The sequence below is a fragment of the Henckelia pumila genome, chromosome 1 (assembly GCF_033568475.1).
Source record: "Henckelia pumila isolate YLH828 chromosome 1, ASM3356847v2, whole genome shotgun sequence".
Classification (NCBI taxonomy): Eukaryota; Viridiplantae; Streptophyta; class Magnoliopsida; order Lamiales; family Gesneriaceae; genus Henckelia; species Henckelia pumila.
In genome coordinates, this window is record NC_133120.1 from 45,641,613 (window position 1) to 45,713,701 (window position 72,089).

At 35.9% G+C, this 72,089-nt stretch overlaps 3 protein-coding genes and 1 long non-coding RNA gene across 6 annotated transcripts; 2 read left to right on the forward strand and 2 right to left on the reverse strand.

Moving 5' to 3' along the window:
* Positions 1-1,746: 1,746 nt before the first annotated feature.
* On the forward strand, positions 1,747-4,003 carry LOC140875781 (uncharacterized). The gene is made up of 2 exons (XR_012148590.1): positions 1,747-1,993; positions 3,618-4,003. It is a non-coding gene; the product is annotated as an uncharacterized lncRNA (long non-coding RNA).
* Positions 4,004-19,301: 15,298 nt separating this feature from the next.
* LOC140886877 (G-type lectin S-receptor-like serine/threonine-protein kinase SD2-5) lies at positions 19,302-22,213 on the forward strand. Its single transcript, XM_073293786.1, has one exon. It carries the CDS (start codon positions 19,536-19,538, stop codon positions 21,996-21,998), a length of 2,463 nt encoding a protein of 820 aa, XP_073149887.1. The 5' UTR covers positions 19,302-19,535; the 3' UTR covers positions 21,999-22,213.
* Positions 22,214-34,644: 12,431 nt separating this feature from the next.
* Positions 34,645-38,810, reverse strand: LOC140875638 (protein PHOX1-like). The gene is made up of 4 exons (XM_073279375.1): positions 38,503-38,810; positions 36,153-38,195; positions 35,843-36,078; positions 34,645-35,136 (listed from the first exon to the last, which is right to left on the reverse strand). Exons 2-3 carry the CDS (start codon positions 38,110-38,112, stop codon positions 35,936-35,938), a joined length of 2,103 nt encoding a protein of 700 aa, XP_073135476.1. The 5' UTR covers positions 38,113-38,195; positions 38,503-38,810; the 3' UTR covers positions 34,645-35,136; positions 35,843-35,935.
* Positions 38,811-39,945: 1,135 nt separating this feature from the next.
* On the reverse strand, positions 39,946-45,063 carry LOC140884586 (calcium uptake protein, mitochondrial). 3 transcript variants are annotated; one of them, XM_073291392.1, is made up of 8 exons: positions 44,629-45,063; positions 44,461-44,528; positions 42,933-43,156; positions 42,659-42,742; positions 41,945-42,158; positions 40,631-40,927; positions 40,237-40,373; positions 39,946-40,120 (listed from the first exon to the last, which is right to left on the reverse strand). In XM_073291392.1, exons 1-8 carry the CDS (start codon positions 44,972-44,974, stop codon positions 40,075-40,077), a joined length of 1,416 nt encoding a protein of 471 aa, XP_073147493.1. In that variant the 5' UTR covers positions 44,975-45,063; the 3' UTR covers positions 39,946-40,074. The 3 variants fall into 3 exon arrangements, 2 of the variants coding, with proteins under 2 accessions (XP_073147493.1, XP_073147482.1); XM_073291381.1 differs by having other exon boundaries at positions 39,947-40,120; positions 40,233-40,373; XR_012150679.1 differs by having other exon boundaries at positions 40,016-40,038; positions 40,074-40,373.
* Positions 45,064-72,089: the final 27,026 nt, after the last annotated feature.

Below are 72,089 nucleotides of genomic sequence, written 5' to 3' on the forward strand. Positions count from 1 at the left end.
TGTGAAGTTCAGAGATCGATTTTGGGTTCCCGTAGGTGACTCTCTGCGAGCTACTATCATGGCAGAGGCACACGCAGCACCGTACTCTATCCACCCAGGAAGTACAAAGATGTATCGGGATCTTCAGCGATTGTATTGGTGGCCGGGCATGAAGAGTGACATTGCCCGATTTGTGTCAGGATGCCTGACATGCCAGCAGGTCAAGGCAGAGCATCAGAGGCCTGTAGGATTTCTTAAGCCACTCCCTATTTCGGAGTGGAAATGGGAGAACATTACTATGGACTTCGTTGTTGGTTTGTCGAGGACAGTAAGGAATTCGAATGCTATTTGGGTTATAGTAGACCAACTCACAAAGTCGGCGCACTTCTTGCCAGTGAGGATGACCTTCACGATGATGCAGTATGCGGAGTTGTATATCCGGGAGATAGTCAGACTACATGGTATCCCTGTTTCCATAGTGTCTGATAGAGATCCACGGTTTACTTCAACTTTTTGGAAGAGTCTTCACGCAGCTTTAGGGACGAAGCTTTTATATAGCACTGCCTTTCACCCGCAGACGGACGGACAATCCGAGAGGGTGATTCAGATTCTAGAAGGTCTTTTGAGAGCTTGTGCCATTGACTTTCAAGGCAGTTGGGAGTCAAGACTGCCATTAGTGGAATTTGCTTATAACAACAGCTTTCAAGCCAACATTGGTATGGCGCCTTCCGTGTAGATCTCCGGTGTTGTGGACCGAGATTGGGGAGAAATCGGAGTTAGGACCAGAGATTGTTCAACAGACTGCCGAAGTTGTAGCCAAGATCCGTGACAGGATAAGGACTGAACAGAGCCGGCAGAAGAGTTATGCTGATCACCGGAGGAGAGACTTGGAGTTCTCGGTGGGTGATCATGTGTTCATCCGTGTAGCGCCACTGAAGGGAGTTATGAGGTTTGGAAAGAAAGGAAAGTTGGCACCGAGGTTCATAGGACCCTTCAAGATATTGGATAGGGTAGGGGCATTGGCTTATAGGGTGGCCTTGCCACCTAACCTTGACGGGGTCCATAATGTCTTCCATGTGTCGATGCTGAGGAAGTACATCTCGAACCCATCCCATGTGCTCAGTTCGGAACCACTTCAGCTATCTCCTCACATGACCTATGAGGAGAGGCCCATCCGGATTTTGGATAGACAAGAGAAAAGACTCCGTAACAAGTCGATTCCAATGATCAAGGTGAGATGGCAAAACCATTCGGATGAAGAGGCCACTTGAGAAGCAAAAGCAGATATCAGAGATCGCTATCCGGAACTATTTGGCGAGTCTCAAATTTCGAGGACGAAATTCTGTATTAGGGAGGGAGGAACTGTGACGCCTAGAATTTTCATAATTTGAGTTTTATGCCTAAACCTGTTTTAATATTCTTAATTTTTAATTTTCCATGTCTATCTGCTTAAATCAGTTTTTTTTAAATTTTATATTATTTAATTATTTTAAATTTTCAGTGTCAGTCGCTTTCAAATTTAATTCTCCCGCGCTCTTGAGCTAATTATTTTAAACCTCTGCGAGGATTAGCATATTAATTTCCGGGCTATCGAATTCGATCTTTTATTTTATTTGAAAAATCATAATGTGTGTTTTGGGTGCGGGTTAATTTAGAAATGCGAATTATCTCTTTAGTTTAGCACTTTGAATTTTTAATTGATATTTTCACCTAGGGTTGGGTATAACCCTAGCTTTTAAAATTACACACACACACAAATACCTTAACTCACGCACACCTCCTCACACACTCACATCAGCCGACTCCCCTGTTCCCTTAGCGTGAGATCGATCCCTTCGATTCTTCACCAGGAGATTTGCAAGCATCATCCTTCCTCCAGTTAATCGTTCCTCGGCTAGCTAGAGTGGTGGTTTGAGCTCGAGTCCCATGATTCACTCCTGTTCTTCCCTCTCGCCTCACTCACGCACAACCCCATTTCTGCTCGGGATTTTTGATTCCTGTTTAATCTAGCTAGGCAAGATTGTGGAGTTCGTTCTTGCATTTTTTTTACGATTATTATGTGTTGTATTTGTTTATAGCTGCTGCCCTCCCCATTTTTTTTCAAAGATAAGCATATGCGTGCCCTGCTCCTTCTGTTTCTTCACGGCTAATGTGGTGTTTTCTAGGAATTCTTGATTTTTGCTGATCTAATAATGTTCATAGGTTGAGATTGGATGATCTTAAAGCTTTGAAATGCAATTGTAATCATGCTAGCATTTTCGATTTTTCCTGAATTCTAAACTGTAATGTTTCGTAAGTTTCTGTGTGCTTGTGGATGGTGGATTGGCTTGGTGATCTAGGAGCTACCACGGTTGATACGTAGTTCACGTGGTAGCAATAGAACGAGTAAGTTTGAATTGGGACTGAGGTGGGCAGGTTCGATTGAAGCAGTGGTTAGGGGCTGTCTCGGTTAGCTTGAAGCTGTGGTTAGGGGCTGTCTTGGTTAGCTTGAAGCTGGACAACAACTAGGGAATTTTGTGGCGGTTAAGGAGTTTCTGGAGGTTCCTAGAGGATTGACATTGATACTAGGATAGTGGTTCGAGGATCGTGGAACAAATCGATACATTTCTGGGTTGAGTTAGGACGTTGGCATTGGGAAGATTTTTGGGAGCATCCTTGCTGCCCGGAAGCGTGAGATTCCAACTGGGTTAAGGGCTGTATTCAGTGAAGGCTCGGGGCTGGTGGATACCTTAAGTGCTAGGGAAATTGATGTTTCAAGCGGAATTCGAATTGCTTGAGTTTTCCCTAAGCCTTAGGCCTTAAGTTTAGGAAGAGCAGAATTTTAAAGACAAAAAGCTTGCTGTCCGGGTTTGAGCATTATAAACAGTGTTAAGATCAAAATTTGGGTAAAAGCTCGTGACTTGGAGTAGTTAAGAAGTTAGGATTTCGTTGTTTTGAGTGGAGTTTCTTTTGGCAAGAAGGGAGTGAGTGGTAAGCTTTTAGGGTGTATCGCTCTATTTACCTAAGAACTTTAAATCATGGATTAGATTCCCGCCCTTGGAACTCCCCTTCATCACCATTCCAATCATTCACCATCGAGTCCTTTGCATGTTCATTAAGTCATTATCTTCTTAGACTTTACATCAACATGTGCATGCTAAGTCTTAAATTCAATAAAGGAAAAGTTACATTTTTTTTAACAAAGTAAGATGGTTGTGACTACATATTCATGTGTTCGTGTGGGGCTGAAAGAGGTTTTGGCCTCCCTTACCAATTCATTATGGGTTTCCTTACCAATAGGGCAAGTACGGGTTGAGTTTCATCTCAACCTCTTTGCGGCATTGTGCACTATATCCATGATCATGATCGCAATCACAGAGTCACAATTCATGGATCGGAGTTCACTCAAAAAAATTCATATGACCATGTTCAGTACAATTTATGCTATTTATTGAGTTATTTGACTTAGTCTTGCACATGTCATATTCATGCATTTATTCTTTATTCATGTTCATTACTTTTAAGTTCAGGGGCACTAACGATTATTTTACTACGCACTATTTTGAATTTTGTGTGTGCTTGTAGTTATTTAGTACTCGTTATCCTCCCATGATCTTGCTGGGTCTTTTAGACTCACCCCACTTCTTTCTTCCTTTCAGGTGAGGACGAGTATCAGTGGACTGAGGGGCAGGATTCCATGGGCGAGGTTCCCGGAGGCGCAGGCCTGTGACCGTGGCTCCATTTATTTTTCCGTTGTGTCATTTCTGTCTTAGAGTCTGTAATAAATTTATACTCCTACTTTCTCGTTTTTATTGGTAGCAGGATGTGATTCCCTGCTTAGGAACATTGTCTTTTATCGCTTTTGCTTGTGGTTGCCAGGTGTGGCACGTTACTGTCATGTTGCTAGTTTTGATACTTGTTGAATGTTGGGAGTCGTTATTTAAGATATTTTGACCTGCTGTCTGTGTTGTTGGTTGTTCTAAAAACAGACGGGTCATGCCGAAATTTATAGAAAAATTTTATTTATCTTCAAATTCGAGTATTACTTTCTTTTATTTATTTGAGTAGTAGTAGATAGTCGTTTCAAGTTATTTGTCATAAGGCTAAATTTTGTTTTTGATTTTTATGTTTCTTAGTTTCTGATAGTTTTCATACGTCTTGTATGAACCAAATTATAAGAAACTTAAGAAGAGAGAGGGAGACTCAAACTTTACTTATTATTTCCACAACAATCATCTCCCTTTTATAGAAGGAGAGATCAAAGAGTACAAAGATAAAACAAAACAAAAAGGGACCACCCCCGACTCTGCATAATTAAAAGTGTAACATAATGGAAGATAGTTCATTTATCGTTTGAATGGACGCCTTTACACGTGGTGTGGTCCACGATTATAATTTTAATTATTACATTGAGTCGCTGTCTATATCACTGATGGCTTCAGACCACTTCTTTATTGGTTTTTCTTATTTGACAGCTGTTTTTTCTGTATTTTCTTCTGTATTTAGGCAATGTCCACATTTGTGAGTGGAAATCATTGTTCCTAATTTCTTGCATAACATCTGTTGATTTTCTCTGGTCATGTCAACTCTTGCTTCATAGATCAGAGCTTCAAATTGGGCTAACATTGCTTGATCTTTCTTTTGTACGAGCTCCTTGTGTCCAGTGGTTAATAAATTTTACAAGATGTAAAATTTATTTTAACCTTTGAATTTTCATCAGTCTTTCCAGTTTTTGAGATCATGTCGATTAGTGTTTTTATTCTTATCTCCGAAATTGTCTAGATATCTATAACTGGTTTCTCTTCATTTGATCCCTCGAATAAGAACTTTTCTTTATTTTTTCGACATTGAATGTATACCATTGGTTGGTAGAATTTTTCATTATCCCAATCTAGAAGGGTTGAATGAATGCTTAATGTTAATACTGGATCGTCTTTAAAGACTGATTTCTTAAATTGAATAATACTATTTCTCAATTGATAGGAAAATAGTTCTATTTTTTGGTTGTTTGGATTGACTTCCAATCCACTTTATAATGTATTTGAGAATAATCTTGCAACTTCATGTGCTGGAACACCTTGTAGTGTTCTTGCTTGGGATATATTCTGTGTATCACAAGTCTGTAGCCAATAATATGCATTTGTCTTGACTATCCTTGTGAGACCCCGTTTCTAATCTTCTAAACTCGAATAATTAATCATAATCGAACACAATAAGCCGCGAAAAACGAATCAAAAGTTATTTATTTATTTTTTTTAAAGAAGCCTCGCGCCCGCGCGAGGTCATCACCTCGCGCGCGCGCAGGCTACGCGAACAGAGACTCGCGGAGATACTCGCGCCCGCGCTAGAAAGGAGCTCGCGCGCGCGCAGGCAAAATCTCCCGAGCCTCTCAAACTCCTTGCGCGCGCGCGAGGTGTTGTCTCGCCCGCGCACAGGCAAAATGGGCAGAGGGGTCGAGGAGCCTGCGAACAACCAACAAGGAAATTCTAAACATTCCAAGTTCAAACATAATACAAATCAATATTTAGAACATACCAAATCTAGGTTCTGCCCAAAATACAATAACCAGTCGAGTTTCATAAATGAGTTCCACCGACTCAACAAAACTAATACAATTCCAAATAGACTCGACCCTACGACCCGAAGTCTCACTTCTATCAATCTCACCCCCAAGCTAACCAAGACGACTCGGTCCAGCTCCTGATCCTCTTGTTTCCAAGTTACACATACAAAACAAAGACAACAGCCGGAATAATCCGGTTAGAAATATAATTTCTAAGTAAAAGAGACATGCACTCAATATCAAATAAACACCTCAATCGAAATGTGTCAACATAAATCATAACATCGAAATGATATTGAATGAATGAATGGATTTAAAAGTCAAGATTATCAAGTCAGATAATCATAAAATCGATCGGTACTCGGTTGGGATCCCAGGGTCAAGTCTTCACGACAACTCACCGACGCACCCTTTCGGGGTGGAAGTTGATCAACTCGATCCCCTAGACTTCAGAGCAACTATAAGAAGTATTCTGGCAATTGGAAAAACTCAAAATCCAAAGCCACTTCAATATAGCTCTCTAAAACGTCTCATTTCAAAACGAATCGAAAGTCGGCTCAATATGAATGCAAGTGCATTAATAACTAAATCAAGTTCACGCAAGCAAATAAACAAGCGGTATGTGATTTTCGGGAACTCGAGAATAAGTCGATCTCGAGTATTCGTTCCCATTCATTTCAATGTCGACTTTTACCTTTTTCTCGAAGCTTCAATCAACCCTGTCAAATAAGAGACAACTCGATTCAAACTCTAAACAATTCGAAACTCAAAGTCGATAAATCAAACAATCTATACCGTCTTCCAACTCTTTGATTGGTAACCGATCTCCAAGTCCTCCAATTCCAATCTCTAATCAACTGTCAAAACATTGAGACACGGATTCGATATCAACTCGGAGTTCAAACTCAATCAAATTCGATATACAAATCAAACCGAACCAAAACCGATAACTCAAACTCAATTTCGACGGCATAACGGCTATAAACTAACTATCCGGAAAATACAAACCATCCAACAACATCACAATAACTCAATCATCATCACAATCCATCAAAACAACTCAAATCCAACCTCAATCAAAATCACTATTTTCAAAAATATGCCTCTAAAATCATATAAAATCCAAACTTCATTCTTTTTCCAAACCGACTTCGAATACACGATCTATACTAGCTCAAGAACGACACACTCCAATATTATCAAATTCTGACAACTCAACAAAATCGAAGTTCAAGAGATCGAAGCAAAACTTACGTCTAAACGAAGCCCTCGTTGTGGTGATCGTGAATCTCAACTCGAAAATGAAATCTAACGGTCGGATCGAGCGAATCGAGCGGAGAGAAAGCTTGAAGAAACGATTTGGCTATGGCTTCTTCAATACGTACAAAATGGGAGGAAGGAGAAGAAAGGAGAGGAATGGGTCAAGGTGATGGGAAAGCCAACTTGCATGAGATAATATATTAAATCCAATATTTGCATTTCAGTCCTTTATTTCTCCAATCTTGCAAAGTAACCCCCTGCTAAATAACAAAACAATCCTCAATCACTGAAAACCCTGATTATCTCGATTAAACTCAATTATAATAAAATCGGGGCATTACAATTCTCCCCCTCTAAGATTCGATTTCGTCCTCGAAATCTGACAGATCACAGACTCAACAAGAACGAAACAAACTGAAGACGAACTCACCTCAATCGAACAACTCTGGAAATCGCTGCCTCATATCGGATTCGGTCTCCCAAGTCGCTTCTTCAACTCCGTGACGACTCCACTGAATCTTTACCAACGGAATCGACTTGTTTCTGAGCTGCTTTTCTTTTCTGTCAAGAATCTGAATCGGTCGCTCGAAGTAACTCAGAGTCTCATCAAGTTCGGCCTCGTCCGGCTGAAGAACGTGAGATGGATCCGGATGGTACTTACGAAGCATCGAAACGTGAAACACATCGTGGATGCCTGAAAGAGACGGAGGAAGAGCAATCCTATAGGCAAGATCTCCTATCTTCTCCAGAATTTCATACGGACCAATGAACCTCGGAGACAATTTTCCTCTCTTCCCAAATCTGACAGTGCCTCGGAAAGGAGAAATCTTCAGAAACACACGGTCTTCCTGCTCGAAACACAGTGGTCTGCGTCTGAAATTCGCATACTTGGCCTGTCGATCTTGGGTTGTCTTCATTCTGACTCGGATCAACTTCACCTGCTCTGCCATATCACGAATCATATCTGGACCCAACTCAGGTGATTCTGAAATCTCATCCCAAAATAACGGAGACCTGCACTTCTTCCCGTATAAAGCTTCAAAAGGTGCCATTCCAATGCTCGCCTGGAAGCTGTTATTGTACGAAAACTCCACTAGAGGCAAGGACTCCTGCCAACCTGATCCAAAATCAAGCACTACAGCTCAAAGCATATCCTCCAAAGTTTGGATCGTACGTTCGGACTGACCGTCGGTCTAAGGGTGATATGTTGTGCTCAAGTGCAAACGAGTACCCAAAGCCTCCTGAAGACTGTGTCAAAAGTGAGAAGTGAATCTCGGATCTCTGTCTGATACTATCGACTTCGGCACGCCGTGCAATCTCACAACCTCTCTGACATACAACTCGGCTATCTGATCGTGACGATATGTCATACGGTAAGGAATGAAGCAAGCAAATTTCGTCAACCAGTCAATCACAACCCAAATCGCATCACAACCTCTGACTGAACGCGTTAGCTTCGCGACAAAATCCATTGAGATATGATCCCATTTTCATTCCGGGACAGGCAAACTGTGCAATAATCCTCCGGGCTTCTTCCTCTCAGCTTTCACCTGTTGACAATTCAGGCAACGGGATACAAACCTCGTGACGTCTCCTTTTAACTGTTTCCACCAGAACTGAGTCTTCAAGTCATTATACATCTTTCGGCCTCCTGGATGAACACTGAACCGACTGCAATGCACCTCCCGAAGAATGCGCTGTCTCAACTCAAAAACATCGGGCACAACAATATGGCTATTCACAAACAAAATGTCATCCCTGACCTGAAACTCTGACTGGTGACCTGATTGGACTCTCTCTATCGAACTCTGAATACTCGGATCTGATCTCTGAGCTTCTCTAATCGACTGAAACAACTCTGGCTCGGCTTGAATTGCAAAAACTCTGATGGATCTCCTATCGGTCTCAAACTCCAAACCAGAAGTACAACAATCTTCAATCAATCGAGAGACACCGATCGTAGAAAGAGACAAAGAACAAAGCTTTCGACTAAGAGCGTCTGCAGTTGCATTCAACTTTCCAAGATAATAATTGATTTCTCAGTCGAAGTCCTTAAGCAAATCCATCCATCTCCTCTGTCTCATATTCAGCTCGGACTGGGAAAACAAGTATTTCAGGCTCTTGTGGTCAGAAAATATCTCAAATGACTCGCCATACAGGTAATGGCGCCAAGTCTTCAAAGAAAACACGATTGCAGCTAGCTCGAGATCATGGATCGGATAACGAGTCTCGTGAGGCTTTAGCTGCCTTGAAGCATAAGCTATGACGTGCTTCCTCTGCATGAGAATGCATCCAAGACCATGGTGAGAAGCATCGCAGTACACAGAGAAACCTCCAGTACCTGATGGAATAGACAAGATCGGAGCGCTGGTCAATCTCTTCTTCAGCTCAATGAAACTAGCCTCACACTGTTCGGACCAAACAAACGGTGCATTTTTCTAGGTCAACTGAGTAATCGGCTTTGCAATGGAAGAGAATCCCTCGATAAATCGGCGATAATACCCCGCTAAACCCATGAAGCTTCGGATTTCTGGCACTGATGTCGGTCTCTGCCAATTCATAACTGCTTCGATCTTACTGGGGTCCACAGATATTCCATCTCCTGATACAATGTGACCTAGAAAAACCACTCGGTCCAACCAAAACTCGCACTTCGATAGCTTAGCATACAACTGTTCGGCTCGCAAAGTCTGCAACACAATCCTCAAATGCTCGGCATGATCAGAACGGTTCTTAGAATAGATCAGAATGTCGTCGATGAAGATGATGACGAACTCATCTAGATACCGCTGAAAGATGCGATTCATCAGGTCCATAAAAACTGCTGGAGCATTGGTGAAACCAAAAGGCATGACTATGAATTCGAAATGCCCATATCTGGTTCTGAAAGCTGTCTTCGGCACATCCTCGTCGCGAACTCTCAGCTGATGATACCCTGATCGCAGATCTATCTTTGAATACACTGAAGAACCTTGCAGTTGATCAAAAAGATCGTCGATTCTTGGTAGAGGATACTTGTTCTTGACCGTCGCTTGATTCAACTGGCGGTAGTCGATGCAAAGTCACATAGAACCGTCTTTCTTCCTCACAAAAAGCACTGGTGCACCCCAAGGCGATACGCTAGGTCGGATGTATCCTTTGGCAATAAAATCTTCTAACTGTTCCTTCAATTCCTTCAATTCTAATGGAGCCATACGGTAAGGTGCTTTCGAAATAGGCTGAGTACCTGGCGCAAGTTCAATGCTAAATTCGATGTCTCGAATAGGCGGTAAACCAGGAATCTCGTCTGGAAAAACATCAGGAAACTCGCTAACCACCGGTATCTCGGACAACTCAGGGCTAAACTTCTGAATATCCAAAGCATAAATCAAGAATCCCTCTGCTCCTTTTTGAAGTAAACGAGACATGGTTAACACCAAAATCAAAGGAATTTTGGATCGAGAACCCTTACCGAAAAACTTCCAATCATCTGCCATCTCAGGCCTGAAACGAACAACTTTCTGAAAGCAATCTACTGTCGCCCTATACTTGGTCAAAGCATCAATCCCGACGATACAGTCAAAATCAGATAATCCAAGAACGATGCAGTCAATCTCAATCGAATTCCCTTCGGATTCTAACACACAGTTACGGACCAATCTCACCGAAACAGTCTCTCCACCCAAAGGTGAAGTAATAGAAACAATATCAGATAAAGGCTCAACAATTAAATCATGCATCACAACAAATATTTCAGAGATGAAACAGTGGGAAGCACCCGTATCAATCAAAACAAGCGCAGGATAACCAAAGATCGAACAGTTACCTGCTATCACGTCATTCGGAGCTGCATTGGCTTGTTCCTCTGTCAAGGCAAACACCCTCGCCTGCTGTCGTGGAGGTTGGTTCTGGTTCTGATTATCTCCCTTATGATTATGTTGCTGAGGCGGAAAAGAATGGACTGTAGAAGTTGATCTCTCGGGCTGAGCTGGCGGTCGTGAAGAACTGCCGCTCTGAGCTCTATCGGATCCTCGCTGAGGACAGACTCTAGCAAAATGACCCGGCTGCTGGCAGATGTTGCAACTACCAAACACGCCTCGACACTGATCACTCGGGTAATGTCCTCCACACTTGCTGCATGAAGCTCCATAAAACCCAGAATTCTGTCCAAAACTGAACTGTCTAGAGCCACTGGAACTCGATGAACTGTTACCAGACTTCTTAAAATTCTTTCCCTTCGGCCGATACTGATCTCGCCTGTTTCTGCCACTGTTGCCTCCCTCAAACCTCTGAGACTGATTCGACTATTGAGATGGTTGGTATTGATACTGAGCCTGTTGAGGCTGAAACTGAACAGGCTGGTCCTGAAAAGATCTCTGCTGCTGCTGAGGAGCTACCTGATTACCTCGTTGCATCAAGAATCCGGCTTCGGCTCCCTTTTCTTGATCCATAGCATCAGCGAAGTTGTTGGGTCTTCCGGTATTGACCAAGGTAAATATCTCAGGGTTCAATCCATTGATGAAATGGTCGGCCTTGGCTTCCTCGTTATCTGCAACGTGAGGTGCAAACCTCAAGAGACTGTCAAATTTGCTCACATAGTCCTCAATGCTCAAGTTCCCTTGTTTCAGGTTCGCAAATTCGGCACCTTTTTCCTTTCGATAAGAGACAGGAAAGAAACGCTTGAAGAACTCAGTCTTGAACAAGCTCCAAGTGATGGCGGTGCCTCGGTTCTCATTCGCTCTCTTGGTTATGGTCCACCAATTCTTAGCAACACCCTGCAACTGATGACTGACTAACCTGATCCTGCGGTCATCGGTATAGTCGAGGGAATCGAAGAGCTCATCCATTTCATCTAGCCAACTTTCACAAGCAACGGAGTTCTCGGTACCCGTTAAAGTAGGCGGTCGAAAAGATCGGAATCTCTTTAGAAGAGTTTCCATCGGGGTCGCGGTTGCATCAAACTGATCCACTCCTGTACTATCCTGATCATTCGGAGGAGTAATAACTGGCGGCGGATTCTCAGTAGAAGAAGGAGTCAAAGGTGGTTGATTCCTTCTCAAAGATCATCGCGGTGCCATCTGATATCAAGGGTTAGGACACAATATATCAGACTTATTCTCAATCTCATAACCTCGGTGTCCAAAACTCTGCTCTGAGTACTCATTAATCTCAACGATATACAATGACAGATATATATCACATAATTCATGCTTTATAAATTAAATCACAACTCATGTAATTCAATTAACTCAAGAATCAATAAAGAATGCTCGCACGTATTTAAAAATAATCATTTAAATAAATCAATCACATGCGAGAGTTCAATTCATGCGGACTCGATCTACCCCGCCCACTCTAGTTCAAATCCAAGAATCTTATTTCTCTGATACCACTTAATGTGAGACCCCGTTTTTAATCTTCTAAACTCGAATAATTAATCATAATCGAACACAATAAGCCGCGGAAAACGAATCAAATTTTTTTTTTTTTTTTAAAGAAGCCTCGCGCCCGCGCGAGGTCATCACCTCGCGCGCGCGCAGGCTACGCGAACAAAGACTCGCAGAGATACTCGCGCGCGCGCGAGAAGGGAGCTCGCGCGCGCGCGGGCAAAAGCTCCCGAGCCTCTAAAACTCCTTGCGCGCGCGCGAGGTGTTGCCTCGCCCACGCGCAGGCAAAATGGGCAGAGGGGTCGAGGAGCCTGCGAACAACCAACAAGAAAATTCTAAACATTCCAAGTTCAAACATAATACAAATCAATATTTAGAACATACCAAATCTAGGTTCTGACCAAAATACAATAACCAGTCGAGTTTCATAAATGAGTTCCACCGACTCAACAAAACTAATACAATTCCAAATAGACTCGACCCTACGACCCGGAGTCTCACTTCTATAAATCTCACCCCCAAGCTAACTAGGACGACTCGGTCCAGCTCCTGATCCTCCTGTTGCCAAGTTACACATATAAAACAAAGACAACAACCGTAATAATCCGGTTAGAAATATAATTTCTAATTAAAAGAGACATGCACTCAATATCAAATAAACACCTCAATCGAAATGTGTCAACATAAATCATAACATCGAAATGATATTGAATGAATGCATGGATTTAAAAGTCAAGATTATCAAGTCAGATAATCATAAAATCGATTGGTACTCGGTTGGGATCCCAGGGTCAAGTCTTCACGACAACTCACCGACGCACCCTTTCGGGGTGGAAGTCGATCAACTCGATCCCCTAAACTTCAGAGCAACTATAAGAAGTATTCTGGCAATTGGAAAAACTCGAAATCCAAAGCCACTTCAATATAGCTCTCTAAAACGTCTCATTTCAAAACGAATCGAAAGTCGGCTCAATATGAATGCAAGTGCATTAATAACTAAATCAAGTTCACGCAAGCAAATAAACAAGCGGTATGTGATTTTTGGGAACTCGAGAATAAGTCGATCTCGAGTATTCGTTCCCATTCATTTCAATGTCGACTTTTACCTTTTTATCGAAGCTTCAATCAACCCTGTCAAACAAGAGACAACTCGATTCAAACTCTAAACAATTCGAAACTCAAAGTCGATAAATCAAACAATCTATACCGTCTTCCAACTCTTTGATTGGTAACCGATCTCCAAGTCCTCCAATTTCAATCTCTAATCAACTGTCAAAACATCGAGACACGGATTCGATATCAACTCGGAGTTCAAACTCAATCAAATTCGATATACAAATCAAACCGAACCAAAACCGATAACTCAAACTCAATTTCGACGGCATAACGGCTATAAACTAACTATCCGGAAAATACAAACCATCCAACAACATCACAATAACTCAATCATCATCACAATCCATCAAAACAACTCAAATCCAACCTCAATCAAAATCACTATTTTCGAAAATATGCCTCTAAAATCATATAAAATCAAAACTTCGTTCTTTTTCCAAACCGACTTCGAATACACGATCTATACTAGCTCAAGAACGACATACTCCAATATTATCAAATTCTGACAACTCAACAAAATCGAAGTTCAAGAGATCGAAGCAAAACTTACGTCTAAACGAAGCCCTCGTTGTGGTGATCATGAATCTCAACTCGGAAATGAAATCTAACGGTCGGATCGAGCGAATCGAGCGGAGAGAAAGCTTGAAGAAACGATTTGGCTATGGCTTCTTCAGTACGTACGAAATGGGAGGAAGGAGAAGAAAGGAGAGGAATGGGTCAAGGTGATGTGAAAGCCAACTTGCATGAGATAATATATTAAATCCAATATTTGCATTTCAGTCCTTTATTTCTCCAATCTTGCAAAGTAACCCCCTGCTAAATAACAAAACAATCCTCAATCACTGAAAACCCTGATTATCTCGATTAAACTCAATTATAATAAAATCGGGGCATTACAATCCTTAAATAATTTAATGTTTCGAAAAACTCATTCTTGAATTTTTCTACGAAATTTGTTTTCTCAAAAATTTGTTTTTGTGGTCGTAGATTGACCATTTTTCTTTCTCTTTTTTCCAGGGCGTTTTTGAACGTCCTTTATTTTTTTTTTCATTTTTCTCGTTGCTGGCTTTAACCACCAGTTCTTTTTTATTTCCTTTTTCTTTTTCTTTGTTGTCAGTGCTGGCTGTGACCTCTGACTGTTTTTCATTCATCTCGATTATTTTATCAAATGGAATTGTTATCTTGATTGGTGTTCTTGGTGAGGATGATGACGACGAGGTTGCCATCTTATCTTCTGCCCTTTGAATTTTTCTGGTTAAATTCTTCTCCTTTTGTTGAAGAATTTGGATTTCATCCTGTAAGTCAATCAGTTGTTATTTCAATTGACTTAATTGCTCCATCTTAAATATATCCTGCACAAGGAAACATATTTATACATATATAAAATGGTTAGTAACTTAACTCTTTTCGCGAGTAATTCAGATAGTTTTATTATGCGTATCATTGTATTTATGGATCCTTTTACAAGAATTAATATTGATTATTTTACTCATAAAGTAATTCATGTTTCTGAATATGAATCTCTTTTCATCAATTCATATTTCCCATGCTTTCTAAGGCATGTTCGGATGACTTAAGGCCATTGAATAATTCATGTTTTTGAATATAAATCTCATCAATTTATATTCTCCATACTTTCTAATGTATGTTCGGATGACTCGAAGTCATTTTCTGGATCACTTAGGATCTCTTTTATTATTTCGTTACTACAGATAGTATAATTTGGATGAAGTTATCTGGTTAATGCATCCGGTAATGAACTGTATGTCCCTTTGACATGCTGAATCTCAAATTGATAATAGTTTAATTTCAATTGTCATCTGATTAATCGTGCTGCATTTCTTCCTGTATTTCTTAATATTTTTCTTGATTTGAAATATGTTAAATTCATATTATCAGTTCTTGCTAAAAATGGCTTAGAGATAAGATAAATTTCATAAGTCCTAATTGTAAAAATTAAAGCTAACAATATCTTTTCATTTGAATGATAATTTAGTTGTGCACCTTGAAAGGTTCTTGACATACAATTATATAAATCTTCATTATTTTTTGTAGCTGTTTTAGTAAGTTCTTCTAAATTTTTTTCTCCTGTGTATGATTTTAAACACACTCCTCGGTATTCGTCTGATGCATCTGTTTCAATTATTATTATATCTTTATTTGATGAGAAATATAATTCAGGATGATTGCTAATTATTTTCTTTTTAATTGTATCTATGTAATTAGTATCTTCTTTCGACTATTTTCACTTATAGTCTTGTTTAAGTTTTGCCTGTAGAAGTTTTCTTATTTTTGCTAATTTCTTAATGTAATTTCCAGAGTATGTCAATAATTCTAGAAATCTTCTTAATTGATCTTTATCCTTTATTTCACTAGGAAAATCATGGATTTTCTTAAGTATATATTGTTGTAAACAATGTTTCTTGTCTTTAATTTGTAATCCTATATAATTTATTTTTGTTTTAAACACTTGTGCTTTATTTTTCAGAAATTATAATTTCATCTTTATGACAAATATCTAATAATGTCATGAGGTCTTTATAATGTTTATCTAATATTTTGAATAAATTAATATATCATCTATATAGACACAACAAAAATCTATATATGGTTTAAATGATTCATCCATATATATTTGAAAAATATTTGGTGCTTGTTTAAGTCCGAAAGGTAATACCGTTCATTGATATTGTCCTTTTGGACAACTGAATGCTGTAAGTAATTGTATTTGTGGATCTAGCTGTATTTTCCAAAATTCTGATTTACAATCTAAACTGGAGAAATATTTCATTCCTCATATATAAGATAGTAAATCATTTTTGTTTGAGATGTAATATACATCCATAATTGTTGCATTATTCATTTTTCGATAATCAATTACCATTCTAGTCTTGTCAGTATCCTTTTTGCTGACATAAAAGGCTGGTGAAAAGTGTGAACTCTTGCTTGGAATGATTATTCTGAGTTTGAGTAATCCTTTGACATCTTTCTCAATATTTTTACATCATCCATGTTGCATGTTCTTGGTGCTTCACGGATTGTGATATTAGAGTCTTTAAGTTTTATTGAAGCGATAATTTTTTTTTTCTAAGGATTTTCAGAACAAATATAATGAAATTTTTTCATGATCTCCTTTTCAGGATGAATTGTTAAAATATTTTCTATTTTTAATTCTATTGGTTTATATTTCGTTTATGAAAATTCTTTGTAAATCCTTCGTTTCCTACACGAAATGTTGTTCGTATTTTAGGAATATAAATCATTGATGATTCTTTGTTTAAAGTTATGTGATTTTCAAATTGCGTAAATGAAAGATATTTTCTTAAAAATTTATTCCCTATTATAATAATCATTCCTGATTCTATTTGATAGTATATAATTGGTATTACAAATTTTGTTTCCTCAATTTCTATTTTTAATTTTTCTGCTACTGTATCAAGCATAATAATATTCGAACTTTTAATTATTTATCGTATTTCTTCCAATAATGATTTGGGAGTATATGTTTACTTGCTAAACACATACTTGCTCCTGTGTCAGCATAAACATGTACAATGTTTTTATAACCGGACCGGTGATCGAACCGATTTACCTGGAAAAAATGGTCCAACCGGTCGGACCGTTTTAACCGGGCGGTCGAACCGGAAAACCGTTTATATAATTTAATATAATAAATAATATATTTTAAATTTTAAAAACTCAAAAGTTATATAAATAGACAAAAAAATATATATTTAACATATTTTGAAAACTAAATAAACATTTAAATATATTCAAAATAACAATTATAATTATAAATTATTTAAATAATAAATTATTTAATTTTTAAAAAACAATAATTATTAAAATAATTTTTTAAATAAAGTAAAAATTCTAAATAATAATGTATATATATATATAAATAATAAATTTAAAGTTTTAAAAATAAAAAATTTTAAAAAATAAATAAATAAATTCGGAAAACCGATTCAACCGGTTGAACCGATTTTCCGATTCTTGACCGGTCCAACCGGTTTTTGACCGGTTTTGACCGGTTGGACCGGTTTTCCGGTTTTTGGAATTGGTACGGACCGGAGGTTCGACCGGTTCCCGGTCGAACCGGTCGAACCGGCCGGTCCGGTCCGGTCCCAAAAACATTGAACATGTATATGATATGATTTATGCTCTTTTATTTTTATTTGAATTTTTATATAAATACTATTCGAATTAGTTTTATTTTTTATTTCCATTCCTCTCACCTCTTTTTTTTCTCTTTTTTTTAATTTTTATATGAAAACGTCCTATTTGCAATTGTTGGGAAGTTTACCCCATTTACCTAATTTGGAAAGTTTAAATTGGTATTTGAAAAAAGGAGGGTTGGTTTTTGAAATTGGAATCGAAGAAAATACCAAAAAAATTATAATAAATAAAATTTATTAAAAAGGTCAACAAACATAAATTAAAATGCACGCCTTCAATTGATAAAATTTTTAAAAAATCCACGTTAAGATACGAAACGAAGAAATAGACAAGACCATCGTCTTTTGCACATTTTTCTCAACAAGTATTTAATATTAATTTTATTTATTTTTATTTTTATTAAACAAAAATAGAGGAGCAATTTGAATTTGTGATCTGGATCATATTCATGGCCCACGTGAGTAGTTTTGGCACCCAATATTAGAAAAGCTAGCTTATTTGCATAATCAGTTTTGGCACCCAATATTAGAAAAGCTAGCTTATTTGCATCATCCGTTATATGTGACGAAAAATTTGATTTTTTTTATTAAAATGAATTTTGAAAAAAAATCTAATAAATTTATGAGAACAAAAAATGAATGTTTTTTGAGTTAAATATTAGTCTTAAGTTTATGAGTAGTAGTTAAAAAATCATGAATTATATATTTATATTAGTTATTTTCCACCATTTTTTTTAAATAATTTGAAATTGAAATTAAGGTCATACCAAAAGACCAAATTGATTTCTTTAAAACCCTCACACTTAATGTAATAAAAATAAATAAGAAATTATAGTTAAAATAGTATTTGATTTGATTGATAGATTATGGTTTATTTGATTTGATTGATTAAATTTTATATAAAAATGTTAAATGACTATTTTGTCCTTTTAACAATAAATAAAATAAAAATTATATTATTTATAAAGGTTAATATAGTAATTAATGATTTGATTGATGTAAAATAAATAGTTAATATATAGATAAATAATATGATGAGAAGAACGTGGGATGTGATGAGATGAGTTATACATATATTAGTAATATGGTGAACAGAACGGTGCCTTAATGAATAGGTATAGATAAATATGTATAGTTTGTAAATAATAATAATAATAATAATAATAATAATAATAAATGGATTAAAAGATGGAATGAATCGGCAGCTAGGCTTAGGGGAGTATGATGATAACTCCTCCACACGTTGGGAGCAAATCCCAAAATGAGTTTTGGGAGTTATACGCTTTTTCTTCCACAAATATATTATGGCTCCGTTTAGATTTGGTAGACATTTTTAAAAAAAGCACTTTTTAAGCTATAATTTTTGGCTTTTGAAAAAACTCTAATTTTGACTCAAAAAAGTGCTTATTTAAACACTTTTTTGATCAACCAAACACTTTATTAAATGAAAAACACTTAAAAAAGTGCTCTTTTGGCCCAGCTTTTGAAACCAAACGGGCCCTATATATCTATCTACGATCTCTTTATATTATACTTGAGAGGTTGATAATAACTATATTTGATATGTTGGTGCCTTACATTTCAAATTTAAAAACTATGAATTTATGTTTTTTTTTTTTGGAGAACATAGACAATATTATATCATAAATTTTATTTTTATGTTTATAACATAACAAAATCAATTTTTTTTTGTGACATAGAAACCCGCAATCGTTATCTTTAGTGCGCATTGGATAAACTCCAGACTAACGCAATAACATGCAAACCACGTTAGTTAGGTAAACCAAACTAAACAAACCATGTATAACAAGCTAGTTCAAACGTTGATACAAGGAATAAAACTCCTGACCTCTTTGATTTTTCCGGTCTGAGATGAGATCTCTCCGACGAAAAAGAGTCAGAGCAAGCAAGCAAGCGGGTATATCCTCTCCTCCATTACTATTTCTTATTTAATTCTCCATAACTACCACTGTCTCTCTCTCTCCTCATTAATCAATGCTTCTTCCTCCTCAAATTTCATCTTCTTTGACTTCCCAGTCCACCTCCATCTGAATCGTCGGCTTTCTTGATTTTCTTTTTTGGATCTGATCGTTCATGGGTGGTGCGAGGAGGTTTCTCTATCCTAACCCAATAATTTGTTTTTTGATTCTGTTTCTCGTCGAAACTTGTCGTGCTAGCGTTCAAAACTTTGGGAAACTCAGCCCTGGCTTCAACGGCTCTTATATGTACTGGATAGACAATGATGGCTTGTTCCTCGTATCCAACGACTCCAATTTTGCCTTCGGATTCACCACCACCCAAGATCCCACACTGTTTCTTCTGGTTGTCATGCACAAAAGCAGCTCCACTATAGTTTGGACTGCCAACAGAGGCTCCCCTGTTCAGAATTCAGATGACTTTGTATTTGATGACACCGGAAATGCTTACTTACAGAGCGGGGGATCCGTGATTTGGTCCACCGGCACTGCTGATAAAGGAGTGTCCTCCATCCATTTACTAGATTCTGGGAATCTCGTCTTCATTGGAAATGATGGGGCTCTTGTTTGGCAAACTTTTACCCACCCCACTGACACCCTTCTGTCCAATCAAGACTTCTCCGCAGGAATGAAACTTGTTAGTGATCCTGGCTTCAATAACTTGACCTATTCTCTCGAGATTAAATCTGGGGATATGTTTCTTTCCGCAGGTTTCAGTCCTCCGCAGCCTTACTGGACTATGGGAAGCGACAGCCGAAGAACCATCAATCGAGATGGTAGTAATGTCACTTCTGCGATTCTCACTGCTAATTCATGGAAATTTTATGATCCAGACAAGGTGTTGCTGTGGCAGTTCATATTTTCTGCAGGTAACAATGCCAATGGAACTTGGGTGGCAGTGTTGGGGAATGACAGCTCCATCACTTTCTCCATGCTTCAAGGAAGTTCCACCAATCCTTCCCCTACAAGAATACCTCAACATCAGTGTGGCAGACCTGCAGCTTGTGACCCATATTATATCTGTTATCCTGGCAACGAATGTCAGTGCCCATCGTCCCTCCAGCCATGCCAGTCGGCCACGTTTCCTTCGTGCGATACCTCAACCTCAACCTCAACCCCAACCCATGCAGCAGTGGAGCTTGTAAGTGGCGGTGATGGTCTCAGTTATTTCGCTCTCGGATTTGTTCAACCATTTTCAAAAACCACTCTTTCTGGGTGCAAAGATTCCTGCCTCGCAAATTGTACTTGTGGTGCTTTGTTCTTTGAGAGCAGCTCGGGAAGTTGTTTTCTTTTCGACCAAATAGGAAGCATGGACGCATCCACAAATGGGGCTGGCTTTACTTCCTACATCAAAATTTCTACTAGTGGAGACAGAGGCCGAGATAACGGACGCAGTGGTAATAAACGCTTCCCTATCGTCATTATCGTCGTAATTGTCACGGTCATTATTATATTGGCTATGCTTTTTGCCGGTTACAAGTTCTTCCGTAAGAGCAACAAAGTGCCCGAGTCTCCGAAAGTGAGTTCGGAAGAGGATAACTTCTTGGAAGTTTTGTCGGGGATGCCAATCCGTTTCAGTTACAAGGATCTACAGACTGCGACAAATAGTTTTACTGTGAAACTTGGCCAAGGAGGGTTTGGCTCAGTTTACCGGGGAAATCTCCCCGACGGTGCACAACTAGCAGTGAAGAAATTGGAAGGTATTGGCCAAGGAAAGAAAGAATTTCGAGCTGAGGTTAGCATCATAGGCAGCATACACCACCATCACCTGGTGAGGCTCAAAGGCTTCTGTGCTGAAGGGACCCACCGGCTATTGGTATACGAGTACATGGCAAATGGCTCTTTAGAAAAATGGCTTTTCAGGAAAGACAAAGGAGAATTCTTGTTGGACTGGGATACTAGATACAATATTGCATTGGGTACTGCCAAGGGCCTGGCTTATCTCCACGAAGACTGTGATCTAAAGATAGTTCACTGTGACATAAAACCTGAAAACGTGCTTCTTGACGATCACTTTATGGCTAAGGTTTCAGATTTTGGGCTGGCTAAGCTGATGACTAGAGAACAAAGCCATGTTTTTACCACATTAAGAGGCACTAGAGGCTATCTTGCACCAGAATGGATTACAAACTATGCTATATCAGAGAAGAGTGACGTTTATAGCTATGGTATGGTGTTACTTGAGTTAATCGGAGGGAGAAAAAACTACGATCAAGCAGAAGGCTCCGAAAAATCCCACTTTCCTAGTTATGCTTTTAGAATGTTGGAAGAAGGGAAACAGAAGGATATTATTGATGCTAAACTGAAGATAGGCGAAGAGGATGAAAGGGTTGACATAGCAATAAAAGTTGCTTTGTGGTGCATTCAGGATGATATGTACCTTCGACCGCCAATGACAAAAGTAGTCCAAATGCTTGAAGGACTTAGCCCTGTCCCATTGCCGCCAACAGCTTCTCAAATGGGCTCTCGTCTTTACTCGAGCTTCTTCAAGTCCATAAGCGAGGAAGGCACTTCATCGGGTCCATCAGATTGTAACAGTGAGGCGTATCTTTCTGCTGTTCGGCTTTCTGGTCCAAGATAACAGCCACGGGAGACGGATGATTGATTCTAACCAAATTTCAGGCCTGTGCAGACGAGTGAATCATACCCGCCGTGGTGTGTATTTGTGATTTTTCTTGTTTGTGAATATTTGAAGATTGAAAGCACAAATTTTGTGACATGATTGATTATGAAGCTATCTAGAAATTATATTTGCAATTGTATTCCGATGTTTAAATGATTGTTATCAATGGCTTATTTCTGCATTAATCTAAGAACTTGGAATGAAGTCTTTTAACATTGTTTTGATATTGTTGTGGTGCTGATACACTCGATAAATTTTTGTGCGTGTTTGTGCTGCAATGTGTGAGTAGGTGATTTCTTACAGTTTCAGAAGCCCAAGAGTGGGCAGTTAATCTGTATTATTAATTTCTACTACCAACCCCATATCATTGCTAATAGCACAAAATAAATATATTTATATAGTTGTTTATTTGTCAGTCATGACTCATAGTCAGATGGCAAACAAAAGGAGGACCGAGTCAATTTTGTTGTAAACGGTGGTTGTGATTGGTTTGGGGGTTGGGATTGGGACACCAATCTTGACTTTGTTGGATGCAGCCTACCTTTTTCTTCCCTTTTCGAGTGAAATGTGAACTTTAGTTTGAAACAAAAAGGCTATTGCATTGTTTTATTCATTATTATGAATTGAATAGTTCTTCTATTCTTTGTGGAGAAAGGTTAGGTGTACATCTAGTTTTATATCTTACATTTAGAACCTTGCAATTGAATTACAAAAATATTCTCAACAGGTAAGGTTTTAAATATAAAGTGTAAACCTAAGTCTACATCTAGTAGGCAGTTTCATCTTGTTTTTCTGCATTTTCTATCACACAAGAAATTCCCAATTATTTGAACGAGCATACTTTCTATTTTCAGATTTTGCTATTTAATTTGTTGTACACTATTAAACAAAGAAGATCGACCAAATCAGGGTCATTTTCTCGTAGTTGGTGTGTGTTGAGGTGTGATACATCATACATATTGCTAAAAGCTTTAACGTTAAAACTTTTAGATCAGTGTTAGTGACATGAATTTCACTATAGGCAGTTGTAACACAGACTAGTACTTGAGTTATGTAAGTACTTACTAATTGAGATTGTCAGCGAGTTTTCATGCTTATATATTGCATTTTATATGACATGATACATGTTTTAGTTTTACTGTTTTATTATATTATGTTACATGTGCATATTCGTGTTGAGTCATATCTCCTTCGAGATAGCCTTTCTAGTAGGATCGCTCAGCCTACACCCCTTGTTATATGGTCATACACCAGAAGACGTCATGATGACGGGGACTAACGCTACGGTGATCTCGACAAGTGTGGGAGTTTATTCCGCGGTCAGATTCTCATATGGTGTTACACACTCATTGACGCATAGTCTGAGCAAGATTGTACTTGACCAATTACCCAGTCATTTTTCATGCATCATGTCAGTCTATATACTCGTATTTACGTACTGAGCTAGTGCCGTTCACATCTGTATTTTTATCTCGCACACCCATTCGACGGAACATGTTTGCAGGTTGACTAGGAGCTAGATCGGTTTTTGGTCGGTGTCTAGGGAGGGGATGCATGGGTCGTAGGTGATTTAATTTTAATTTATTTCTGGTATTGCGTAAATTCGATTGATTTGAATTATTTCAATTATCTTGGGTTTTTAGTTTATTTCCGATTGTATTCTGTCGGATTAGTATTTGATTAAGTGTCCGCAGATTGCTCTGATTGTGATCCTGTTTAAATTAATTGCATGTTTAAAATCTTTGTTTAGTATGTGATCCGGGTCATATCACTACAAATTAAATCTATGGATATATACATATGAATAGCGGTGATCTCTGCTACTGAAATCAAGAGTTTGTTCCATGCTGCCCCTGCAGGCTGTGCCTCCAGGGGAGCATCATAATAGCCGAAATCAAGGTCGCGCTATTCAAGCACAGGCTTCTTTCAGGTTCAACTACTTTGATTTCAATGCCATTGCTAACACATAATTAATTATTGAGGGCAACATATTTTATTATAACTAGTATTCCACTCGTGTGATGCATGGATCATATATCTAGTTTAGTATGATTAAATTGGTGGATGGTGAGAAAAATTTTGACTATAAAATTAAAATGTAAACAAATTTAATTTTACAATGACTAATAAAAATAACGTGGGAAAAAAATTTAAAACTATAAAAGACAATCTTTAAATAAAACATATGTCGTGTGCATTGTAAGTGACGTTATTTTATACAATTAATTATTAAAAATTGTATGAATGAACATTTGAACAAATACTTGAAATTCAAATTAGCTAAATGGATTATATATCATACAATTGAAAAACAAACAAATTATCTTATAAATTGTGGAAAACTTCCTTAAAAACAACATTTGTTGTTGAATTTTTCTGTTTGGTTTTGCTATCACATATCAAAATTTTGAGACTCTTATGATTGGTAATCCTGGACAAAGCAACATACAACTGACCATGACTAAACACGGGATTCCGTCATAGTGGATACATCTGTTCTTTTTTTTATTATTATTTTGAATTTTTGAGATAAAATATAACAGATCTACATGAAATAAGAAATCAAAAATATATGTTCTGTTCTAATGGATAGATCTTTTCTTTTCTGTTACGATTTTAGAGATAAAATATCTCGTCCGGATCTATTCTTTTTTTTTTTTCTTATTTATTTCAAATTTTTGAAATATCTCATCATGAACATATAGTTGAAATAAGAAATAAGAAATATATATTTTTACATAATGTCTTTCTTAGTCAGATCTATAATGTTTTCCTGCATTTCACACTCTTATGGATTTCATAAACATGTATAATATTAAGTTTCGTTGTTTCAAGTTTAACTTAGATTAATTAATATAATCATCTGCACATGTAGTAAGAAGTATTATTTATTTATTCTCAAAAGTTAATTAAGTAGACTATAGTAGATCATACATTTTTTTTTTGAATTTCTTGAGAAGCAACTACAAATCATTTTAAGCTTATGTTTATACATCTATATATATTTCAGATGCATCTAACAAAAGGAGATAAATCACAGCATACAGTATAAATAAAATTGTGACGACATATTCAAATGATTTGTATCAAATAAGGTATGCATAACTACAAAACTCAATCCCAAAAGTTATTAAATATGAAGAATGAGTTGAAGAATTACCTTGTGTTTGATTGTTACTTTTCTGTCTCTTGGGGCCTATAACTGTAGATTCTATCAGTCGCTTCATTGTTGTTTGGAGCCTTTAAATTCGGCAATATTTCTCACTTTGAAGTCTTATAATCTTTGATTTCTCATTGTTGTCGTAGACTCAAGGTCGAGTTTTAATAATTTTATGAAAAATGAGTATGTGCTACTTGGTTTGATGATATGTGAGATTAGATTTGAGATTTGGTTTTGAATAGTTTTGGAATTCATCATATTGTAATACATCAACGCTTCAAACACCGAACATGACATATAATATAATTAAAATTAAACACTCGCTATAAAAACAAATATGATTCAATCATTTTCTTGTTTGACGGTAACTTTTAATTTTTTTTCTGTTGTTGATGAGAATTCGTCCATCAGTTTTCTTTTTGAAGTAGAATCCCTCAATCTATCTTGTGAAATCACTGTTTTTCCTGTTGATTTCAAGGGAGTAGAAACTTTATCTTCCGAGGAAAGAACCTGTTAAAAAAAAAATTAAAATTTATTAATTTAGCAAATTCACCTAGATGTTGTAACAAATTGTTGAAAATCACCTCCAATTCTCCAGTGTCTGTCCTTTTCAATTTCGAAAACAAATCAGATTAATGTAGTAATCCGAGAAATTTTAGAAATTTTAGAAGACAAAATGTTAATTTTTAAATATTGACTTTCAAAGCAAAAATATTAATAATCTGGTTCTCGATAAATTCTGCAGAAAATTTATCTACAACATTAGAGTCTATATCAATTTCATGACCGTGTATGTTTCATTAAATCCACGATTTTGGTTGGTCTTCACTTAAACTTTGAATATAATATTTCGATCAGCTAAGTATTCAAAATCTTTTGACATTTCTAGAGCATCGATACCCTGAAAGCAAAAGTAATATTTATGAAACATCTATGAACAAAAGTATAAATTGTACCATAAAAATTTTATAATGAAAACCTGATTTTCCATTTCACTTTTCAATTCTAATGTTGTTTTTTCAATAAGTTATGCACCCTCTATATCCCAAAGTAAGAAAACTGCATTTCCAGTGTGGTCAACAACTCTCACTTGAATTTTGTACCTAGTGAACAAATGTTAAAAAAAATGTTTAATAAATCGCCAAGAATAAAATACAAATTATGAAATATATTGTCAATGTTATGTAGCAAACCTCATATTTCCTTGAGTATCCAAATTGTCGCACTTTTCACAATAAAATTTTCCCCCAACTGCATTTACTTTTTTAGGACATTTTTTGGAAAAAAAAAATACCACCAATTCTCATTAGACTACACGGAAATTTTTTTTGCATATACCCAAAAATTACCAACCTGTTAAAAGTAGAAATAAATAAATTAATTAAATCAACCCAAAATGTAAGTTAAATTTTAATTATTAACTCATCGTGTTCGGACACTTGTTCTATAGTCCTGAAAATATCTTTTGAATTGCTTAGTTCATCCATAATAGTTTGGGCACATGATAATGACATGGTGCTGAATGATTGTGTTAGAGTAGCGGCTGAGATGATCCTAAAAATATGTAAAGAAACAAAACTAATTTATTAAAAATTTAATTTAAACAAAAATAAGTAATAAAAAAATGACAATACATGTTTTAAAATTCATTTATTTCCTCGAATTCATCATTTAATATCAACTTTGTGACATGAAATGTATTGGAAATGCTTACTTCTCCCTTGCATATTCTTGCATGGCACATTTTAATTATCGTATTTTTTTTTCCGAAAATTAGATGTGATATTATTACATATTTTTAGGAATGGTCGGTTGTTTTGGAAAGAAAATTTTTACTCAAATAGTATGTAATTTCTCAAAAAATTATCAAGTCAAATTTACATATATATGCTTGTGAATTAGTAAGTATAATTTTCAAAATAGTAAGTGTAATATCTTTCAAGATTACGGAATTATATATATGTAAGATTAAGGAATTATATAAATATGTATATAAATACATCACGTTACGGAATCTTGTCAAATTGGTTTGCAAATTATCTCGTTACCATCATTACCATTATATGTATATGTAAGCGTAATTTATTTCAGATTAATTTATTTTAAGATTAAGGAATTATATAAATATGTATACAAATAAATCACATTACGAAATCTTGCCAAATTGGTTTGTAAATTATCTCGTTACCATGATTACCATTATATATTTTTAATTGTAATTTATAATTGATTTCAAGATTAAAAATTATATAAATATGTATACAAATAAATCACATTACTTGTAATTTATAATTGATTTCAAGATTAAAGAATTATATATATATGTATACAAATAAATCACATTACGTAATCTTGTCATAGATTGGTTTGAAATTTTTTTAGTGTACAAATTACATGTGTTATATCTATATATATATTAAATTAAAAATTACATATTTTTAGTATAAATTTAAGCAAATTATTTAAATAGAAATTATTACCATTTTTAACAAAAAATTATTTCAAGATTAAAGAATTATATATGTATACAAATAAATCACACTATGGAATCTTGCCATAAATTGGTTTGAAATTTTTTTAATGTACAAATTACATGTGTTATGTATATATAGTAAATTAAAAATTACATATTTTTAGTATACATTTAAGCAAATTATTTAAATAGAAATTATTACTATTTTTAACAAAAACAAATTGGCGGGATTTTATTATATATAGTAAAAACTCAGCTTTTATATATAACTAGTATTTTACCCGTGCGATGCACGAATTATATCTTGTATATAATATAAATAAATTAGATCAAATGAAAATATTAACTTTAAAATTAAAATGTAAATAAATTTAATTTTATAATGAGAAATAAGAATAATAATGTTAAAAATGTACTTTTTAAAACGTCAAAAATAGTGAGAATGAACATTTGAACGAATAATCGAAATATGAATTATATATCATATAATTATAAAACAAACAAATTATCTTATAAATTTTGAAAAACTTCCTTAAATACAACATTTGTTGTTGAATTTTTTTGGTTGATCTTACCATCACATTATCAAGATTTTGAGACCCTTATGATTGATTACTCTAGATACAACAACGTACAACTGACTATGACTAAAAACGGTATTCCTAAAAAAAAGTCCTACATAAGACAATGATTGACCCTGACTTTTTAAATTGTCATTGCATATGATACAATTAAATGATATTATCTTCTTTGAAATTTAAAAGAAAGTCTTGGATCAGAAGAGGTTAAAGAAATTATTGGAATAAGTACTTTGTGGCCCGCATTACTTCCAATCAGAGTTTGTCCTTCCAAAACATGATTTCCGAGTCTCGTCACTATCAATATAGTGTCGTTGCATAAACTGAGAGAATGATCTATGTTTCGCAGCAACATAACCGAAGTTCCAAGTTTCAAGTTAAACTCGTGATTTGGTATCCCAGAACATCTTATTCCATTTAAATATTCAGGGGTATGGACATCATGCAATTAATCAACGTTTTTATCAGAGTGACATGCCATATCAGAACATAAATACAATATTCCCTCATAATGATTCAGATATATCATGTATTCATTTATGAATTGAACGACATCAAGAGTCGGTGCCAAAATAGCTCTCTGCTAAAAATATGCAATATCACTAATAGAAATGTCTGATGACGGATATATACTCTCGACTATCGATGCAATAGAATCGTTACAATCTTTCAGCAAAAGTTCATCTGGAATATCGATTGCCGCATAACCATCATTTGGTTCTCCAATTTTTCCATCTCCTATATTAGCAATCCAGTCAGAAAAATGCTTTGTTTTATCAAATTTTTCATGAGAACCTAAATTTTGAAGTCGCATGTTTTTTTTCAATCTCAAAACTGTACAATGTCACCAGATATAAGAAGAATTGATGGTCGCCAAAACAATATCTTACCTACTGCCATTTGGAATAACATACAATATTTGACGAAAATCGCCACCGAAAACAACAGTTTTACCCCCAAATGGCAAATAAAGACTCGAAGGATTGATAAATCTCATGATATCTTTCATGCTTTTATCTAAAGCTTCAAAACAGAACTTATGCATCATTGGACCTTCATCTCAAATGATAAGCTTAGATTTTTCAATAATGTAACACCCGGTATTTTAAATACGTGAATCTGCATGCATAATTAGGAAATTTAATTATTTAAAATTTTAGATTTATGGGTTAAATATCTATGTGAATTATTTGTGCATGATTTAATTTATTTTTAAGCATTTAACCCATAATTAGTGATTTTTATGATTTTTGGTATTTAAATTATTTTATCGCGTAGACGGGACCGTGGACGGACGAGATGACAACTTTCTATCCAATTTATTTCATGAGCCTTTTAAGAGCCCAAAAATATTATTTTGAGTTTTATTTCTTCAAAATTTTATTATTTAATTTTATATAATTTTAGGAGTCCGTTTTTATTCAAAATAAGCCAAAATAATGACTTTTTAGTATTTTAAAATTCCCTTAATTTAATATTTCGGGATTTTAATTTAGTTATCAGATTTTACTTCTTATTTAGAGTTTTTAAGTTATATATTTAATATCCTTTTTAATATTTTCAATTATCCTAAAACCTATTTTAATTAAAAAAAAACTTAAACCTAGACTAATCTAACCTACCCAACCCCACACACACATGCCTCCACTCACTCAGCCGCCTCACCTCCACCCTCCTTCATCTTCTTCTTCGACCGAGCAGCCCCAAGGAAGACTCCATAGCCACGTTTTTGAGGGTCCAAAGCTTGTCGTTGTCGTCCCGTCGTCCCAGAATCGTTCCACGCGCCTACATCTCTTCAATTTCGGTGAAAGGCATGATTCTTTCTCTTTATTTTCGTTTCATATCAGGAATTATATGTGTGAATGTGTAGACATCAGATTGTTCCAAGGAATTTTCAGAAAACGTTTGCTTTTGGTTGATATGCACTTTGTTCATGTATTCCTTCAATCATGCTCACGTTTTTCTTCCTCCATGCCTTGTACGACTGCTGGTAGGTGTTCAGAGGGTGTGTGTGTGTGGCCTGGACTCGAGTGGCTCGAGTGGTTCGAGCCAAACGAGCCCAGGAAACCACCATGTGCAGATCGGCCTCCATGGATGCGCAGCTAGGGTTCGAGGGAAGTGGGGTTCGGGCTCGGGTTAGGGGGTGCATGGGGTCAGGGCTAGGGCCAGGTCGGGACCGCCCAGACGTGGGCTACGTCTGGGCGGCGGGGCTCCGGCCAAGGGCGGCCAGAGCTGGCCGGCAGCAGGCCGAGAAGGGCTGCTGCTCGCGGCCGAGAGGAAGCAAGGGAGGGGGTCACGGGTTGGGCTAGATTCGGGGTCTGGGCCGGGTCTGAGTGGTCCGGGTCGGGTCAGTAGGGTAGTGGGTCGGGTTAAGTTGGTCCGGGTCCGGGTTGGTGGGCCGGGCTCGAGTATTTTTAATTTTAAAGTATTTTATGATTTAATTGGTTTTTGGGCCAATTAATTAGAAATAAAATGATTTGGGTTCCATTTAATTATTTGGATTAAATTTAATTATTTTTGGGCTTAATTAAATTAATTAAGTGAGTCCTCTAATTTTTATGGGCCTTGGGGGCCCATGAAAGTTATTGGGCCAGTCTTTGGGCTTTTGGGCCCATTGGGCCAGAATGGGTTGTTATTGGGCCAGGAGTGTTTTAATGGGCTTTAATTAATTAATTGGGCTTAGAAATGTAATATTGGGCTTAAGTATGTTAATGGGCCAGTCTCAGTGTTAATGAGCCAGATTTAAGTAAATGGGCTTGAGTGTTAGGGCCAGCAGTTCAGTACAATCCATGAGAAATTTGCATGTGTCCTGAATATATATTTAATTATTTTTATGCATGGAAGTTATTTTTAATATTTATATGTTAGTATGAAATTAAATTAAATATATATGAAGGACACACATTTTATTTAAGTACATGCATTCATGAAATAATTTTTATGCATGATTTAATGTTTAAGGTTGAGCAAAAGAAAATATTTTATGTTGGAAGTTGAAGTAGTGTGACAATTTAAGGGGGACTCGTCCTCATATGTGAACTATTGAAGGGCAGTTTACTGCCAATTTAAGAGGTGATTCGTCACCGCCACGTACGTTGGTTTCACGCTGATCAGTATTTGATGTATGATTTAAGGTTACACTATGGATACAACCATGCGATGTTAGAAAATACTTTGCTCAACAATGTTTATGTATCATGTATGATTATGATATTTAAGTTAATTTATGTTATGTTATGTCATGATATTATTTTAAGCATGCTCATTCATGTATATGTTATGTATTAGTATTAAAGTGATTTAAATTATTTTAAACCCTTGTTATGTTAGCATGTTGGGCCTCTAGGCTCACTACACTGGTATGGTGCAGGTGAGTACGTGGAGGAGGATGTAGCTCCTACCGACGGCGAGGACGTATGAGCAGACTGGCAGTGATCCCCCGTGACCGTTGTCTGAGTCTTTATGCATGTCTCGAATTTTTAGCATGTTACATTTTAATTATTTTCAGTGGTTGTGGTTTGGGATATTTTATTTTAAGAAATTTTCAGTGCATGCAAAACTTTAATTTATTTCACTTTTGTCAGTATTTTATTTAACGCATGACTCAGATATTTATATTATGAAATGTTAAGTTTTCGAGTTGTTGCATTATTTTTATTCAAGTTATTTATTTTTAAATCTAATTATTCGGTGCATATATGTATGGGCATGTATGTACATATTTTCACTTAGAAAAAAAAATAAAATTTCCGCATATTTATTTATTAATTATAGAGTTGGGGTCGTTTCAAATAAGCTCCGCAAGAGAACCTCCTTGTTTGATATTGCATGTTGAATCTTCATTAGGATTAAATGAAATCGCAAAGCGTGAATGAGTTGTTCCTCCACCAGGCAATAAAAAAGATGCAATACCACTGGATACCACATTCAACACAATCTCTCCTTTCGATCCCAAGAATGCAGATAGAGTCTTCCAGACAAATATTTTTTCAGTACCTCCATATCCATATACAAAAAACCCCTCCCTTATTTGAATTAACTGCATTCATCACCGTAGTACATATTTACTTCATCAACATGTTTCCCAAACTCTCATCATCTGAGCTCCGATAGAATGATGTCGTCACACGCGTGTCCTTTATTTATATATTTGAACAAATATTTGATAGTCAGAGATTGGTTGCACCATATTTTATGGTTGCATGTATGCGTGTTCCTGAAAGTGAGAAAAAACATAACAAATTAAAGTTAGATTGATGATAAATTTAAATCACAAAAGGTTTGCGATAAAAAACATAACAAATCGAATTAAAATAAAAGATGAATATAAATCACAAAAAGTTTGTGTACCTCAACATCTTGGAATATGCATTCCATTGTCGGATCTTCCTTGCTTTTATATGGAGGTAAATCGTAGCAACATATTAATCGTAATTTCAGTGCCCAATACCAATATGAAAGATTTATTTGACAAATAACTTTGAACAAAGATGTCATTTGGTGCGTATCGAGTGAAAACTATGTTGTGATTATTTGATTGAAGTTTAAAATATAATTATATTTATACAACAATTTTGCTCAATTCAATATTGAAAATGTTCTATATTTTTGTTAATTTTTAGATTTTGTTGTATTTAAGAATGAGCCGAAAATTTAGTAGTGATTTTGTATAGTTTTAATTACGGTAGTGATTTTGTATGCTTTTAATTACGGAATTATAGATAGTGATTTGTATAGCTTTAATTACGGTTGTGATTTTGTATGGCTTTTTATACGGAATTAAAAATTGCAAATATTATGTAATTTTTAATTACATAATGTTGTGATTAAGTTTGGAATTTGAATGTTTTATAAAGATTCCTCCCTCATCAAAATATGCCAAATATAAAATAATTGATGTAATAATTTGTAAAAGTATGTTTTTTTTAGATCAATCTTTTTCCGGTTTTGTTCTGAAAATTTTCATTTTTTGTGAATCTTAGGTTGAATTTTATTTTAAAATTTATTTATGATTTTTTATTTTTTTGAAGGTAAATATTCTCAAATGAACGCTGAAATAAGAGAATAATTAAATAATTCTATGTAATTTTATTGGATATATATAGAGTTCTTTTATGGTGCACAACACTATATGCCCACTTCATGCCCACCATGTACAATAGATGAGTTGACCGGTACAATAGATGAGTTGACTTGTACATGGTGGGCATGAAGTGGACATATAGTGTTGTGCACCATAAAAGAACTATATATATATATATATATATATATATATATATTATATATATATATATATATATATATAAATAGATGCAAATATTATGAAAAATGTTTAATTATATGAATATTGTAATTTAATTCCGTAACCAAGGAAATGTTTTATATTTTTGTTAAAACTCATTTATTCTATATTTTTGTTAATTTTTAGATTTTGTTGTATTTAAGAATGAGTCGACAAGTTAGTAGTGATTTTGTATAGTTTTAATTACGGTAGTGATTTTGTATGCTTTTAATTACGGAATTATAGATAGTGATTTTTTATAGTTTTAATTACGGTTGTGATTTTGTATGGTTTTTTATACGAAATTAAAAATGCAAATATTATGTAATTTTTAATTACATAATAATTTGATTAAGTTTGGAATTTGAATTTTTTGTAAATCCTCCCTAATCAAAATATGTCAAACATAATATAACTGATTTAATAATTTGTAAAAGTATGATTTTCTAAAACTATCTTTTTTTTCCCTTCTTAGGTTGGATTTATTTTAAATTTTTATTTATGATTTTTAAATTTTTTTGAAAGCAAATATTATCAAAGGAATGCTGAAATCAGGGAATAACGTAAATAATGTTGTATAATTTTAATTGGATATATATATATATATATATATAAATAGATGCAAATATTATGAAATATTTAATTATATAAATATTGTGATTTAATTCTGTAATCAATATCGGAAATGTTTTATATTTTTGTTATTTTTCAAATTTTATAGTATTTAATTAATTACGGGCTGAAAAATAATTAGTGATTTTGTATAGTTTTCATTTACAAATTATATATATATATATATATATATATATATATATATATATATACGAAGATTACAGAAATATACATAAAGACTACGAAATTATATATTTGTATATAAATATATGTAAATATTCATACGTAATTAAAAATTGATATATAATTTACGGGATGATGTTTATAGTAATATAATTTTGGCGAGATTTTGCCAAAAATGACAAAAACTTAGTTATTATATAGATATAGATATATAGATAGATTAAAGATTTTTCGAATCTTTGGATTTTTTTTTAAATAATTCATGATTTTCAAAGATTTTTGGAAAACAAATATTGTAAATATATATATATGAGAATTGATATTTACACTCCATTTTGTGTTATTTGCACTCCACTTGTGAGTAAATTGGACATATAGACATAGATTACATACTCCATATAATCGCATACTGTGTGAGCTAGAATTGGAGGAATACCTTTCCTGCGTTCGTCGATGGTTCCAGTAGAAGCAAATGATCCCCACACACATAAATAAACACGGGTTATAGAAAGAACAGTATGTAGATGTCTATATCCTTGTGTGAACTATCAATCAACAGAAAAACAAATGGGCATGTGGTTCCACTATCAAAACCAACCAGCAAATCTGACACCTCATACTGAAAAGAAAACACATTTTACACATCAATAACCTGCTCTATACATCTGAATCCCAAAACAAAAACAAGAACCTGATTTCTCTTTCCAACAAACAGAAAATCAAGCAGCTTTTTCGTGTCCGGAAGCTAACCAAATTAGGCTTGCCGTTGCATCATAATATCAGATAGCTCACAAAATATTTCACAATACCTGCAGCAGATATCATTGGCAAATGACATCAAAACAAAATTATAAACATGAAGAATAAATTGAGTATAGTCCATACAACAATAACAAGCAAATGATGGTGGAGTTCACTTTTTTATTTTTTCAAACCCTCGCAATCTTTCAATTATGTAATTGTTTGGTGATATTTTATCTTTGTATTTTGCAATAATATTACTAATAAAAAATAACTTTTCGTGTACAACTTTTATAATGTCATGTATAATATGTTAAAAATTAATAACAAAACCTATTTCATTGCATAATTTGTAGGGTTAAGATATTCTATAACTGGAACCAAAAAATAAAAGTTGTCCCACATGCTTGATCAGCCTCTAATTTTCTACATTTGATAAGAGCTCAAACCAGTGGTATAACTTATTAGAATTCGAAACAGTAAAAATTGGATTTATAACGCACACATTTCCAATTTCAACCCAAATCAACTAGAGGATAAATAGGAGATGGCAACCATGAATAAATTAGAAGAAAGTCAACAATTCATATCACTGTAAAAACATCCTGGAAGGTTAGAACTAAGCACCAAGTGTGCATAAGTTCACTGTAGTGCGTAAAAGAGTACAGTAAATATCTAAATCAAAATAAGCTCTACAAGCATAATGTAAAATATTGCGAAGGCGAGAGCATATTGATCAAAAGAATTCCATTCTAAAATTAAACAGTAATTTACCTGAAATGATGTAGAGGTGTATAACCACATGACAGTTTAGAAATAGTTCTGATGCTTTTTTGCTCCAACAGACCACCTTAACAGACAGATAATTCAAAGATGCTCCAATAGAGAATGGAGTTTCGGGGAGCGCCTCCTGAACAAGGGTTCTAGCCGGAATGATGCGGCACCAGTTCTCCATCTATCAGCATCATACATTTCATTCCATGCCTGTACTATCTCATCAACTTTGAATCCTGTTCATGAAAAATGCAAGAAAATAGTAAGAGAGTACAGACCATAATAAATAACGAAAATGAGAATGCACTACCTTCAAGAGCAGTTTCATTTGAGCAATGGTTCTTTATCATAACTGCAATATCTGTCTCCAGTGCCTCCGCTAGTTGAAACTTTTCGATTGCAACTTCTAGACATTCCTCCCAAGTTGGCAGACTTAACTTATATTCCACAACAGAACGTTCATATAGCATCGTACCCCAAAGGAGGTAAATCTGAGACCTCATCTTTACTGCCTGCTTGGCAGCTTCATCTGCAGATATATCTCTAAACAGCCCATCCAACCCATATCTTCGCAACTCTAATTTATTCTTTTCATATTTAGAGAGTCCATTGAGACGTTCTTCCTCCATTTCTTCCCACATTTGCATACCTTTCTCCATATTATCCTCAGCTCTATTATAGAACTCCAATACCTGTGCAGATTCCCCTATATCTAATTCAGCTTTGCTTCCAATAACATAACTCCAAGAAAGCTTGGCTTGTTCAAATTGCTGCTGACCTAGCGCAAGAAGCCCTTCATAAAAGTCTGGTTTGACTTTTAGAGCTTCCTCGTATCTCACCCCTGCCTTCACATATTCATTTTGAGCCCAATCATAAGCAGTTTTAACCTGGGTTGATACAGATTCAGTAGAACTATCTTCAGCAAGAAGCACCCTCTTCCTTGCCTTAGACAAGTGGACATTTCCCAAATTAAACAAAGCTAGTGCAGCCATCTCTTGGAACTTGGCTGCGGCAATGTCAAACAGCTCCTGTGCATCTTCACTCGTAACAGTTTCTTCCATTGCTTCTGAGTATAATTTCATCCCAATTCCATGAAGATCCAAGTATGAATCACAATCAAACCCAACATGATTCTTGAACAGCCTTGCGAACAGGACAACCCAATCCTCAACACAAAATGGCTTTTTATCCACAATACTGTTCTCTGAAATGATGGTTGGTTTCTCATAGCTTTGTACATCCTCTTTAATGCCCACTCCCTCATAAAGTGGTTCTTTCTCGGGACTAACTTCAGCAATGTGCAGTCTCAAAAATCCATGAGGATCTGCCAATCCTTCAGCAATCCTCAGCTCATCAGTCATAGTGATGGTAACCAAATCACCTTCTTGATCCTTATACTTGATAAGCACACCCTTTAAGCTTGGAAATCTGTTGGCAACTATGTCTCTCACTAAACGCATGCTACAATTTACAGGTAAGTGAGCCCACCTAATATCCTCTCCATGAACCAGTTTAACAGACTTCATAATCACTTTTCCTTCCTTAACACTTCTCTTCTCCTCCACAACCGTCTTACCTTCAGCTCTCCTTTCCTTAATTTCATCGATTTTCTTCTCCCTGGATTCCTCAACATTCTTCCTGTTCAACTTGTTACTCTTCCCTTTTTTCCCCTTCTCTTTCACAACCTTGCGAGAAACAGGTGTATCAACAGGCTCAACATAGTTTGGGGGCAGAACTATTTCATGGTCTTCAACCACCAGACCCGTTTTCTCAATTTCCCTTTTGACGCTATCAGCAATGTCCAATGCAGTCAAATTATTGGGTTCAATGCTTAACACGATATTAACATCCCTTAAAGCAAGGTCAAGCCTGTTCAAGACCTCATAGCACCTTGCCCTCTTCAAAAGAGCCTTACTGTACTTAGGAGTTACTTGAAGTGCTAAGTTGCATTGATCTATAGCTCGAGGATACTCGCCAATGCCCATTTGCATGTAACAAGCAGCCATGTTACTACGCAAATAAGCAACATCAATATGGCTTGCTGGAAGCAAATTGAGAGCCTTTTCATACTTCAACATTGCACCTTCATGATCACGTTTCTGGAACAGCTTGTTTCCTTCGTCCTTCAATTCTTGAGACATATTGATGAAGATAGCAGTATCTTCATCAAATGCCTTGGAGTTACGTTCCAAAGTCTTGGTATGCTTCCCATTGCCATCAACAGGTTTTGATCCCGGGGAAATTTTCTTCTTCCCGGTTGGCTTTCCCATATTTTTTTTACACCAGCAAATAGCACAAAACCAAAGCTTTATAAGAAAAAGCCTTGATTTTGCTCTTTTAAATAAGAACCCACCTAGAAAATGCATTCAACCCCAAATCAAGCGACTAAAAACCAATCAAGATCACAAACAGAAGCTACAATGTCAAACTACTTGAACAACTTCATTTACCGATCTGAAGACAACTTTAAAAGTATTAAATCTAAAATCACATCCATAAAATCCTAAAGTTTGATGGGTTTTATAAAATTCGCCTTGGCAATCAGTGACCAATTAAAAGTATTGGAGTTTCCTGACTTAGAAAAAGGTCTGCGTATCGTTCAAGAAAACTAGTAGCTAAGATTAATTTAAATATGAAAAAAAAAGAAAAGAAAATCGTACCGTCGAAATTGCTATTTCTCAATCAAGATCAATCATTCACAATCAGCTCAGTTCAATTTCAAATACGCAGACTGCAGAACACAAAATGCAAATAAATATGGAAATTTCCAAATTTTGCGTCTGAAAATGAGATGGAAATAATTGTTTATCGAGGTAAAAGCTACAGAACTAAAGGAGGTATAAAGCGAAAGAATTATCGGAAACAGCGGAAAAAGGCTGTTGGTTGGAGGAATAACGAAATCAATAGGGTTTCTAATTTCCCCATATTTGCTGGTGGCCTGTGCTTTTTCAGCTAGTCGGTCAACGGGGCCGACGCGCGAACTCCGTTGTCCCTCGTGGCGACTGGCGCGTCACATTCACATTATTTTTTTTAAATTGTTTTTAGTCAATTATTATTATTATTATTATTCATTCAACATTAACTCCCTCTTTCAAAAAAAAAAAAAAAATCATTTCAACTCCCAAAAAAACAAACATTATGATTATTACTAAAATATTCTTCTTCTTCTTTTTTTTTTTAGGAATATTCTATATTTCAAGAGTTTATGGGTAGAAAATTTTGTTATGCGATTGACATGACTATGTTCAATTAACAGTAAATGAGGAGGTCTGATTATAATGACTTTAAAAAAAACAAAACAAAAGTTTATAATATGAAATTTTACGAAAATACAATTTTTTTCAACTTGTCGCCAAACATGTACAGTGGTTACGAAACACAACCCTGATTCCATTTTTTCCTTGCCCGCCACCAAAACGTGTCTCATTAATAATTGATTCTCCAGCATTTTATTAATATTAATTAATTACAAATCCATTATGGTTACAAGGCACTGTTTAAAGACAAATTCACATAATCGAATTAAATTAATTACTAGCAAAATAAACACACGTTTTGCATGTGAAAATATGAATAAACGTGTTGGTGGTTTGTTTTTTTAGAAGTGTTGATAGTTCAGTAACTGAATTCTATTTTTTGGGGAAGGTGAGTAGATGTATCAAATGAGTTAGGCCCATCGGGTCGGGTCGGGTCGGCCCGCCCCGCCATACAAAATTGATGGGTTGAATTGACAATTTTTCAACCCGCCTAAAAGATGGGCCGCGCCGCGCCGCGTCAAAAGGTGTTGTGGTGGGTTGCGGGTTGGCCCGCAAAAACTCGCCATTTTACACGTGAACCCGCCGAGTTCGCTCGTCCCGCCACCTAAAATAGGTGGGTTGGGTTGATGTTTTTCCAACCTGCCTAAAAGATGGGCCGCCCCGCCTAATGGTGGGTTGCGACGGGTTGTGGATCAGCCCGCCCCGCTGGCCCGTTTTGACATCTCTAAAGGTGAGGTGTAGAGATTGACGTATTTTCAAGTGAGATATTTTTCAAAATGGACACAAATTTTTTTCACGAAAAGAGTAAAATAGGAAAAAAACTTGGTGTCCCTACATTAGATGAGAAGAAGCGGTTACTATACCTATCTCAATTTTAATAAAATAATAATAGAGATATGTAGGACCCCATGTGTTTTACATATCCAGCAGTTTAAGAACCTTATATAGCATCTTTCAAAAACAAAAAAAAGAACCTTAAATAGCATTGACTTGATCCCAAGACACCAAGCAGTACGGGAACCTGTAGAATTTACATACAACATTAAAAGGCAGGAAATATCATCGGGACATCAACCTAGGAATGGCGTGCGCATTCGAACAATGCCAGAAGCATGACAAAAAGCTCCATATACCTGCCTCTGATGGTTGACCGATATCTCTTTCTTCTGCAAAACTCGTACAAACTCATCATAGCTCAAACTTCCATCACCATTTGCATCAAACACATGGAAGATTATCTCAATCACATCATCAGTGAGACAAATTCCACACACCTGTAAATCGGAATCACTAGTCAAGCATGTGATACCATTTTACCAATCAAAATTTACAAAAGGAACAGCAAACAAGTAGACACGAGGATGCTAAGGTAGTGTTTGACATTGCTTCTAAAAAGCACTTTTGAGCTTCTCTTTCACAAAAAATTTCATCCCAAACACTACCTAAAGCAACCTAACTCTAAATGTAGTAAGATGCCCATCAAGAGCAAAATAACCAGAAAAAGACGGACATCGACTGATAAGACACCTACTTGCTCAGCAGCTCGTTTTAAATCCTTCCTCGTCAACAAACCGTTTATTTGTCCAAAACTAAAAAGTGCCACAGAAAATGGCTGCAACTTTCTTCGCAACTCCGAAAAATTCTTAAATTCCTCAGGTGTAATGCGAATATTACCAAGACGTGGTTCCTTATCTAAATCATCAACACGATCAAGCAATTTATTCAAGTTCTTCATATCGGCGGATGCAACCATGGACAATGCAAAATCCTTAGCAGAGATGGTTCCTCTTAACTTGAAGTCATAATGGGCAAACTCCAACTTCACCATCTGCAGAGGAGTATAGACATAACTAACATGGTATAGAATAATAATAATAATAATAATAACAATAACAACAACAACAACTAACATGGTATAAAATAATAATAATAATAATAATAATAATAATAATAATAATCAAAATATCAAGAGTATACCAAAAGAAACTGAAAATGCCATATCTACAGGATGAAACTACTTCAGATATCTAAGATTCTACTAGTGCCAGTATTTTCCTTGGAGATCGTAAGATTCCAATCTGATACCCTGCCATGAAAGGCTATGAGAACAACTTGTTGCAGTGAAGAATGTGGGAGAAGCACAAAAAGGCACACACGGGACAATCTCAGCAATTTTACCAATTCCTTGGTACCAAACTCGTGCGGTTAAATGAAACGTTTTAATTGGTCACAGAAGCCTCAAACAATAAATTATCTGATAGTTGATTGTATTCGGAATGATAAATTCTACTTCAGGATCATCCATGCTCATAAGGACGAGAAAAAACCAGTCCAGGCTTCTATAATTTAAAGAACAACAAATCACTAAATCCTGTGCAAAAGCCTGCACAGTGCACAGATATTCTACAAGATAATGATTAAGGTAACAGGTGCATAGAGCACTCGAGCATTTTCTGAGATATAACAAAATGCATAATCTTATAAGTTGGAACACCCATGAAAACTAGGTTGCACTTGGATCGATGGATTGGACGGATTTGGCTTGTAAGGATTTGATTTTTTTTTTTTTTTTTTTTTTTGTGGGGTGGGGGGGGTGGGGGGGTGGTGGGAGGAGGTGTGGTGGATGGGTTGGGATTTTTGAGATGAATTTGAAATGACACTTATCTTTGGTGTATTTGAAAGTGTCATTCGAAATCCATCACAATTATTATTGATATCGCATAACTTGAAATCAATGGATTTGAAATCAATCATCTCAAATCCAAGTTCAACATAAGGTAAAACATTCATGGAAACTCTTGTCCGGATTTTGAAAATGCACGAAAATATGGAGTCATGGACACACTTCCTCGTGCAAATCTCTCAAGAATCGGACAAATCTATCATGTTTGAGACGTCTCCTGCCATCTGGGCCAAAAAAATACTCCACCAAACCCCCATTTTCCACTGAATCACCCAAGTTGTGCCCTGCTCGAATTCCATTGCTGTGGAGTGCTCCTTGCCTGTTATGAGCTCGCATCAAATTCATTACTCTCTTGAATTCTTCTCTGTCTATTTCCCTATTAGAAAAAAAAAAATAGTAATTCATTTCGATCAGTTAATCAAGCAACCATCATTTCTCTTTGAAGAGCAACAGTTAGCATGCATCAGCTGAGAAAAACTTCATCAAGCATAAATGTCAAAATTACGCTCTCACCCCTCGCTGTATTTACGTAGCTCTCATCAACGTTCTTACAAACTAAAAGGTAGGAATACAGGCATCAGCAGGATAAGTGCAACATTCCAGTCAATATCAAACCATGCGACTTTTCCACATTTATATCAAGTCTTGGGAAGTTGGGTTCTTGGAACAACTCGTACTCGTGCATTCTCAGTGAACAGAGAGCTAAAACTGATATAATCCACCACCGATTGAAGAACAAAATAATCAACCCATTTGATTGAGTTTAAGATAGGTAATTTGAATCCGTTCACAAACTATTCTCAGTACATATGGCTAAATGAAAGGGACAATCTCTATTTTCCACGAATCCAACTTCAACATCAAATTGGTACGTACCCACTGTAGTCGAGATCAAACATTTTGAATGCAACAGAAAAGCTTGATTCTGGGATACTGAGAAGTGTAACAAAGAATAAGTACCTGTTGAATATAACCGTGATAAAATTTTAGTCAACTTGGAGATATTTAGAGATAAATACAAGGAAAAAGAGAGCAAGGGAAAACTAGAAAAGAAAATTAACATGATGGCATGATTCAGGGGCAAAATTCAACAATGGGATGGAAAAAATAATTAAATCATAAAAAACACATGCTCCAAATCACAGCTTACTCTTTAAATGATATTAGACCATCATTATTAGTGTCAAAGAGCATAAAAAACTGAGATGGGGCACAGCGCAATTCACCAGGACTCCTCTCCCCTCTGAGATATCCATCTCTTACGAGGTGGGATTCAGATGGAGGGAAAACAGGAACAAGTGCTCGCATCAAATCCGCAGGGGTCATAAAAATTTCTCCATCGCTGGCACGAGCTGATGCAAAATACGCAAACACCTTTGAGAAGAACACAATTATTTGGATGTTAGTTTACAGGTTTTCTAAAATCAAGGGTTAACTTGGAAAATAAGTTCAATGAGAATTTGAAGGTTCTGGATTTGATCAACCGCATTTTAGGTCAAAATTCATGTTACTCATATTACTTTGTGCTAAAAAGTTATACAAAAATAATAATGATAATAATAAATGGAGTTTAGCCCACCATTAATCAGGCTAATTAATCATAGTACAGCTCCAAGAATCTAGTAGACACATAAAATACTGTAATGTAAGACAAAGAGATGGTTCAAGATAGGAAGTTCTTCTGATCTCACAAAATTTGACTTCTCACAAAGGAGTACATCAGCATGGGTTCAGATTATAAGCTATTAATCAATTAACTTATCTGTTTGGTGGAAATAAAAATTATATCACCAATAATTCTGCTCTTTAGTGGTGTAAGCTCCATGCACAGGGAAATTGTTATTTTACTAATGGAAACAGATAGTTCCTGTCCTTTATTGGTTCTTCCTTCAACCTCCAAATGAGAATTGAAGGTCCTTGTGCTTCCCCAAAAGGATAAGCAAGTTAAAAGTAGCATTGCTACTCTCCTAGTTAGTGGGGGTACAAGATGAAAAACAATACATCCCAATTAGTATTGTGCTGCAAGGTAGTGTAGTTCACATGATTTCTTGAGAAAAATATTGAGTATTTGGTTTGACCCCAAAAACAAATTGTCCGGTGGTATTGATCAGACTGGGAATCCACATTTTTAATGCTGACTCATGTCATGGCAGTGCAATCACCAACTTTCTTCCGTAAAGGTCTCCAGTTAACACAACATGACAAGACCAAAACAGTGGTCTTGAGAACGAGGGTGGCACTTTCTCCTAAAGACTTCAATTGTAGAGGAAATCCTAATTAACATATTTAACATAAAAAGGAAATGTTGTTGTTGTTGCATGAATATACTCTTTTTCTCTTACTTTGGTTGACAAGTATTCTATTTGAGTGAATGTTTAATCTACAACACATAAGCTACAATTTGTCAGCATTGATAATTTGAGATTTAGTTTTATGATTAGATTGATGGATATGAAAAATATATTGTTTCAAATCCATCAACCTTTTTCAGTTTTTGGACTTACAAAATTCAAATGAATTTCAAATCCACTTATGCCAATTTAAGCAACTAAAATAGTAATTATGCTGGATTTCAAATCAGTGTTGTAAATTGCGGTAGGCGGGGCAATTTCAAATCCACTTAAAAAACTGAAGACTGCTATTTTGAATTGTAACTCAACCATTGCCAGAAATAATACCTTCTCTGGAGGACTACGCATCCTGATACGCCTCTCGTAGTTAAAGAATACTTTCTTCCTATATTCATCTGCATTTACGAAACAAAAAAAAAGAGCCAACAAAATAGCAAAATAATGAAGAAATTTTATCAGTTTAAATTTTTAAAAAAGTAATAGGTGAAACTTTACCTCCAAAGAGAAATTTAGATTCCTCATATGGTTTGGATAATTCGGATTGTGAAAGGGAGGCAGCAGGGGGGTGCGTCGACCAGTCGGCGAAGGATATTGATGTGGGGGAATCGAGAGAAGAAGGTGAAAAGGAGTAAAGCGAAAGGGCTAGGGTAGAGCTGGTAATTATTCCGGCAGAAATCAATCTTAGTAGATTGCTTTTTACATTATCATTGCGATTACTTTGAAGATGTGATGATTCCACGGGCGGCATTTTGGCGACGAATCGGCGGGAATGGAAGCGTTGGGCGGTTGGAAATCGGTGGATCGATGTCGATGATCGACGGAGTACGGACCAACAGTACATCTTTCTACTTCGGGGCGGGGCTTCCTGATTCTACTGACGTCAAAATTGAAGTTGCCGGCAATTTGGAAAACACACTGTATGTCGACGGATTGGAATTGGTACAGGTACAAGTGGAATTTATATTCACTTTTCGTGTTTGACAAAATTTAAAATATATTTGTAAAAATTGATAATATAATAAATTTTGAATGAATTGTATTTTGTAAAATTTTTAAAAGAAGTCTTTAAATTTAAGAGTAACTTTATATATTCAATTATTTCAATATTTTTTTAAACTCAAATCTCATTAAATCTTATCAATTTTGTAAGGATTTGGTTTAGTTAGATTAAATTCCATGAAATCACGCCAAATATCAGTCTCATTTTAAAATCTAATTTAACCAAACATTAAAACACTATTTGCAATTTCAAATCCCCACCAAATCAATCCCACCAAACACATTGTAAGCAAATTTGTCAAAGTATGTGTGTGTATATATATATAGAGTTTTGATCTTCTGGAGTTTTGATCTTCTGGACAACCACTGTAGACACCTACATGAGCAACGACAGATGTGGTATTTTATAAATCAAATATATATATATACACACACTAAAAAATTTCACGTGCAACGACAACCATTTTATTTGGTTGAGATCAGAATTATGGGGCACAATTTGAAAAATAACCCTCTCTTACTCATTATTTAGATTTCTGACCTTTTTAATTTTTTATTTTGTAAACTAACCATCATTTAAAGTTTTAATTTAATATATGTTCAAACTACCCTTTATACCATTTAAATTTTAATCTCAATTAGACTAATCACACAAAATCCTAATTTTCTCTCCCCATAGTTGTTCGTCGCCTCCCTGGTCCCTGCTATTCCTTCTCGTCTTATTCCATTATACTCAATCCTCAATTGTATTACCTTTTTTTTTTTTTTTTTTTTATTTTTATTTCTCCCCTCTTAAAATTTTGTACATTCTTCCATTTCTCCAAGAAAAAAAAAAAATCTACATTCCGAATCATCCACTCAGCAAATAAATCAATAAAAAAACATTATACATATGTTTCTTATTTTCGTTTTTTCTTATACTTATTTAAAAGAAAAAAAAAATTTGAGTACTGTTTTTTTTATCTGTAAATAAATTATAGATAAAATTAAAAAATTTCAATTAGAAATAAAATAGCTCGTGAATCGCCTTAGTTGTTAGAGGATTTGACAAGAAAAAGAGTCATATTAATCGTATTAATAAATAAAAAATTATTAAATTTTAATTATATCTATTTCTATTTATTAAAGATGAGACCTATATGTTTTGGTATGTTTTGCCACATCAAATTCTATTCACACATATAACCCTGTCAACAAACTTATATTTCACACAATTAGAGACTAAGGTAGTGTTTGAGAGAGCTTCTAAGAAACAATTCTCAGCTTTTCGTTAACAAAATTTTACAAAATTTCAAATTTTGTTAACAAAAAAACCGAGAAGTGCTTTTAAGAAACTCTCCCAAACACCACCTAAATAAAGGGCAAAAAACTGATTTAGGAATTAAAAAAAAAACTGTCGTGTCACAACCGATCCTTACCCCATGATTGATAAATTAACCAACCAACCATTCCAGAATCTACACGGAAAGCTATTCAGATTTTTAGTTTAAAAAAAATTGCCAACATAAGATAATGAAGACGCCACACTACAGAGGTAAACTGATCTTTTGTTCTTATTACATGTATTCCACGAATTATAGCATTGAATAGTAAATTTTGAGTTTGTTTTCTCTATCAAATTAAGTTATTATGCAAATGATCCATTTACAAGAGAAACATGATTTTGTTTTCATTTTTGAATATACGTATCCAATGCTTGATAGGTTGTAGGTGAATATTTTTTTTATCAACTTATTTCAAAGATGAAGGTTAGTATTCTGTTTCTATTTTATGGATTTACTTTCTAAAAAAATTCAGATGATAGGATATGCGAACTGCGATTTGCGACAATTGGACAATTTTTTTTTTAAATTTTTTTTTTGTTTTCCTTTTTCCTTCTTTTATCTGGACATCAACATGGCGGAATATTAGATATGACTATTTTCTTCTTAGAAAGGCTGGACATATTCTATTTTCATAGGTTTTACTTGATTTCTTTGTGTTCTCTATTTGTATTATCCTCAATCAGCTTGCATCATTCTTAAAACATGCAAGTAAAATATCAATTTTCTAGCTATTTGTTTTAATCCATTTTTTTAGAGGAGTTTTAATTCTTTTAGATGCATCGCTTGGTCTAAAACATATTTGACAAACTTATACATGCTCAACATTAACAATGTAGGAAATTTACTTTCTATTTTTTTAAATATACAATTAGGTTACTATTTGGTAAACATAAATAATATTTTATTAATTTGTTCATATTTATTTTTGCATTATGCATATAATTTATTAAATAAGTTATCGATATATGTTTATCACATTAAACATAAAAAATCATATATGTCACATTTTACGTGTGCGTTGATAAGTGCATTTTGTATGCATATTTTGGTGTTGTTTATATATTTATTTTGCATGAATTCATAGTGTTTTATAAGTTTTATTCATTATTTATTGCATGTGTGTTCATTTCACTCTCCTAGCTGATTTTTGTAGAAATATTGAAGAAATCATGATTTTTGGAGCAAGAAAAGAGCCCGCAAGAATAAATTACGGAGCAGCATTGGTCAAAAGTTCAATTTTAATTTTAGAGAGATCCAAATCTAATCTCCACCGTCAAAATGAAGTTCAAGATGTTTTGAAGCTGCTGTCCAAATTTCAGGTCGATCCGACGGCTAGAACTCAATATGTGAATTTTTCAAAATCGTTGCGCGCAGCAGAAATTTCAGCTCGCTCGAGCGAGATGTTTGTGCACTTGAGCGAGACCTGGGTTGGAAAATACAATTTTTGGGCAGAAACTTGCTCGCTCGAGCGGGATTTTTTACCGCTCGAGCGAGCGATCTCGAGGTCGAGAAAAATAGAAATTTTAGAATTTAAAACTCTTATTTTGCGGACTTTATTTCATGGGCTTTTTAGGTCATATAAATAGAGGAAAAAAGAGGAGATTGAGGGGTTCCACACGTGAAGAGACGCATCAGACAGAAGGAGGCGGCTAGGCAGAAGCTTGGAGATTGAAGAACGCTCCAATCGAGTTTTTCTTCATTTCTTCTCTTTTGATTATTAAACTTGTTTGAATTTTGTTTACAACTATTGAGTAGATTTTCTTCAACCAAGACGGCGTGATTGAGCCGAACAAATTTATGTAGAAAACTTGGATGTTGTTTGAGATTTTTAGATTTGGTTTTATATTATTGATTATTAGATTTATATTTGTCTTGTGAATAATTTGGTCAATTGTTTGCTTGTATGTTAATCGATTCCAAGTCGACAGATGAGGAATTGATTTCGATCACTCTAATAATTAACACGAGATAAAATTGACTAGAAATAGTATTCGATTTCATAGTGCGGTTTTAGGTGCAAACTAAATTCTCATAGTTTCTAATGCATTTGAATTTTATTAGAATTATGAAAATTAATCCGTCAATATTTGAATAGATTTAATTGTTCTAGATATAGACCTTTAAACAATTTAGGAGAATTCACCGTAATTTAAGATTAAATCTGAGTCCTGAATCGGCTACATGTTACATGATTTGTTCGGTACCTACGTGTGTCTTGGTTGTCTCGTTTTAATTAAATTTTCCTTTCAACTATTTTAATTCTTATTTCTTAAGAAGTTTTTATTTTAAATTATTATTTTATTTAAATCAAATTGCTTTTTATGATTTTGTCTAGATTAAGTAAAATAATTAATTCTTGAGGATTGACAACAGTCCCTGTGGGATCGATACTTGGACTCTCTATCCACTTACTATTACTTGACCTAGTCCACTTGCTAGATAATCGAATTAAGCGGTGGGGACTGTTTGGTTAATATTAGGATAGATTATTTGCTTGAGACTGAACATTTTTTCTATCTTTTCGTTTCTTTGCTTAATTTTTAAGTTTAATTTTATTGTCTTTTGCTTGTAAGGAACTTGGAAATTGATCATCGACGGGTATTCACAAGTTTTGGTCAGCAATACTCGGAACCATTTTATGCTGTTTGGAGGAGATCCAATTATTTGACAGATAGATTTTAGTACCATGATTTTTCAAATTACACTCTAGTTCAGATTTTTTATGGCGGTTTGGATGAGCCAACAAGACGTTGGGTGGATTATGGAGCTTGGGCTACCGGCAGTCACTTGTTTAAAAGAGATTATGACAGTGTGATGCACTTGTAAATGATATGTCAGATTTTGACTACCATTGGTATTGTGATCCTTCACTGCAGGGTTGGAGTCACCAATATCCTCCAGATATCAACTCTAAAAATTTTTCAAACCAACCACCTGAGCATCAAGAAGAGTATGTAGGGCATTTTGAAGATCATGTAGCTCAGTTGGAGAACATTGTGCGACATCAGACAGAGATAAATAAGTTCTTAGAAAGCCGCATCAGCTCTTTGAGTCTTTTGGATGAACATATTAAGAGCTTTATAGAACAATGTTTTGAGATCTGTCAAGAGAATGAAGTAATTGAGCTAGAGCATGAGAAAATAATTTTTGAGGAATCTTCTTTTGAGGATGAGCCAAACGTGACAGTGGAGGAGAAATAAATATCCAAAGCGAAATATTTGACCTCGTCAGTGGCCTTTACATGTACATCATTAGAAGATCCATTTTTGTCATTAACGCCACCTCCACAGTATTATATTCTCGATGAGCTTCAGTCTATATCCGGAGTCTCCTTCCATACTAATCAGGTCATGTTGAGTGTTTTTGGACCGACGAGCTTAAACTGCATACATCATGCCAAACTTGAGGGTGAAGAAAATCAAGACCCATACGTAGAATCGTATGATTCTTACTATGGGCGGCAGCCGCTCTTTGATGGCTGCCACTGAAAAGTCGGGCAATAGACTATATATTTAGCGTTGACTGGGAGGCAACCCAGTGTTTTTTTTTTCTTTCCTTTCTATTTTGTTATTTTATTTTCTATTATTTATTTTTTTTGCTAATCCAACGTCTTACCCGCCGCCTTTGTATGTGCAGTATGTTGCCCTGATAAGTGAAGTTGCTGTTGGAGTTCTACAGAAAGAAAAAGATGCAGACACATAAACCAGGAGAGTGTTATTTTTGTTTTCATTGTGTTTTTGTTCGTTTGTTTGTTTCTGCATTCTATTCATTGTATCTAAAACATTGAGGGAAATGTTTTGTATAAGCATGGGGGGTAGTCTAGTTTTTATGTTTTTATTTTTATTGTGTTTGTGTTGCATCTGTCATATTTTAGTTTGTTTGCAACTCGTTCTTTTTTGTAAATTGTTTGCATGCATGTTAAGTAGGATATTAAATGGGAGCCAATGATGATATGCAGTTATGATTTTTGTGAAAATTTTTTGGTTTTTCTCTTGACTTGACATGAGAAACCATAGGTTGAACCGTGAATATTTTTAAGCACTTATGTCAGACTAGTAAAGTGTAGTGATAAAATTGATGAAGTTTTGTGTCTGTTTGACCATTACACGGAAATAGGTGTGTGTTGATCATGATAGTGTTTTTGGATTCCCGATGATTTTATAACATTGCATGTATGATCTTGGGCGCACCTGTTAAAATTTTTGACAAAATTTTTGAAAAATAATAAGTTAACTCCATCCGAGTAACGAGCAAAGGATTGAAATCCTACTCCCTTGTTCGTAGCTAAGTGTGCGGATTTTCTGGGGTTAAAAATTTGAAATTTAAAAAAAATAACAATTCCATCCGGGCTTGAAAAATAATTGAAATTCTAATCATTCTTTCATGGCTAAGTTTGCGGGCTAAATGGGATTGTAGTTCCATCCGGACTATAGACGAAGGGATTGAAATTCAAATCCTATCTTAGTTATAGCTAAGTCTGCGGATAAAAATGAGGCTTAAAAATACCAGGTGCAAAATCCAGTGGTGCTTAATTTATCTCAAGAAAGACCATGTTTTTATTTGGAATTGTTGGGATGAAAGAGTGCTGGAGTGTGACACTTGCATTGATTTGTCATTGGTCTCTAAGCAGTCTTAAAACAGATTCTATAAAAGTTGCATGAAACTCGAATGACAGTTCACACACATGTTCACGCTAAACCGAAGGTGTATTATGAACGGTTAAGAGCATTCGTGTTTTTTAGTTGACAATAGAACTTATCTGAGGCTGACACTTACCATGAATCATTCCTAATTTGTTTTTATTCTTTTTGCATGTTTCGCTCGAGGGCGAGCAAGATTTAAGTATGGAGAAATTGATAAGTGCATTTTGTGTGCATATTTTGGTGTTGTTTATATATTTATTGTGCATGAATTCATAGTGTTTTATAAGTTTTATTCATTATTTATTGCATGTGTGTTTATTTCACTCTCCTGGTTGATTTTTGTAGAAATATTGAAGAAATCATGATTTTTGGAGCAAGAGAAGAGCCCGCAAGAATGAATTGCGGAACAGCCTTGAAAAAAAATTCAATTTTAATTTTAGAGAAATCAAATCTAATCTCTACCTTTTAAAATGAAGTTTAAGATGTTTTAAAGCTGCTGCCCAAATTTCAGGTTGATCCGACGACTAAAACTCAATATATAATTTTTCAAAATCGTTGCGCGCAGCAGAAATTTCAGCGTACTCAAGCGAGATGTTTGTGCGCTCGAGCGAGACCTGGGCTGGAAAAATACAATTTTTGGGCAGAAACTTGCTCGCTCGAGCGGGATTTTCTACCGCTCGAGCGAGCGATCTCGAGGTCGAGAAAAATAGAAATTTCAGAATTTAAAACTCTTATTTTGCGGGCTTTATTTCATGGGCTTTTTAGGACATATAAATAAAGGAAAAAAAGAGGAGATTGAGGGGTTCCACAAGTGAAGAGATGCATCAGACAGAAGGAGGCGACTAGGCGGAAGCTTGGAGATTGAAGAACGCTCCAATCGAGTTTTTATTTCTTTCTTTTTTTTTGATTATTAAACTTGTTTGAATTTTGTTTACAACTATTGAGTAGATTTTCTTCCACCATGACGGCGTGATTGAGCCGAACAAATTTATGTAGAAAACTTGGATGTTGTTTGGGATTTTTAGTTTTGGTTTTATATTATTGATTATTAGATTTATATTTGTCTTGTGAATAATCTGACCAATTGTTTGCTTGCATGTTAATCGATTCCAAGTCGACAGAGAAGAAATTGATTTCGATCACTCTAATAATTAATACGAGGTAAAATTGACTAGAAATAGTATGCGATTTCATCGTGCGGTTTTAGGTGCAAACTGAATTCTCATAGTTCCTAATGCATTTGAATTTTATTAGAATTATGAAAATTAATCCGTCAATATTTGAATATGTTTAATTGTTCTAGAAATAGACCTTTAAATAAGTTAGGAGAATTCACCGTAATTTAAGATTAAATCTGAGTCCTGAATTGGCTACATGTTACATGATTTTTTCGGCACCTACGTGTGTCTTGGTTGTCTCGTTTTAATTAAATTTTCCTTTCAACTATTTTAATTCTTATTTCTTAAGCATTTTTTATTTTAAATTCTTATTTTATTTAAATCAAATTATTTTTTATGATTTTGTCTAGATTAAGTAAAATAATTAATTCTTGAGGATTGACAACAGTCTCTATGGGATCGATACTTAGACTCTCTGTCCACTTAATATTACTTGACCTAGTGCACTTGCTAGATAACCGAATTAAGCGGTCATGCGTCTGTAGCTATTCTATATTAACATTATAATGAATTTTCTTATGTTATCTTTTCTCTCACACCCCACTGCCCATGAAAAAACTTCCTGAGTGCATCCCCACAATTACCTTCCAAAGCAAAATAAAACTGAGGCATGTCATATTTTCATCTAAAAAACATAGCCCCAATCAATTACTGAACACAAAAAATACTCGGGAATTTTGGAAAAATAAAGAGTGAGGATTCTATATATATATATATATATATATATGTTCTTTCTTTGATTTTGTTTGTGTTTAATTTATTATATTTGTTGTGTTTTGAAGCAAATTGTTCTTGAAGTAGTGAATGTTTTTTTGGTTGCTTGCAATGAGATGTTTTTCTTTTTCTTTTTTTTTTCCTTCATTTTTTTTCTCTATGTTGAGTTTACTTTACATTACCTGTTAGTTTTAAGGTAGTGTTTGCAAAGAGAATCTTCATAATCATTTATTTTTAGAGGTTGCAAACACTACCTAATACTGTTAAAATATTGATTTTATGTTAAGTTTCTAATTTTATTTTATAGATTTTGTCTGATAACGAATACATTTTTTTGCACCAAATGAATTTAGACATTGTTATCATTGTTTCTTTATTACCCTCACGTTCCGTCTTCCTTTGTATTCTAATCTTTGTAATCTCTTTTACTAGGATTATAAGGAAGCAAATAATCTCTTTAATAACGTATTTTCATGAACAAGTTATGTTTGATTTCATTTGTTGTTAAACATTTATTTTCATATTTGCTTCTATTTAATAATGCATACAATAATATTTTTTTCCCTTCAAATTTTCCTAAAACAAATTATGAAATTTTTATTCTTTCATTTATGATAATTAATTTTCTATTTTACTATACTTTTTAATTAAGTTAAAGCATGAAAAAATGGTATGACAATAAAGTTTGTTGGAAAGTTTTAAAACGAAATTTTGATTTCGTTACATTTTGATTGACCATTGTCTAACGAGTTTTATGTTTCTCATACTAAGCTGATACATTTGTTTAACAGATCACTACCTGAAAGAGAGACGGTTGTACCCTGCTTCAGGTGTATGTTCTCTAAATTGAATTACTTCTTAAAGTGATTTATTTACATAGTAACAAGTATTGGTGGATCAGAGTTATTAAATTTCACAAATGATTATTGGAGAGAATGTGAAGTATAGCAGGGGACGATGAATGTGGTCATGTAATATAAAATTTTCGAAGTTAGATAGAAACTATGGAAATTGAAGAATAATAGATACCAAGATTTACGTGGAAAACCCCCAAAAATTATTAGGGTAAAAACCACGGGCAAGACCAAAAGATTCCACTATAATATTTGGAGAATTACAACCTCTCTCTGTGTTTCCAAAGAGACACTCACTCTCTTATACAAGAGAAAACCTATCTCACAAATATATATAGAAATAATTAGGGAGAGAAGAACACTCAAGATCAGAAGAATGCTTGAGGCTGAGGGATGCAACGAAGGAATTGAGGAATGCATCTATTTATAGATGCCAATCACTGCCTGAACCCTCGATGGAACATGCAAATTCAAATATAAATTTGCTGTTGTGCTGTCAAAGTCTGTGGCTCATAAATGAGCATTTGTCCGTATGACACAACCAATTCATTTCCATTTGCCACTTGCCCCATTTGACTTTTCAAACCAACATTTCTCCCACTTGGAGATTTGATTGAGAATCAAACACGTCTCCACACATCCTTTCAATATTGACATTTCATACTGCTTACGTTTCTGCTAGGCCACATGAGGATCTACACCACTCGAACTTCTCCGTGTTCACTGGCTTGGTCAGAATTGAAAGAGTGGGTGCCCGGATAGCCAACTTGTGGCTAAGGGCTTTGATGACTCTTTATGTAAACAATATTTTGTTTAAATATAATTTACACTTTTATAATGGCATTGACTTTATCTTTCTTCATAATGTTATATTATGATATACTATTGTTGTTTTGATAAAGACCTTGAATATACTATAGTGTATGTAAGATGTGGTAGCACATGGGGGTGGCTATCATGAAACACATCTTATAGTCACTGTATATTCTAAACAGTTCCTAGTCAATTGAGCCGTCCGCAAATAAGGATAAGGATCACTCGAGATTGAGACTAGCATTTGCGATGCCGAGTACCACGTTTCATTGGTATGGAACATAGAGATGTTCAAAGCATGCAAATGGATATTCATATGATGAATGATCGAACTACCCTATTCGGACTTTCCAAGTGGTTATCACTTATCGAGTGGATAAAGTCCGCGGTTTTGGTTGTACACCATTAGTCTTTATTACTTGAAACATCATTGAGACTCTATATGCTAGTACTGTACTTTGACTCGTTTACCGACTCTATTGGGGTCATCAGGTGTCGGGATTGGGTACAGTTATGACACATATAGGAGTCGATGCTTTGTTGTCAAGGATTCACCACATAATTGCGAGTGTGGATATCCTATGCGATCTGAGGAGATATTAGTGTAACGAATCTCTGGCCAGAGTACATGATGTGTTTTAGGTTAATGGGTTATCCTAGTAACACATGCGATGTCACTATTTGATCTCCAAGATGTTATGCATAGTTATCGAATCTCGAACGACTCTCGATATACCAATGGTTGTTGATTCGATCGGGATATATGGATGAAGGGACCGTACTGTACGCTAATCAAAATCTACTGGTTCTTGCAGGCACTATCAGTAATACCTAGGGAATCATGGGGCGATGTTGCTAGGCGCTCTTACCATGATTCGATGGGTAAGTCGGAAATTGTTGTTCCGAGTCACAAGGAGTTGTGAGCCCACGGCTAGCTGTATTCCTGAACCATTGAGGGTTACACAAGTAATGGATTACTAAAACCCCGTAGAGATAGTTAAATTTAAAGAGTTAAATTTAATGAAAGAGAAGTTGGACTTCTTAACTAAAGAGAGTGAGATTTCCTAAAATGACATAGGGATGAGCATTTTTGGAAATCACTGAATTCGGATTCAGAAAAATTATCTTGACTCTAAAAGATGCAGAAATGGTTTCTGTGCACATTGGTGAAATCAGTTTATCAATCGGAGTCACGATGAATTTTATATTAATTTCTATAACAACGGGCTTGGCTTGTTGGGCTTAAGTTATGGATTGTGGGCTTTAAGGAGTTAGAGTTCTGATACAATTATAACTAGAAATTATCTATAAATAGAGGTGTTGGGTTCGAAAATAAAACACTTTGTGTCTTATAATTTTTGAAATTACACTCTAAATATTTGAAGGGGGTTTTCGAAATCCTCTGTCCCTTTCGGAGAAAATTCGGCTTGTGATTTTTATGAAAAATTACAATCTGAATTAACAGATCATATCTGTTTATTCTCTACGCAAACTTCTGATTGATTTCTAGTGCAGTCAATCAGAGGGTTTTGTTTTCTATTCGTGGACCTGATTGAAGAAACGTTCGTTCATCAGTTCTGGGGATATACAACAAGAGCAGATTAAATTCTGTTGGTGTCCATAATCTCGCTTCGAGATTTTAAGGTAAAATATTTAATTGTGATTATTTATTTTACTTACACAATTTAATCGTAAAAATTTTGATACACAGATATGGAATCGTTCCATATTAATAAAATAAATTTTTAAACTTCCGCTGCACCGGGTATCAATTCTAATTGATCTGAACACCGTTTTCCAACAGTGGTATCAGAGCCAGGTTGCTCAGATCAAACGATTAAATTAATCGATTGTACAAAATTTTTAAGCCTCGTTTTTGAAACAAAACAAATTTTAAAAAAAATCAAAATTTTGACGGGCAAAACACGGGCAACGATTGTCGCTGCCCAGGGAAGCGCACGGCGCTTCCCATGGGCAGCTATGTGATCGCTGCCCAGCGCAGCGATCGTCGCTGCCCAATGGGCAGCGATGGGCTGCCCGGGATTGTCCCGGGCAGCCCGGAAAATTAAAATTTTAATTTTTTAAAAATTTTGAATTTTTGAAATTCTTGTGTTTGATCCGATCGAAAATTGTTTTTGATTAGATCACGAGGCATCGAATCAAATTGTTCGAGTCCGAAATTTTTAAAATTGATTTTTGGATAAATTTGAATTTTTGGAAAATTTATAAATTTTATCCGTTAAATTAAATTTTATAAAATTAATTATTTTGGTACAATTGGTGATAAGATATGATCTTATGGATGGATAAGATAAAATATGATTTTATCTTTTAAATTATGATGCCATTGCATGTTTATCCAATTATTTAATTATTGAATTAATTAATGGATAAAGGATGATCGATTGCCATGACCAATGTTTTAGGTGTATGTTAGGTGATTTACATTTGTCTTATTGTTGTTGGTGTTTATTAATGGGCTTGGTTTATAGCCCAATATGATTGTCATATGTAATAAAAGTGGGTCTGGTTTATGGCCCGTTTCCACCCCTAAAAATATATCTCATATTTTTCATCGAAATTTATTGTAAATTTATTAGACTTAGTGGGAGACAAAGATTTGAAGAAATGGTGGGCCCAGCAGACAATGAAGACCGAAGAAATGTAAATTGGAAGCACAATGTAATAGGATTGCATTGCATACTTGCATAACACCTAGGATTGGACTTAGACTCGTGATTGGCAACCACGGGTCGAATAGTTAATGGGATCGATCATCCTTTAATAATATATGATATTATTGATGTATGCATGTTTAGACTAAATTGTATGAATCCCGCAAGCATACATATATTTGCATGATGAGACAAATTTTCAAAAATAAAATCCCTCATTTTAAATATGATTTAAAATTGATATCAAGATAAACAAAAGGGAATTTTAAATATTGTTTAAATATTCCTACCTTCCATCAACGATCAATGTATGTGATGCTACCCGCGGATACGGTCCGGCTCATATTATTGGGGGGCCCGTTCGTCGGAAAGCTGTACATTGGATCGACACATGTTGTAAGTTGGGTGGAATTCCCATGGGATTGGCTCATATTATTGGGGATCCACATGGCGACCGTCCATCACAACTTAATATTGATGGGTCATCTTGACATGTCACAATAAACGGCGTCATATTATTGGGCCCTTATTGGACATGAGGTAAAAACATGGAGGTTGCTTTGGAAGCAATTGGGCTCTACCTTTTGAAAATTATGGTTGGCTGATATTATTTGGGACCATAGTTTGTCAATTGGACTCCATGTTCCCACTAAAGAAAATGTTTCTCGTTTTTACTAGAGGGTAGTGAAATCGTCAAAATAGTGGGAGTGTAATTCATAAAATGAAATTCGCCATATTTTATGTCTTAGTAAATTAATTAAACAAATCACTGATTATTGTCTGTTTCCTTTTCAGTATTTCATTACTATGAATTCGCGTAATCCACTACTCTCAATTCTCGATCAAAACAAGTTGACTGGCGCTAACTATACGGAATGGTTCCGTAAGTTAAAAATCATTCTAAATTCGGAGAATGCTTTCTACGTGTTAGAGAAGAGTCCTCCGAAGGAAGCCCCGACTAACACTAGTCCGGAAGAGTTGAAAAAGCTTGACGATTGGTGGGACCATGATGTCAAGGCAAAGAGTTATATGCTAGCATCAATGTCTGATGAACTCCAGAGGCGATTTGAGGATGCGGTGAATGCTGCTGACATTCACAGCGCACTCAAGGAACTTTTTGGAGCTCAGTCAAGGGCCGAGAAATTTGCGACTGTCAAAGAGCTCATGACATGCCGCATGCGAGATGGGACTTCGGTCCGTGAGCATGGGGTACACATGATTGGGCTCATTGAAAAGTTGGTAAAACTCGAACTGACATTAGAGCATGAACTCAATGCGAACTTGTTGCTTCTTTCACTTCCTTCGTCGTTTGACGGCTTTGTGATGAACTTCAATATGAACAAGATAGAGGCCACCCTTGAAGAGATGGTCAATATGCTTGTGACTTATGAAGCCACACTAAAGAAGGATAAACCGGTACTCTTGGTTGGCTCCTCTTCTAACTCTAAGAAAGGACCAAGTGGAAAGGGTAAGAAACGTTCTGCCCCGCCCAAGAAGATTGTACCAAATAAGAAGGGAAATGCCAAGGCTTCAATTGAGATAAAAGATGAAAACGTTTGCCATTACTGCAAGAAACCCGGTCATTGGAAACGTAACTGCAAGGAATACCTCGAACAGTTGCGAACTGCAAAGGGTATGTTTTACATTGAAATAAATGTTTCGCTTAATACTTCTTCTTGGGTATTGGATACCGGATGTGGATCTCACATTTGCAATGATTTGCAGGTGATGACAAGAAGTCGTAAGCTAAGGATGGGTGAGACCCAGCTAAGGCTCGGGAATGGTTCTAGAGTCGAAGCCAAAGCTATAGGAGACATTTATTTAGTTTTGCAGAACAATTTTAAGTTATTTTTGAGAGATTTTTTATATGTTCCGGATTTGGTCAAAAACATTATATCTATTTTTATGCTTGATATAGATGGTTTTTCTTGCAATTTTGTGAATGAGATTTGCAATATTTACAAGAATGAATGTTTGATTGGAAATGGACAACTTTAAAATGATCTATATAGCTTAAAATTAAAAGACGTTCCAATTAATTATGTTGATAAACCAGTAACAACAATTAAAAGGAAGGACGATAGTCAAAACTCGGTAAACCTTTGGCATGCTAGGCTAGGTCATATTTCCTCAAGGAGGATGAACAAGCTAGTGGGAGAGGGCATGTTTGATATGTCTGATATTAACTCTCTACCTACTTGTGAGTCCTACCTAAAGGGAAAAATGACTAAATCTCCTTTTAAAGGGAAACCTGAGCGTAGTCAAAATCTGTTGGATTTGATCCATACAGATGTTTGCGGTCCATTTAGGATTGGTACTAAATGTGGCAACACCTACTTCATTACCTTTACTGATGATCATTCTAGGTATGGGTATTTATATTTAATGAAATATAAGTCTGAAGCATTTGAAAGGTTCAAAGAATTCAAGGCTGAAGTAGAAAACAAACTAGGTAAAAGTATTAAGGCACTTCGATCGGATCGAGGTGGAGAATACTTAAGTACCGAGTTTTTGGACTATCTAAAAGAGAATGAGATTCTCTCTCAGTGGACTTCTCCTATGACACCTCAGCTTAATGGTGTTTCGGAGCGTCGCAATCGAACTTTGTTGGACATGGTTCGATCCATGATGAGCTTCACTGAGCTTCCACCTTCGTTTTGGGGCTACGCGCTTGAAACGGCGCTATTGTTGTTAAACAACGTCCACACTAAAGCAGTAAATAAAACACCATACGAGTTATGGAATGGCAAAGCTCCTAAGTATTCGTACTTGAGGATTTGGGGATGTCCTGCTTACGTGAAGCAGACAGTGGGATTTAAGTTGGATAGTTGATCCTCCTTATGTTATTTTGTGGGGTATCCGAAGAATTCAATCGGATATTATTTCTATCATCCTAATGAAACAAAAGTGTTTGTTTCAAGGAATGCCACCTTCTTGGAGAAGGAGTTCTTATTGGATAAGAAAGGCAAGATGATGGAACTCGAAGAAATTTGAGAAGAACCCGAGATACAAAATAGCGATCCTACACCTCAAGAATCATCACAAGACATGCCTACTACTAGGAGATCCGAGAGGACTTCTAGGCCTCCTATTAGATATGGTCTTCTTCTTGAAGGGGATCAAAGTGAACCCGACATTGGATGTGATCCAAGAAACTTCAAGGAAGCAATTTCTGATGTGGATTCAAATTTATGGCTTGAAGCTATGCAATCGGAAATAGATTCGATGCATTTTAACCAAGTTTGGTCTTTAGTAGATCCTCCCGATGGAATTGTTCCAATTGGGTGCAAATGGATCTACAAGAGAAAGCTTGGGCCTGATGGAAAGGTATTGACCTACAAGGCACGATTGGTGGCAAAAGGTTATACTCAAAGACAAGGAGTTGACTATGATGAAACCTTTTCACCAGTCGCAATGTTCAAGTCCATAAGAATTCTTATTGCCATAGCAGCATGGTATGACTATGAGATATGACAAATGGATGTAAAGACTGCATTTCTTAATGGAAACATTAAGGAAGAGATCTATATGACGCAGCCTGAGGGATACACATCCATGGGAAGCGAGCATAAGGTATGCAAGCTTTAGAGATCAATCTATGGTCTCAAACAAGCATCAAGAAGTTGGAACCAGAAATTTGATGAAACAATAAAGGATTTTGGTTTCATCAAAAACCCGGAGGAACCATGCGTGTACAAGAAAGTAGTTAAGGATGCGGTAACATTCTTAGTACTTTATGTTGATGACATTATACTCATGGGGAATGACGTAGGGATGCTGCAGTCAACAAAGATATGGTTATCAAGTAGATTCTCGATGAAGGATTTGGGTGAGGCCTCCTATATTCTTGGGATACAGATCTATAGAGATAGATCTAAGAGAATGATAGGACTTACTCAATCAACCTACATCGAAACCATATTGAAAAGGTTTTCAATGGATGGGTCCAAGAGAGGACATCTACCTATGTGTCATGGAGTTTCTTTATCCAAGTCTATGTGTCCCAAGACTGACGAAGAGATAGAGAAGATGACACACATACCATATGCGTCAGCCATTGGTAGTATCATGTATGGGATGATATCTACCAGACCGGATGTGGCCTATGCTCTGAGCGTCACGAGCAGATATCAAGCCAATCCCGGTCAAATGCATTGGAAAGCCGTGAAGGACATTCTTAAGTACTTGCGAAGGACTAAGAATGTGTTCATGGTTTATGGAGGAAGAGAATTGAAGTTGGAAGGCTACACCGACTCTAGCTTCCAATGTGACGTGGATGACTCGAAATCAACCTCTGAATTTGTATTCGTGCTCAATGGCGGTGCTGTCTCTTGGAAGAGTTCCAAGCAAGACACCACAGCGGATTCCACCACTGAGGCATAATACATTGCAGCATCAGCTGCTGCTAAGGAGGCGGTTTGGATAAGGAAATTCATCCAAGAGTTGGGTGTAATTCCTGAAGCTGTTGGTCCAGTCACGGTGTACTGTGACAACACGGGTGCCATTGCTCAGGCAAAGGAACCAAGGTCTCATCAGAAGTCCAAACATGTACTGAGGAAATACCACATCATCCGGGAGATCGTGGAAAGAGGAGACATTACTGTCGAGAGAGTGGCCTCTACAGACAATATCGCTGATCCGCTTACTAAGCCCTTGCCAGGACCATTGTTTGACAAACATCGCGAAACAATGGGATTACGTAGTATGACTAGTTGGCTTTAGGGCAAGTGGGAGATTGAAAGAGTGGGTGCCCGGATAGCCAACTTGTGGCTAAGGGCTTTGATGAATCTTTATGTAAACAATCTTTTGTTTAAATATAATTTACACTTTTATAATGACATTGACTTTATCTTTCTTCATAATGTTATATTATGATATACTATTGTTGTTTTGATAAAGACCTTGAATATATTATAGTGTATGTAAGATGTGGTAGCACATGGGGATGGCTATCATGAAACACATCTTATAGCCACTGTATATTCTAAACAGTTCCTAGTCAATTGAGCCATCCGCAAATAAGGATAAGGATCGCTCGAGATTGAGACTAGCATTTGCGATGCCGAGTACCACGTTTCATTGGTATGGAACATAGAGATGTTCAAAGCATGCAAATGGATATTCATATGATGAATGATCGAACTACCCTATTCGGACTTTCCAAGTGGTTATCACTTATCGAGTGGATAAAGTCCGCGGTTTTGGTTGTATACCATTAGTCCTTATTACTTGAAACATCATTGAGACTCTATATGCTAGTACTGTACTTTGACTCGTTTACCGACTCTATTGGGGTCATCAGGTGTCGGGATTGGGTACAGTTATGACACATATAGGAGTCGATTCTTTGTTGTCAAGGATTCACCACATACTTGCGAGTGTGGATATCCTATGCGATCTGAGGAGATATTAGTGTAACGAATCTCTGGCCAGAGTACATGATGTGTTTTAGGTTAATGGGTTATCCTAGTAACACATGCGATGCCACTATTTGATCTCCAAGATGTTATGCATAGTTATCGAATCTCGAACGACTCTCGATATACCAATGGTTGTTGATTCGATCGGGATATATGGATGAAGGGACCGTACTGTACGCTAACCAAAATCTACTGGTTCTTGCAGGCACTATCAGTAATACCTAGGGAATCATGGGGCGATGTTGCTAGGCGCTCTTACCATGATTCGATGGGTAAGTCGGAAATTGTTGTTCCGAGTCACAAGGAGTTGTGAGCCCACGGCTAGCTGTATTCCTGAACCATTGAGGGTTACACAAGTAATGGATTACTAAAACCCCGTAGAGATAGTTAAATTTAAAGAGTTAAATTTAATGAAAGAGAAGTTGGACTTCTTAACTAAAGGGAGTGAGATTTCCTAAAATGACATAGGGATGGGCATTTTTGGAAATCACTGAATTCGGATTCAGAAAAATTATCTTGACTCTAAAAGATGCAGAAATGGTTTCTGTGCACATTGGTGAAATCAGTTTATCAATCGGAGTCACGATGAATTTTATATTAATTTCTATAACAACGGGCTTGGCTTGTTGGGCTTAAGTTATGGATTGTGGGCTTTAAGGAGTTAGAGTCCTGATACAATTATAACTAGAAATTATCTATAAATAGAGGTGTTGGGTTCGAAAATAAAACACTTTGTGTCTTATAATTTTTGAAATTACACTCTAAATATTTGAAGGGGATTTTCGAAATCCTCTGTCCCTTTCGGAGAAAATTCGGCTTGTGATTTTTATGAAAAATTACAATCTGAATTAACAGATCATATCTATTTATTCTCTACGCAAACTTCTGATTGATTTTTAGTGCAGTCAATCAGAGGGTTTTGTTTTCTATTCGTGGACCTGATTGAAGAAACGTTCGTTCATCAGTTCCGGGGATATACAACAAGAGCAGATTAAATTCTGTTAGTGTCCATAATCTCGCTTCGAGATTTTAAGGTAAAATATTTAATTGTGATTATTTATTTTACTTACACAATTTAATCGCAAAAGTTTTGATACCCAGATATGGAATCGTTCCATATTAATAAAATAAATTTTTAAACTTTCGCTGCACCGGGTATCAATTCTAATTGATCTGAACACCGTTTTCCAACAAGAATATCAGCTATGTTATCCTTCGTATGGATCTTCAGCATGTCCACACTTCCTTCCTCTACTACTTCTTGTACAAAGTAAAATTGTACTCCAATGTGTTTAGTCCTGGAATGAAAGGCTGGATTCCTTGCAATGTGCAAGGCACTCTGACTGTCACAAAATAGAGGAATCTTTTCTTGTTTGTGCCCAAACTCCTCCAATAACCTTTTAATCCATATTGCCCCCTTGCAAGCTTGAGTAGCTGCCATGTATTCTGCTTCCGTTGTAGATAACGCCACAACTGTTTGCAGTTTTGAAACCCAGCTGACTGCACCTCTTGCAACTGTAAACACATAACCAGTAGTAGATTTTCTTTTATCTGGATCACCCGCATAGTCTGAATCCACATAGCCCCTGAGTGTAAAATTTGATCCTCCAAAACTTAATGCAGCATCAGAGGTACCCTTAATGTATCTAAGGATCCTCTTAACCGTGCTCCAATGCTCTTGTCTAGGATTCGCCATATACCGACTGACTGCTCCCACTGCTTGTGCAATGTCTGGTCTAGTACAGATCATAGCGAACATTAAACTTCCCACTGCTGATGCATACGGTACTCGAGACATCTCCATCTTCTCTGCTTCACAGCTAGGACACATCTCAGAAGATAACTTGAAGTTAATAGGAAGAGGGGTTGAAACTGGCTTACTATCTTGCATGTTGAAGCGCTGCAAGACTTTCTTCAAATAATTTTTCTGGGAAAGCCAAATCTTCCTATTAATTCTGTCTCGGTGAACTTGCATCCCTAGAATCTTGTTTGCTGGTCCCAAGTCCTTCATATCAAATTCCCTAGCCAACTGTGCCTTCAATTCTTGGACCCGATCTTTGTTGGGGCCTGCTACCAACATGTCGTCCACGTACAACAGCAAAATGATATAATCATCATCACCAGACCTCTTGAAATACGTACAAGGGTCTGCACTGAGTCTGTTGTACCCAAGGCTCATGATATAGGAATCAAATCTCTTGTACCAACACCTCGGCGCCTGTTTGAGACCGTACAGAGATTTATTCAACCTGCAAACCAAGTTCTCTTTGCCTTTTTCTGCAAAACCTTCTGGCTGGAGCATATAGATTTCTTCTTCAAGATCGCCATGAAGAAATGCTGTTTTCACATCTAGCTGTTCCAGATGTAAGTCAAACACCGCACACAATGCCAATACTAGGGGTGGAAAATTTTTAAAAAATCCCGACCCGTCCCGATTCCCAACCCGTTCCCGTCCCGAATTTTTTTCCGTCCCGAACTTTTCCCGACCCGAGTGTTCGGGATTTTTCCCGACCCAATCAATGTCGGGACTGGGATCGGGATAGGCAACCCTTCCCAACGGGATTTTCGACCCGACCCGAATATAAAAATAATATTTTTTAATAATATTTTTTTAATTAAAAAAATTATTTTTTTTAATTTTATGTTTTAATATTAATGTTTTATAATTATATACCATATAATTTTTTTTATATTTATATTTTTAAATATTAACATTGAGTTAAAATTTTTTATTTTGTTTCTTTTATTATTATGAATAATTATATGTTTTTTTTATTAATCAAGTAGTTGTTTTAGTTTATTTGTAATGTACTAAAAAAATGTTTTAGTTTTTTAATGGTTATATATAAAGAAATTTTAATTTATTTGTAATGTATTAAGAAATTGTTTGATTTTTTTCATAAATTTTTTTCAAAAAAATATTTTCATATAATTTTTTTTTAAAAAAAATATTATTCGGGATTACCCTCTCCCGAACGACGGGATCCCGAATGTTCGGGATCCCGAACATTCGGATCCCGACACATCTCGAGTGCAGGATCGGGAGGAAAAAAATATCTCAATTCCTATCGGGACAGGAATCGGGTAAGGGGGTTACGGGATGGGTCCCGACCCGATTCCACCCCTAGCCAATACTACTCTGACTGTTGAAAGCCGAACCATATGAGAAAATATCTCATTGAAGTCAATTCCTTCTTTCTGAGCGTATCCTTTGACAACCAATCTTGCACGATACCGCTCCACTTGGTTATTGCCATCACGCTTGATCTTGTAGACCCATCTGTTACCGATAGCTTTCCTTCCTCATGGTAGTGTAACAAGATCCCAAGTTTTGTTCCTGTCCAATGCTTCCAATTCTTCCTGCATCGCTGTCATCCACAGGGATACATCCGAGCTTTGAGTAGCCTCATGGAAACTCGATGGCTCACCATCCTCTGTTAATAGACAATATGCAATGTTGATTTCAGTGACATAATCTGAAAGCCAACCTGGTGGTCTTCTCTCTCGAGTTGACTGCCTCACTTTCGAAACCTCTGACTCAACTGGTTCTTGTTCTTCGTGCTCTGGTACTGCTTCACAAGAAACTTGATCTTCGTCTGTCTTATTTTCCACCTGAATGATAGTAGTTTCTGAATTCAGTGTGCCTTTGTCTCCCTTCACTTTATTTTCCTCAAAGATAACATCTCTGCTGATGATAAGCTTGTGGACAGTAGGATCCCACAAGCGAAACCCCTTTACTCCATCAGCATAGCCCAAGAAGATACACTTTCTGGATTTGGAATCCAACTTTGATCTTTCTTGTTCATTGTACAACACGTGCACCGAACTTCCAAATGTATGTAACCGAGAATAATCAGCTGGCTTGCCAGTCCACACCTCCATTGGAGTCTTCAAATCAATCGCCACTGAAGGAGAATGATTGATGATGTAAGAAGCGGTTTTGACTGCTTCTGCCCAAAATGACTTTGGTAGACCCGCAGTACTCAACATGGCTCTTGTTCTGTCCAACAAAGTTCTGTTCATCCGCTCCGCCACTCCATTCTGCTGAGGCGTGTAAGCCGTCGTGAACTGTCTTTTGATGCCATCATGCTGACAGAATGCATCAAATTCATCACTGATATATTCTCCTCCATTGTCAGTCCTCAAACACTTGATTTTTTTGTCAGAATCAAGTTCAACCCGCGCTTTGAAAACTTTGAAGACTTCGAAAACATCTGACTTCTTCTTGATTGGATACACCCAACATCTCCTAGAGAAATCATCAATAAACGAGACAAAGTATCTCGCTTCTCCTAGGGATACCATCGGTGCTTGCCAAACATCAGAATGAATCAGATCCAATATTCCTTTGCTCTTGGCAGTAGACGTGCCAAACTTCAATCTGTGTTGTTTACTGGTAACACAATGCTCACAAAAGGGTAGAGTCACTTTTGTAAGCCCCGACAACAGCTTCCGTTCTGAGAGAATCTTCATTCCTCGTTCTGACATATGCTCGAGCTTTCTATGCCACAACACTGTTGATTCTTATCCCGAACCAATTGATGCAACAGCTAGTTCCGCCTCTTTGTGTGTTTCCCCCAACAATACATACAGATTTGCAGCAACCTTTTCCGCCTTCATAACTACAAGCGCGCCTTTCACAATCTTCATGATCCTTTTCTCGATACGGGTTTTGCACCCAATATCATCCAATTGCCCCAAAGACAAAATATTTTTTGTCAGGCCCTTCACATGTCGTACCTTCTGTATGGTGCGAATAGTACCATCAAACATTTTGATTTTAATGGTACCGACCCCAGCGATTTCCAAGGCATGATCATTTCCCATGAATACAGATCCTCCCAAGACTGGTTCATACTGGTCGAACCATTCTATCCTTGACGTCATGTGCCATGTCACTCCTGAATCCATAATCCATGCATCACAAAATTTGTGTCTGCCTTCTGCAACTGTTGCTGCTTCACTGAACAATATTTCACCATCGCCTGAAGTACTGGCCACATTTCCTTGAGTTCCCTTATCGATGCTCTTCGTACACTCTCTCTTGAAGTGCCCTTTACCGCCACATTTAAAGCAGTAAATATTCTTCTTCTTACTTCTTGACTTGGATCTACCATATCTGTGGCTCCCACTAGAGTCACGATCCGTAAATCTTCCTCTCGTCATCGGTAAAGCCTCTGCTTGCTTCGACGTTGCCAACCTATCTTCCTTGTTCCTTCGATGACTCTCTTCTCCAAGAACCGCAGTTAAGACATCGTCAAAATTTAAATTATCCAAAAGAACATTGTTGGTAACATTGATGATGAGCTGATCGTATGAATCCGGTAGACTCTGAAGTAGAAGCTCCGCACGTTCTTTTTCCTCTATTTTATGCCCCATAGACGTGAGTCGGGAAAATAGAGTATTCAATGTGTTGATATGGTTGGTCATCGATGAGGATTCCGCCATCCGAAGAGTATAAAGCTTTCTCTTTAGGAAAATCTTGTTGTGTAGTGACTTGACCTCGTACAATTTTGTCAGAGTATCCCAAATAACTTTTGCGCTTTTTATTTCAAAGATACTTGACAAAACTTCATCCGCTATAGCCAAGTGCAAATTGGCAACAACATTGTGATTCATCTCATTCCAATTTTGATCGTTCGTGACGTCCGCCGGTCTATCTCCAATAGCTGCCAAGCAACGCTCCTTTGTTAGAATTGCTTGCACCTTTAATTTCCACAGCAAAAAATTGCTCCCATTGAACTTTTCTATCTCGTATTTTTTCGTCATCTTGACTACAAGAATCCTGCCTTATAAAATCTTCAAAAAATCTTTTCTGATGTGGAAGATCAGTCACAACTGCAACCACAGAGCATACTCAGAATTTTAAGAAATTTTATGCCAAGGCTCTGATACCACTTGTTGGTCCCAGGTGCGGCATTACGAGATAGAAACTATGGAAATTGAAGAATAATAGACACCAAGATTTACGTGGAAAACCCCTAAAAATTATTAGAGTAAAAACCACGGGCAAGACCAAAAGATTCCACTATAATATTTGGAGAATTACAACCTCTCTCTGTGTTTCCAAAGAGACACTCACTCTCTTATACAGGAGAAAACCTATCTCACAAATATATATAGAAATAATTAGGGAGAGAAGAACACTCAAGATCAGAAGAATGCTTGAGGCTGAGGGATGCAACGAATGAATTGAGGAATGCATCTATTTATAGATGCCAATCACTGCCTGAACCCTCGGTGGAACATGCAAATTCAAATATAAATTTGCTGTTGTGCTGTCAAAGTCTGTGGCTCATAAATGAGCATTTGTCCGTATGACACAACCAATTCATTTCTATTTGCCACTTGTCCCATTTGACTTTTCAAACCAACAGGCTTGTTGTTTGTTTGTTAGTTGAAAATATTTAGTATCCTAATTAAATTCTCAAGCCATAATGAGGACAAGAAAAAATGAGGCAAGGAAAAATGAGGAATGGAACATTTTAGATGCTTTATGAGAGAAGACTTGCCAAAGAAAAAATTATATTAAAATAGATTCAGCATTAAAAAACTGAGTATCTTATTTTAAAACATTTGATTTTAGAATATGTATTTGTCGTAATTATGTTCTATGTCAACTAAAAAAACTGACATTTGCCCATAAATTTTGTTAATTTCAATCATATTTTTTAAAATTTTCGTATTCTTTTTTCATGTTTAATTTAAATGCAATATGAAATAGACATATATTTAATGCAAGAATAATTATACAAAAATAATTAGTTGCAAAACGACAAACATCTAACAATATGCTCTTTAGGTTATCTAATGTTTTTTTATATGAAAATTATAACAAACATTAATTGAAATGCAATTTTACGATTCATAAATTACGTTTCACACACGCAAAGCGTGTGCACTAGTCGCTTGTATTTAATTATAGTTTGTAGCATAAACCATAAAATTTTCTAACTAAGACAATATTTTGGCAAATCTACATATTTAAATTTCCATCAAATTGAGAGGTCAAAAATCTAATATTTAATAATGAGAGTCGCGTTAAAACTTAAAAGGGGAAAAACAGTAAAACCAATGTAATAAACAATAGGAGGTTATTTTTCTAAGTGAGATTGAACTGGAGGTTAATTACTTCAATATTTCCGTCAGGGGGGGCTTTCTTCATGGCACCAACTGTAACGATCCACTGTATCAAGACGGGTCTTTTCAGTGTGGTTTTGTCTTCACTCACACGCACCCTGAGAAACTTCCCAAGGGGTCACCCATCCTATAATTTCCCCAGTCAAACACGCTTAACTTTGGAGTTCTTATGTGATGAGCTTCCGGAAAGAAGATGCACCTTCTTGATATGAGTAGTACATATGAAATATTTTAAACTCTCCTCAACTATGCAGTCCCATACCTACACAGTCTCAGAATCCCTCTCATTCCGGCAGAATCGGTTCATTCATGTCTCCCTCCGCTTAGAATCATACCAGGAGCCGCTCATTGTCCGTGCAACCTCTTGGCACCGGCGATCACTCCTCGCCTCCTCAGCCCCGGGCGTCACATGCCCACCAGCTTCCACTTGGTTTGTCCCCGAACCATACCGTACTAAGAGAGGTCGTCTCTGATACCATTTGTAACGATCCACTGTATCAAGACGGGTCTTTTCAGCGTGCTTTTGTCCTCACTCACATGCACCTTGAGAAACTTCCCAGGGGGTCATCCATCCTATAATTTAATATACATATGCACAATAAATACAATGAAAGTACACGCATGAAATTAAATACTTAAAATTAATTACTAAATAATCCTTTATAAAAATCCCATAATGAAATTCCTAAATAATAATTCTACACCAAAATCCATGCAAACTTTAAAATAAATAGTTAAACTAACATCCATGAATATACTAAAAATCTAAAGTAATAAAACATGTGCGGAAATATGTGTTATAAATCTCAACATAAAAATTATTATAGAGCAATGGTCACGGGTTCTAGCCGCCTGGATGCTTATATGCCCTCGCCGCCAGTTGGGAGCACATTATCCTCATTGATATTTTGCTCACCTGCACCATTTAAATCTAGTGAGTCTAGAGGCTCAGCACGTTCTATCCTTAAATAAAAATATGAAACCACATACAAGCACAAATCATATAAAATACGTGAATATAACTATACGTGCATGGTCTTAAAATTTTATGCATATAAACATGAAATAAATAATTATACTGCTTAATCATCATGCTATAACATATATCATCATACTTAATAAATCTCATAAAATGATATAACATGATTTCTTAGTTCTCAACAGGTCGTATCCATGTCGATGGCCTCATACTAAGCGATTGATCAATCTTAAAACCAACGTACGCGATGGTGGGGTCTCCACATCTGTGCTTCCACTTCACCAGCCCTCTCAGCTGGATCCATAAGCTCATCATACATAAACATTATCAGGAAGGTCAACGGGCCCAGGTTGAAAGAGTGGGTGCCCGGTGAGCCAACTTGTGGCTAAGGGCTTTGATGACTCTTTGTATAAACAATATTTTGTTTAATATTATTTACACCTTTATTAATGGCAATGACTTTATCTTTCTTCATATTGTTATATTGCGATATACTATTGTTGTTTTGATAAAGACCTTGAATATACTATAGTGTATGTAAGATGTGGTAGAACATGGAGATGTCTATCATGAAACACATCTTATAGTCACTGTATATTCTAAACTGTTCCTAGTCGATTGAGCCGTCCGATAATAAGGATAAGGATCGCTCGAGTTTGAGACTAGCATTTGCGATGCGGAGTACCACGTTTCATTGGTAAGAAACATAGAGATGTTCGAAGCATACAAATGGATATTCATATGATGAATGATCGAACTACCCTATCCGGACTTTCCAAGTGGTTATCACTTATCGAGTGGATAAAGTCCGCGGTTTTGGTTGTACACCATTAGTCCTTACTACTTGAAACATCATTGAGACTCTATATGCTAGTACTGTGCTTTGACTCGTTTACCGACTCTATTGGGGTCATCAGGTGTTGGGATTGGGTACAGTTACAACACATATAGGAGTCGATGCTTTGTTGTCAAGGATTCACCACATACTTGCGAGTGTGGATATCCTATGCGATCTGAGAAGATATTAGTGTGACGAATCTCTGGCCAGAGTACATGATGTGGTTTAAGAAATGGTTTCTTAGTAGCACATGCGATGTCACTATTTGATCTTCAAGATGTATTGCATAGTTATCGAATCTCGAACGACTCTCGATATACCAATGGTTGTTGATTCGATCGGGATATATGGATGAAGGGACCGTACTGTACGCTAACC

Bases quoted from the DNA above. Each gene is read 5' to 3' on its own strand.
- LOC140875638 (XM_073279375.1), bottom strand. From the start codon at position 38,112: ATGGGAAAGCCAACCGGGAAGAAGAAAATTTCCCCGGGATCAAAACCT. The intron at 36,079-36,152 runs GTAGTGCATTCT...TTTCATGAACAG, and splicing joins AAATGAAACTGCTCTTGAAG to GATTCAAAGTTGATGAGATA.
- LOC140886877 (XM_073293786.1), top strand. From the start codon at position 19,536: ATGGGTGGTGCGAGGAGGTTTCTCTATCCTAACCCAATAATTTGTTTT.
- LOC140884586 (XM_073291381.1), bottom strand. From the start codon at position 44,974: ATGTACTGTTGGTCCGTACTCCGTCGATCATCGACATCGATCCACCGA. The intron at 42,743-42,932 runs GTAAGCTGTGAT...TATATTCAACAG, and splicing joins GGTCTAATATCATTTAAAGA to GTACTTATTCTTTGTTACAC. The intron at 40,121-40,232 runs GTATATGGAGCT...TAAATTCTACAG, and splicing joins CGGTCAACCATCAGAGGCAG to GTTCCCGTACTGCTTGGTGT.